This window comes from Periplaneta americana, chromosome 4, assembly GCF_040183065.1.
Source record: "Periplaneta americana isolate PAMFEO1 chromosome 4, P.americana_PAMFEO1_priV1, whole genome shotgun sequence".
NCBI lineage: Eukaryota > Metazoa > Arthropoda > Insecta > Blattodea > Blattidae > Periplaneta > Periplaneta americana.
The window spans coordinates 176,416,988-176,472,953 of NC_091120.1; the positions used below are offsets into that span (position 1 = coordinate 176,416,988).

Consider the following 55,966-nt stretch of genomic DNA (forward strand, 5'->3'; position numbering starts at 1 on the left):
TGGTCTCTGTCGTCTATTCTTAACACGCCGTCCCAGCATGTCCCACACGTGTTCAATTGGGTTCATGTCTGGACTCCTTGCTGGCCATGGAAGAACATGGATTTCCACTTCTTGGAGATAATCTCCGACCGCATGGGCAATATGCGGCCGTGCATTATCATGCATTAAAACAAAATTATCGCCTACAAATTGGCCAAATGACACAACATGATCAGCCAAACATTCATTTATATACCTATCAGCTGTTAGTCTTCCATTTTCAGCAAAAACCAACTCTGTACGATCCTCCGTACACACTCCTGCCCAAACCATCACTGCACCACCTCCATACGGCACATTTTCGGAAATGCAACACTGTGAAAATCGTTCTCCCCTCCTTCTCCAAACTCTTTCACGTCCATCAGGTGAGCACAGATTGAAACGGGACTCATCGGTGAACAGAACACAGCTCCACTGTCCATTTCTCCAATCCCTGTGATCATTTGCAAAACCCAGTCGTTCAACTCGATGCATCCTGAGAAGTCTGGGACCAGTTGCAGGTCTACTTGATATCAGTCCACTTGCTTTCAACCTCCTTCTAACTGTTTTGGCCAAAATTGGGCATGCATGCATGTTAACAAATTGCTGGGCTACACTAGTAGCTGGCAGGTTGCGCTCCCTAAGAACTCTCAACACCATATACTGTACCTGTCTTCATTTGGATTTGTAGCTCTTGGACGACCCGAACCTGGTCTTCTGGTATATTCTAGGGTCTCTCTATACCGTTTTATGGCATCATGGGTTGTACTTCTAGCCATATTCATAACATTTGCAATGTAACGTACACTGCGTCCATCATCGTAAAGGGCTACAGCTCGAGCCACATCTTCAGATCGCATCTTGTTTTAAGACAAATGCTACAACCCCACTTAAACTCAGAAAATGTAAAAATAAAGAAATAACGAATGATAACGATAATGAAGCACAAAATGGTTGAGACAAAATTGTTATAGCTGAGACTCCGAAAGCAAAATTGGAATATTTGGTTGTAATGGCTTGTTTATAAAACAAAAAACAATCAACAATGTATACACGTCTCCATAAAAACAGATGGCTACCATAATATTGTATGAGAAGATAATGTTTTGCAAAATACCAGCAAATATTAAAGTGTCCGGTTTTTTTGTCCCTGAGTGTATTTTACGCGGTATTACGAAACATTTCTGACATTATTGAGTAGTTTTTTTTGTGTTTTGTAACCTTGTTACCAGTTTTTCCTTCTTCTTAAAGTATACAAATCTTAGCTGCTGTTATGGGATTCCGACTATGAAAGTATAATGTAGAAGAAAATAATGTACTCTGAAATTTTGCAAAATTCTTAAGATTTATGACTAGGTATCATCGGTATGTGTTACTTTCGGGATAATTTCTTTGCTTTCATTCACAGAATACATAACTGAAATTTTGTTGAATATTTCAAATTCTTTCTGTGAATTTTCGTAGCCCAATTTTTCAGTCACCATTGTGTTTCAGTTGTCTGGACATTCATTCAGTCCGTATGTAGATTAATATTTTATAACTTGTGTTCAAACCACAGTGAGGGATTTTTAAGGGGACTCTATGCTGAAATTTCTAAGTTCCATATTTTTAAGTGTTTACAATGGTGAAATCAATAATTTCCATACGTATGAAGCTACTAGATTCACCAAATTTTGATAATTGGTGTATCTGTTTAATAATGCCAAACGTACAAAATTTCATCCGCCTATATTAAGTGGTTTGCATTTTATAATATTTTATTAAAATATTGAATTGCTTTATATAAAGAAGTCCCTTGCGCCACAATTCACATTATTCTTAACTGATATTCACTTATATGGATCCCTATATACATGGGATCAAAACTTACTATAGGGTTTTGCTGTAAAAGAAATCAGTAAATTACTAGAATTTTTAATTATAAAAAAATATAATAGCCTAATCATAAAAAATTTCTAGTAATTTAGTCTCAGGACTCAGGAGCATATTTGTTTGTTCATGTAACAAAATATTTATTTTCTTAGTCCGAATTTTCAGTCAACATTGTGTGTTTCAGTTGTGTGGGCATTCATTATTCAGTCCGTATGTAATATTTCATGAAGTGTGTTCAGAACACAGTAAGGATTTTCAATGAATACATCCACTGTTTTTAAACTTTTTTGGTTGATTTCTTTCTTATATAACAAATACATTTTCATAGCCCGACTTTTCGATCAATATTGTGTGTTTCATTTGTGTGGACATTAATGCAGTCTGTATGTAATACTTCATAAAGTATGTTCAGAACACAGTGATGGTTTTGAATATATAAATAAATGGCATATTTTATTGCTTACATTGGTATATTTGTTTGTTCATATAACAAATATATTTCCGTAGCCCGACTTTTCGATCAGTATTGTGTGTTTCATTTGTGTGGGCATTAATGCATTCCTATGTAATACAGTGGACTCTCCTAAGTTCGACTGAACAGAATTGAAATTTCAGTCCAATAAGGGTAGTGAGTGTGGCAAGTGAAATGAATACAAATTCTTATTGGTTATCCATCAACGAATACAGTACTGTACTTGCATTTCCTGCCCGCCCCGAGACTTGTGTATGCGCTTCTAGTACCACAGTGGGTTTCGACAGTTCCGTCTCACAAACGTCACAATTCTCAAATAGAAAAAGAAGAGTTCATTAATTTAAAATCAGTGGTTAAATATGGATGTCCTAATCAATAAAATATTCTGTTTTCCTTTAACAAAAGTATCAGTACAAGATACAAACCAATTCCCATTCAAATGGCAAACCCATTTCTTAATGCCCGTATAGGGGCGTGTCTAATTCTCTTACTTTAGCATTCGAACTATAGGATGTCGAACTTGTTTTCTGTCGAACTTAAGAGCTTCCACTGTACTTCATAAAGTATATTCAGAACACATTAATGGTTTTGAATAAATAAATGGCATATTTTATTCCTTACATTGGTGTATTTGTTTGTTCTTATAACAAATATATGAAGAGTTCGCGGGAAAAACGATGAATGTCACATTTCTGTTAAGGATTAGATAATTAACTAATTGAGTCTATAACTGCAAGATACAGTGCTGTTTCTATAGAAAATAATATAGATTACTGTATTCGTGGTGATAATTCTCCTTTTTACCATTTTTCAAAGAACAACATTAAAGTTCGCAGTGATCCATTGAATTAGATAATGACATCAACCTTAATAAAACTGTGACATTCATCGTTTTTCCCGCGAACTCTTCATGTTTTCTTATACCGACTTTTCGATCAATATTGTGTTTTCATTTGTGCGGGCATTAATTCATTCCGTATGTAATACTTCATAAAGTATGTTCAGAACACCGTGTCAGTGTTCTGAATAAATAAATGGTTAGTTTTGAAAGCTTTTATTGGTTTATTTGTTTTTTTTTTTTTATTTAACAAAGTCGTTATAATCAAATAAATTCCATTTCTTTATGTTCTATAAAGATTTGTACAGTAGGTGAGAGTAAAATACATCGAGAATTACATTAGTCTTCACTGTGACGTCACCTTCGCGAGTGAGTCGTAAATTGCACAGGATTTGCTTAGTAGCGGTTCATCTCTTCGATGATGGTATTGTAGAGGAGTTTTGGGCCGTCAATGGCCCACAAGTAGTCCAAGTGGTTGAATTTCGCGAAAGGAACCTTGACCATGGCTTGCAAATTACCCAGTTTCTGCGACAGCTCGGTGACGTCCTGCGAACAGTATATGCGACATGAGAAACTTGTACGGCAACTTTCATAAAAGAAAAATGTTGGGTGATCAGAAATTTTAACGAGAAAGTTTTAAGGTCGAAGGTGAAATGAACAAAATGTTATGGAAGTTTCAACATCTGACGTTACTTAGCATTGGCAATAAATTATATCACAATGTTCTGACGTCACTAGCTTAGCAACGGATCAGACTCTTGCACTGTTATGGCGTTTGCTAGAGGGATAGACTTACTTTCTTGCGTCGTCAATTTTTTTTAATTTATCTTATTATGGACACATAGTAATGGCTCTCCAACAAACCAATTCAGATGAAACACAGTACAGTAGAGCCTTTATAATAATAGTAATAATAATAATAATAATAATAATAATAATAATGGTTTATTTTAACTGGCAGAGTTAAGGCCATTCGGCCTTGTCTTCCACTCAACCAGTATGATAAACAATTACTACAATGCTATGAATATAACATAATTAATACAATACAATTCAAAGAAATACAATACTACAATACAAGACAATATAATACATAATTAATATAATACAATGACAATTCTTTTCATCTTCACAACACCAATAAAATAATTATGTAATAATAATAGTAATAATAATAATAATAATAATAATAATAATAATAATAATAATAATAATAAAAGGTAAAGGTATCCCCGTAAAATACCATGAAGGCACTTGGGGGGCATGGAGGTAGAGCCCCATGCTTTCCATGACCTTGGCACTAGAATGAGGTGGTGTGGTCGGTACCACGCTCTGACCGACTTTTACCCCCAGGAAAGACCCGGTACTCAATTTTATAGGAGGCTGAGTGAACCTCGGGGCCGTTCTGAAAGTTTGGCAACGAGAAAAAATCATGTAATCACCTGGAATCGAACCCCGGACCTTCCAGTCCGTAGCCAGCTGCTCTACCAACTGAGCTACCCGGCCGCCCTAATAATAATAATAATAATAATAATAATAATAATAATAATAATAACAGTAATAGTAATGATAGTCATACCTAAATTAAATTAAATTTTTAAACTCGATCACAATTATAACTTCAATTTGACTGCGCCCGTAAGAAATCGTTTAGCCTTTTCTTGAAAGTGGTTATTGTCTGGCAGTCCCTAATCTTCTGAGGAAGAAAATTCCATTCACGGGGGACTGAGACAGTAAAAGAGGGTGAATAGTGGGGTGTTCTGTGGGCAGGAATTGCTAGGATTTGGCTTTCCTGTGACCTGGTGTTTAGATTGTGATTGGAGGATAAGTAGTTAAACCGGGAACGAAGATAATTTGGAGTAGAAGTGTGGAGAACTCCATGGTAATGAAGGAATTGAGTGAACGGTTAATTGAAAAAATCAGATAACCGATACCATAAAGTATTGTCGTAAATTAAGTGAACAATACTTGAACTATCGTAATTTTCTTCGTGGTCTTGTGTTCAACACGCATGGTAGAGAGTCAAAAGTTCATTAATTTAAGATCGATTGTCAACTACGTGTTTGTAAGGGGTAAGAAAATTCCTTGTAATAGCTGTCAGCAGAAAGATAGGAATAGTAGAGGTCTCAGGTTGTAGATTTACATACCGTATAGGTACACTTTGTGTTTGATTTTTATTAAATCGTGCACAAATGTAACATCAGTCTCGTATTGTGATGCGAGATGACCCACAGTTTCTCTTTCCCCAGGCCACTTAATCATTTGCATTTTGTTCGATGCTTAACAAGTTTCTTCCGACATTCATGGAATAAATTTTATATAGAAGCTGTATAGTGCGGCAACTCGAACAGTACACCAAACTGTGTAACTATAAATGCTTGTAATAACACTCTCTAGAAAAAAATATGTACTAATATAACGTACAGTAATACTTCATATGTTTCTGTAGCAAAAAAAAAAAAAAAAAAAAAAAAAAAAAAAAAAACGAAAGAAAAACAGTCCGATAATCCGCCAATCGGTTAATAGAGTGACGGATGACCGGAGTTCTATTGTAATTCCATTGTTCCATTGTAGTACAGCTGGCGCCAGCGTTTTTGACGCGTGTTCTAGATATATAGTGCCCAGTTTGTGAGCATGTTGCTAGTGCATCTGAGAATTGTACCACTTCCTATACACGTAACATCAGCCATTTGCCAAACACAGTTGTCAGACTGGCTGCGGCATATGTAAAACACTCGCACTTAATTTTCCCATTACTTATTTCACACTCCAAAAATGATGACGCGGACTGTAGTTATACAGTTATATGATATACTGTATGCAGAGTGTAAAAAATATATGTTACAATGCTGGTGATAGGTAGATGGGTGCCATGTGATATTTTGTTAGTAAACCCATGTTCAGAAAAGCTTTGTTTACGTGCTAGTGTCTCTGAAATGTGGAAGAGGACGTAGGTAGTACGAATCACAAGCTAGTTATCATCCACGAGGAAAAAGGTTTTTGGGCCGTCCGCTAAAACGGTGGAATGAGACTATAAGACCATAAGGCCCAATATATGAAAGGGAGAAGAAGAAGAAGAAGAAGAAGGTACAATAGTGGCAAAAAAACCGGAACGACCCTTGTAGCTGATTTCAGAGCCTTGTTCACTCCAGAGCACGACAGACTGGTAACTAAGACTTTCGTGGTTCGAATCCTGCCTGGGAACGAAACTTTTTTTGTTCCTTATTCAAATGTTCCCAATACTTTTCGATTGCTGGTAAAATTTATGTTCTGGGAATAATAAGTTAATTAAGTAGTAAAATATCACTGCAATATAAAAGTATTGGGAATAAATTTGAATAAGGAACAAAAAGAAGATTCCTTCCCAGGCAGGATTCGAACCACGAAAGTCTTAGTTACCAGTCTATCGTGCTCTGGAGTGAACAGGGCCCTGAAATAAGCTACAAGGGTCGGTCCGGTTTTTTTGCCACTACTGTACAATCCTTAATTTCCTCATAATCAATTCCGAACGGAGTTTTTGCATGCGGAAAAGGGGGACAACGCGTTCTCTCTTGTGTATTTGCATATACTAATAATAATAATAATAATAATAATAATAATAATAATAATAATAATAATGCTCTATTATTTTATTCCTTCTTTCCACATCATTACTTCAAAGGCCAGAGCGTATGTTTTCAGTTCCCTATTTTAAATTTCGTCGTACTCAAATGTAATTCCTGATCGAATTATGTCTTCAGAGTTATTTCCCTTTTACCTCCAAGTATTTTAATATTTATCTATTAATAATGATTGCCATTATGCTGCTGTAACTTAATTTTATCTTTAGTGGTGCATCATGAAGTATTCCCAAAAGAGCAAAGTAATATACTGTAGTTGGGGAACATAATCATTAAAATGAAGACACCTGGGGGAAAAAATTTCTGAACTCATTTAGTTTAATTAAAAAAAAACAGGTAGAACTGAAGAAATGATGGTAGGAGGAATTATGGCACCGTGGAATAACAACAAATGAAGGAGAAAATACTGAAGTCAATGCAGTTTTTGTCAATGTTTAACATCTTGAAAACAATTGGCTTCTTTCTGTATTTACAGTTCACATGCACACCCAGTTTTTTCATGAAGTTCTCTTTAATGATCATTAGAGGTATTTCAAGTGAAATAAGTGATGATACTCACCACTTCAGCGGCTAGCCAGTCGTTGTCACTGTAGTGGAGGAATACAGGTGCGGTCACCTTCGACAGGTCATAGTCTGGTGGTGAGAGCTGACCATACACTACCAAATTCTTGATTGCTCCATGATCGTACTGCCTGAAGTGACCTGAAAGATGCAAATGTTACACGTTTCTTCAGTTCTCTGTCTTTTTCTATGAAATAATTATTGCACTTACAACTAGCAATAAGACATTTATTGTTATATTCCATCAACAGATGGAACGAATTGAAATCCTTCTGAACTGCGACCAATTTAAAGGGAGGAAGGGATGAGATCAGTGAAATGGAGCAGGTGAATCTGCAGCCCAGAAATAAGATAAGGATGGATGAGACGGTTATCTAACGATCACCAGATTTAACATATCATATCTGTGTAGCATTGGGTATTACCAACTGGATATCTTGATGAGACTTGGGGAATAATTCTCCGTGTTAATGATGCAAGTGTAACCAGAGAATTATAATGTCATCACACAAGAGACAGATTATCACCAACAGTAAATAAATTTCGGCCTGAAGGTAAGAGAGATGTCTAAGAAAGATATGGGGCTAAATAATGTGAAGACGGAACACACATTAATGTCTAATCTCCAAGAAAACGATGTTTAACGATTTTCTGAACACCTAATCGAGACATGTATAATTTCAATGTCTGTACAAAATCTGTTCTTTCTTAAATGTTCTTCATATGAACTAAAGGCTCATGAATAGAGCCCAGATGTCTAGAAAAATGCTTTTTTTCTATACTACACTCTCTATTTTAAGAATAAGTGCCTATTTTTGCCTTTTAAAAATAACTTGAAAGTTTATTTATTTGCTATTTTAAGTTATTTTAAAAACCAAAATTTTATTACATTCAATTATTCTTCTCATGTACAAGTTTAATGTTGACTATCCTACATATGTAACCCTCTATAGGACTTATTACATTATATAAACGACTTACATGCTTAAAATCTTCTCCCGCCCAACTAATTGTCAGTAATGAAAAGTGCAAAGTGTATTGTCTGTAAATACTAGCTTACAGGAAATGTAATTTGCCAAATAATGAAAAGTAATACTAAGTTATGGTAGGCTGAAGCCCTTGTACACACTCAGAAACCGAGCATGCGCAGATACTGGAACTTGGAAAATTCAGGTCACCCAAATTTTGTTTCTGGGTCTGTACACTAACTTATTTCAAACATGCTCTCTACATAAATTGAAGAAGAACAGTTGTTTCTGTGATAAAAACTATCCTATTCGATAGAAGACAGAATTTAATATCAGAAAATCTATCTTGTGATAATGTTTGAATAGTAAGGTGTGTTGCAAGAATATCGTATAAATTAAGTGATAAAATATATTATCCTTTTTTTTTTTAACTAACAGTGCTTTTCTCATGTTTCTTGAATGTCTTTTCTGCCTGCCTCTTGCAGTTTTTTTGGACTTAGAGTACCTTTTTTATTTTTAATATATTTCCTGTTTTTAATTGCCTGTTTGTCTGTCTGTTTTAAGTATTATAGATGCCTGACCGACCATCCGGGCCATATTCATCATACTACCGATTCATAATTTGCTTATTGATATGAGTTGTTGAAACAATTTTGGCTTTGAAATGTTAAGGAATTTCTAGTCGATGTAAAGTTTATGAGAGAAATCATTCTCGGAACATTGCACCTACCAGACGTGACCTCTTGTCCATAATGGATGTATTCCATGGTGGAGCCACCAGCGGGTACATGCCCCAGGATGGCGACCATCATGCTCTGCAACAGAATAGAGCACAAAATACTTAAGCTTGGTCATTAACTCCACCATTTTTTTTATTTAACGTCGGAGATTGTGCCCGAAGGAGGGAGACGTAATTGACAATACATTTTTATAAACAGTTTCTTAACCCTTCATTTTCACACTATTTTATTAAACCTTGTCGGACCGTAAAGAAAACAACTATCGCAATGCCCATCTTTTATATGTTGTACGTATAATATTAGCTATAGTATTGTGAAATTTTAAATTTTCCTACCATTTTGTTTCTATTGTTCTATTAAAATTATAGCATATAGCCTATTAACATGTTGTATCCTATAGGATACTTTGTCAATTTAAGAGTTAAAAATGTAAGGTTATAATATTATTAGAATAAGAGTTCAATAATTCCGTTATACCTAAAATTAACCGACAAAAATCGAAATTATAAAGTGGGCGAGAAACTAAAAACTATCAAGAAATGGTGTCTGGATATCTCTAATTCAAACAAATAGTTTTCCTAGAACCGCCACCACGGTGACTCAGTGTTGGTGCATTGTGCTTATAAGGCAGAGGGCCCAAATTCAAATCCCGGTCGATCCAATCTCAATTTATAACTTGACATTGCAACAATTCTTGTTTCTGGTCATCATTATTTACGAATGTAATGTAGACCCACCGCCTGTGGTGCTCTCTAGATAGTCTCTCTGTACTAGCGACATCTATGAGCCACATTTTAGAGTCGGGGCGAATAACGACAAGTGAAGGGACACTAAGTATGAGAGAAAAAAAAAACTTTTTTTTTTTTTTTTTTGCCTCTTCGTCTTTTTTGAAGTCCAGGAGCAGTTTTCATGTAGGCTTGCTCCACTCCATACGTCAGTATTGCATTTCCTTTGACAAATTTGCCTCTTTCTCCGTAACTGACTTACATTTTAGATTTCAAAATTCTCCATGCGCATGCATTTTTCACCAAATTCAATGACAACATATTATAATATTCTAGGGAAATTGTACAGATAGTAACAGTATATTCATACTACAAAAAAGAGTAATTAGAATAATAGTAAGTGCCAAACGTGGGGAGTCGTATAGGACCATATTAAAAAAAAGAACTATAAATAATGCCCATGATTGTCGTCATATTTTTTCATTAATAATCTTCCTCGTATGTAATCGTGAAAACTTTGTATCTAATTCAACAGTTCATAGCATAACTTTCATACTCCATCGACAAGTCTATCGTGCTATCAATGAGTGCGTTATATGGCAGTCAAAATTTTTAATAGCCTTCCTATGGATATAAAAATTCAAACTGAAAACATAAGATTATTTAGGGCAAAATTAAAGAAGTACCTAATTTCTCACGTCTTTTATTCTGGGTAGGTGAATTTATGACATTCAACAACGCTACATGAATACTTCTGTCTTATATTAAGTATTGATACTAAACCTTTGTGTTGCACTAATATAATTATTGTAAAACTCTCCTGTGTATACTTCAACCAGACTGTAACTATAATTAAGACTTTATAGTAGGGGAAGTCCGTGTAACTTGGACCAGTGTGTAACTTGATCCAATGATGCAATCACTATTTCCAGGATAGTTTGCAAGGTACTTTATACAGCGCTTTGAACCTTCTACATGGTAGGCAACTGTCCATAAATCTCATTATGCAGGGTTGGCTTGACGCGGTCATAACGGTGTCGAACATTCTGTCCCCAAATTCTTCAAATCTTTTCACATTAGTTTGACAGCGTGTTGTGCGAAGACGTTTAGAAATACAAGACTGCCTTATACATACGAAGAAATACCAGTGTTGGAGGTAAGTTGAGTGAAATTTATATCAATGTTTGTAAAGTAGTTTTTACGTAAATAATTTTTAAGTGTTTCTTTTACAATGCGTGTAAATTGAACCATCACAAAGCGTGTAACTTGAGCCAATGCTAAAATGTACCTACCCTTATAATATAACAAATTTAGAAGATAAAATTGTCCATTATGTCTTCACTAGTGTGAATTTCCAAAAATCAGAGGTCAGTGGATGAAAATTTTGTAAGGACATATAATTAAAATATTATTTATATAATATTATATAAATAATAATATTATAAAACATTACTTTAGTTTATTTCAATATTTTATTTCTTAAATTCTGTAATAAGACTTCGTTTCATTTGGTGGGTCGACAATTACAACTTTTTAACAAATTCTGCTTTCGCCATTACTTTACAGATGACTACAAGACAGGCAAGAAAAGCGAAGGGAGTGTATGGGAAGTGGAAAGAAGAAAATCTGCAACTCGCTTTAGTTGCAATATCGGAAGGGGTTGGCGTCAATGAGGCTGCACGAAGATATAATATACCTAGTGCCACACTTAAAACATACAACAAAAGGAAGGACGCTAAAATTAGACAGCCCGGTCACCCACTTGACTTGCCACAAGAGGTGGAAAATGATCTTGTGACACATCTTCTGCAGCTAGAAAAAATGTTCTATGGGTAAATACATTACAGCAAAATGTATATTAGGGCCTACTATAGACCTACAACTTAATTCAATCAAACTTAATATAGGCCTAATACTTAATCTGCTTATTCTTTAATTTCAGATTGACACGAAGAAGTGTTATGAAATTAGCATACGAGATTGCAGAGAAGAATAAACTGGCCACTTGGTTCAACAGGGAAACGAAGTCTGCCGGCAAAGAATGGTTTTCCGGCTTTATGAAGCGCCATCCCGAACTTAGCCTTAGGCAGCCAGAAGCCACATCACTTGCCAGGGCTTCAGGATTCAACAGGGTTGTCGTCGGCAAGTTCTTTGACACATTGGAACACCTTGTCGACCAACACAAATTAACTGCTGCCAGAATATTCAACATGGACGAGACATCCCACAATGTCGTTCAACGCCAAGAGAAGATTTTGGCACAGAGGGGAAAACCTCAGGTTGGAGCCATTTCTTCTTGTGAGCGAGGTCAGAATGTGACAGGAGTGTATGCCATGAGTGCGAGTGGCTTCTTTGTACCTCCTATGCTGATTTACGCTAAGAAAAAAATGATGGAGTCTCTCACATTTGGAGCGCCTCCTAACACCATCTTCCGCTGTCAGGATAAGGGATGGATGGATTCTGACACATTCTGTGAATGGATTAGACACTTCATTAGAACTGTCAAACCCAGCCCTCAGGAGAAAGTACTGTTGATTTTAGATGGTCACAGTAGCCATACGCAATCGCTGAAAGCGATTGAGATCTGCCGTCAGTACGGTGTGATAATGTTATCTCTACCGTCACACTGCACGCACCATCTCCAACCACTGGATGTGTCGTTCTTCAAACCTCTGAATACATTCATGTCAGCTGCCATATCAACGAAGATGAGGGAACTTCCAGGACAGCGGCTGAATGTCCAGCACATTGCCTCACTGGTGGGAGTGACATTCCCCAGGCCAGCAAATATGCAGATTGCAATGAATGGCTTCAGGCACACTGGTCTTTGGCCTGTCGACCGAAATGTGTTTTCAGAGGCTGATTTCGCGCCTTTTTTGGTGACCGATCGGCCTTTGAATGGTGAGCCATCAGCATCAGCATCTCGGGCAGCAGAAGAAGTGGAAGGAGCAACAACAGCAGCATCAGCAGAGAAAAAGATGGGAGACAATGTGGAGCTACTTTCTGGTCTCACAGAATATGTATCACTGAAGGAAATGAGCCCTTTGCCTTCGTCTTCCAAATCTGGACAGAGAAAATGCGGAACGAGATACAATGCATCTGGCGTGGTGCTGACGGCTACGCCACACAAGAATGCTCTGCAGCAACAATCAGATGGGAAGGCCACAAAGAAGAGAAAATTATTTGATTTGAAAGTTAAGGTGACATCCAAAACACGCTGTGTTATTTGTGGTGAAAGTGAGAACAAAGACTGGATTCAGTGCAATCGGTGTGGAAAATGGGCCCACGAAGAATGTGCAACAATTACAGATTAACTATTTTATTACTGTTGTATGTGAAATAATTGCTTGACACAAATTTTTGTTTGAATAAACAACATTATAGGAGTTAAATGTGTTTAATATGCCTGGTCCAAGTTACACGATCCTCTGGTTCATATTACACGACCCTGGCTCAAGTTACACGACTTCGAAATTTTGATTAAATTTTATTTTTGAAGTATTAGAATTAAAATTAGTGAAGTCATATTTTATTTAGGGATTTATTATGGCAATCTACCATCATAAAAAATTCAGAGACATTTTTCTCAATATGATAAGTGAGTTACGGCCATTCAAACTTAGGTGGTCCAATATACACGGTCTTCCCCTATTAGTAAGATTTTTTTGACATGTTCCATATTCTAGCTGTGAAGCGATGTACGAATACCATGGAATGTAAATAAATACAATACAATACAATACAATTTTCATACATGCTCATGAGTACTTTATCTGAGATCTGACGTTGAGAAATCTTAAGTAAGTCTGTCTTTAGAATTAAAAGCTAAAAAGTATTAAGCATATGTAAATAAAAAATAAAAAAAACTGATTTTCAGAAATTTATTGTGCCTAAACTAACCTAGATAACAATAATTTCTCTATTTAAATGTTATGCACCTGGAACGTTTCGATTATATGACTAATTTGCATAATTAAAAAAGCTTCGGAAGTAGCAGTCTGATTGAGCTGAAAATTTGCACATACCTTTCTCTTAATGCACTTAAAATTGTAAAAAATTAAATAAATAAGATTAAAATTGTAAACATTTCAAAACTCTATTCCAGTGTCCATTAAGGTCTCTGTTACTGCAAAAAAATCTGTATAATAAATCTGAGATCAGAGATTTGATGTACAAATTTGCTTTCTATAGGACGTCATTATAAGGATTTCATCATTCTTAAAATACAGGGTGCGGCATTTAACGTTTCCCATTTTAAGTTAGCGATTCTGTTCACATTGTTGGTAAAACGTTTGCAAACACAGGGATTCGGTGTAGCAAAGCCTTGGATTTAGTTAGCCACATCCCAACACAGGGATTCGGTGTAGCAAAGCCTTTAGCTAACCATGGAAAGTTGGCCGGTGCAACAGCGCATTTTCTGTGTTGAACAGTTTGTTTCAACCATGTCAATTGTTGCTGTCCAGCGCGAGTTTAGGCTGATTTTTGGTGATAATCAACGTGGAGTTGCACCATCACGAAAAATAATCAGTGGTTTCAACATCCCATACAGCACGTGTTTCAATGAACACACTTCGTGCTGCTTTCCCTGGCCGACTTGTCTCCAGATTAGGTGACATTCAGTGGCCCTCTGTTTCCCCTGATCTCACTGCACCAGACTTCTTTTTGTGGGGGTATCTTAAGAGTAAGGTCTACGGTCGTATCCTTCATGACATCGAGGACCTTAAAACCGCGATTCGTGAAGAAATTGCTGATGTTACACCTGAAACATTGCGGCGAGTAATGGCCGATGTGCAGGGAAGATTGCAACAATGCATTAACGCCAATGGAGGACATCTTAAAGACATTATTTTCAAAACATAAGATGTACTGTAATTCCAAGATTATAATGGTTGTAAACTGATTAATTTCTTGTAATTTACTTGTAAACTAAATAAGTTATGGGGGTTTGAAAATAGGAAACGTTAAATGCCGCACCCTGTACATAGCCATTGGTCGGGTTTCAACCGCGATTGCATCCGAAATCCGATATGTCGTGGACAAGACATGTTTCATTTTTATATTTTCACGAGTAAATTTTATTAAGCCACTGATCCATTTGTGAGGGGGGCGCAAGCCGGGCTATAGAACTGCGGAGAAAGAACTTACCTGGTCGAGCTGTTCAGAATCGAAGCCGCAGACGAGGAAGATGGCGTTGGTGCAGACATCAGCAAACAGAGCTTCATCGTTGCAGAGAGCTCCCCCGATGTAGGAGAGCAGATCGCTGTGTGGCAGGAACTCGAACCCACCCATCAGCTCCAGCAGCCACTGCAAACACACACGAATCTCTTACAGATCTGTTATGTTATGACTAGACTTCGTTGAATTGCCACACGCAGCATGCAATCAGGTTGCCGATGTACGGTAGTATAGAGGAGGTGAGCGACCGCCCGGTCTCGTAATATAAGCAGATCATGTTAAAGAGTTGTGACCGGTCCAAATAGATAGAGCAGCTACAGCTAATGTATACCTATGTAAGCACTTGTTTTTGCATTACTGTGGTTGGAATAGTCAAAGCTTAACATTTGTTCAGTGCAGACAAGAATTCAATCAAACATACTACAATGAGAGTGTTGCTGTTCCAAATAATTGCTCCTGGAATACCCTTACCCCCGCAGCCATTCTTGACCCGTTGGGGAACGTGGTTGGATGCTGTTAATTATTATGCAGAACATTACGGCAAAATAATGGAGGTAATTGATGCATTGGATAGCACAGACAGTTCCGCTGTTGCAGCTGTAAAATCATTTCCTTCTGAATATTGGAAAATATTGTGTTCACTGACTCTAATTTTAAAATCGTGTGCAAAAGCATCACTCTGTTAGAATCATCTAAACTACAACTCTCAGAAGCCCTTAATATAGTGGATAAAGTATCACAAACCGTTATCCAAAATAACAATTCACTAATTTCAGAAGAAGTGAAATGTAAGTTGAGAAACATTATTGCTAAAAATTCTGCCTATTCACAAATTCGTATTATAAATTATGTGGTATCAGGTCACGACAAGACATCTGAAGTTGGTGTACTAAAAAGTAGTGACTTTCCATTCTTTAAATATGCACGTATTACATCGTGTGATGTTGAATGTACATTTACCAATATAAAAACTGTTTAAGTGACCATCGGAGGAGATTACTTTGCAGTCGCTCAAAATGTACGTAACTCTTCACTGCAAAGCACATATTCAAGAATGATGTGAGTATCTTACATTAAATTTTAAGAGTTAATATATCTCACTACAAAATAATTGTGTATTTACATGTTTAGACATTTCCTACTTCAATGATCATTCATTATATTTCTTGAATGCAGGATACAGGTTTTACTGTAACCGCACTATACTGCTCAGTGTTTACATCGGAGGCATATTCCATCCTTTGCACGCCCCTTTCTCATACAGTCTATACCGCGTGCGTAGTAAACCTTGTGATTCTCGTGGCAATTCCACGAAGTCTAGTTATGACCTATAAGAATGTTACGATTAATGATTTAATTCAAGTAGTAAGTTTGTCTCGATCAATTTGATGATTTCTGGGCTTCATCACTCATATATAAATGAGCAATGAAATAGAGATAGTATTGTGAGGTGGATAATATTTTTGTTGAAGGAAATAGAACCTGTTTGCTCTCAATCCAAAAATATTGCTTAAGTATAGAATGTCCGAATGAAAGGTATTAAATTTTAAGAAATGCTTTCTGCACTTCTCAACTTGTCTCAGAACCGGATGCCTTTTCATATTGGAGGTTCACGTCCATACTGAGTTATAAAATGACGTTGAACAGCCAAAATAGAGTTTAACCCGGCCCATGAATTGAAGGTGCTTATGCAATACATTTTGGAGATGAAAAGAAGGATCATGGTTTAACAAGAAGCAACCTGCAGAGAATGGCATAATATATTATGCACTACTGGGTGTTCAGTTCAAAGTGTGTCATGGCTCGCTGTATGCCGTCATGTGGCTAGTCGATGAGCCTAGAGAATTCAATCTTCCTACACTTCCGCAAAGGTGTATTACTTATGTGCCAGAAACGTTGCCTAGCAAGTACGGCGTTCATTCAGAAGAGTACTTACCGATACGTACGGTAAAGCCGGTAGTGGCAGGAATGTGAACTGTTTCGAAACATGTACTGAGGTGAGTTTTTTGTTACTGTCGGGATATGGGGAGAGGGTTAAGACGATTACTTCCGTATTTGTTGACATTAACTTCGACGGTCAACATGGACACGGAGCATTTGATTTGTGTTGTGGAATATTGCCGTACGCAACCGATGATAACAAATACCCTGGGTACGACTTGGCCGCGCAAAACACAGTTCGAAAGAGGTTATGGTAGCACACAGACCGTACAGACCGCCATCTGTTGCTACGACGTTCAAGTTATACCGTACACGTTCTCAAGTTCAGATTGAACGCCTTGATTAATAGGCAACTTCTCTGACACAAAAGCTTAAACTCGCTTCAAATCGCTGACTCATCAACAGTGACGTCATGACACACTTTGAAATGAACACCCAGTATGTGTTGAATACACTAGACAAGAGCACCCATTCAGTTCACTGGGTGAACGAAAATCTGTTCGGGATAGAACTAGAAAAGGTACTTGTTCAATGCATTTTGGATATGGAGGAAAAGGTTTATGGCAGCAGTCATCAGCACAGTGTATCCTCGGGCTAGCGTCTCTTGCCCGCGCATAGTATATTGCACTGGCGTGAAACCGTGGTTGCTGGGGGGGGGTAAGCTTTTTATCTCTCCCTTCTGCACGACGGAGCATATTATGATGCACTTATTACACTTTACCCATTTCGGCGAGTGCTCACGACCACTGTTTTATGGTATAACAAGAACAAGGAGAAAAGGGGGAATACCAGGTAGAGAAGAATACCAAGTGAAGAAAAAGGGGAATAGGAGTACGAGAGGAATACAAGAAGAACGAGGGGAATAAAGGCAAAGGTGCATGTATGAATATATCATACTCGTGGGTTTTAGTTCGAACTTAGGGTTAAGATACAAACTGGATTTACTTTAAATGTTATTTTAAGTGATCGTGCTTCATTTAATTTAGGATGCTCATTATTATTATTATTATTATTATTATTATTATTATTATTATTATTATTATTATTATTATTATTAATGTATTATTAACTGTATTTTTTATTAATTGTGTTTATTCTTAATTATCATTATTGAGTGTAATTAGTTACCACTGCCACCGGGTATTTACATTGCAGTGTGAATAAATAGATACATACAAGAAAGGGAAATACAAGAAGATAGAGGGGAAGACAAGGAGAACGAGGGAAAGAAAGGGAAACGAGGGGAATAGGGCAATACAAAGAGAACAAGAGGAATAGCAGGGGAACGAGGGTACTACAAGGAGAACGACGAGACGGCAAGGAAAGGGAAGAGAATGTGAGAACGAGAGGAGTGTGAGGAAAATAAGAGCACGACAAGGAGAACGAGGGGACGATAAGTAGAAGTGTTTGCATTTTTATGTGACTGTGAATTTCCAATTTAACCCCAAAAAATAGTGAGAAAAAAGACGTACTATTTTTAAGTGAAAATTTTCCGATAACGCTAACAGAAGTACCTGTGTGTAATGTACGCCTACTTTCGAGACATATTCTTTAATTTCGTATATCTCTCTGCGGACCTCTGGAAAAAGAACTAAAGAAGAGATTAGTGAAGTGCTTTGTGTTGAGTGTGGCATTGTATGGGGCAGAAACATGGACATTACGACGAAGTGAAGAGAAGCGAATAGAAGCATTTGAAAAGTGGAATGGAACGTGTGAAGTGGACGGACAGAATAAGAAACGAAACTGTGTTGGAAAGAGTGGGTGAAGAAAGAATGATGCTGAAACTTATCAGAAAGAGAAAAAGGAATTGCCTGGATCACTGGCTGAGAAGAAACTACCTACTTAAGGATGCATTGGAAGGAATGGTGAACGGGAGAAGAGTTCGGGGCAGAAGAAGATATCAAATAATAGACAGTAAGATATATGGATCATATGCGGAGATTAAGAGGAAGGCAGAAAATAGGAAAGACTGGAAAATGCTGGATTTGCAGTGAAATACCTGCGCTTGGGCAGAACACTGAATGAATGAATCTTTCATCCCGATACCGAGTAAGCCTATATATTTTATGCTCGACCATGTCGAAATGTAGTAATTATACACCTGCATGTCATTAAAGTACACCTATTCATTAAAGTTCAGGTTTTCGATTACTCTCGGATATGCAATCGGAAGACAACTAGCAAAACGTCACGCAGGCTGGAAATCCAATACTGTCGCAGAAAGTTATGTTCTGTTACTATAATAATTAGCGTTAATTGTAAATAATATTCAAATAAATTCAATTTGTCATCTCATTTTTCAATGTCGAATTCAATTTCAAGGTTATATCAAGTTTAACGTTTATCTTACTCTCGAATTTATATCAAGGTCGTCGACATTCGTTCCTCGGAAAAAATCAATACTTTCGCGTCTGCGCACATCTCACAATTTACGAGATTGCACAAGGTCAGTTAGCTCCCCAGTCAGACAAGAATTACATGAATACTTATGAATAATTTCAAGTTAGAAATATGGTCGAACATAAAAAGTCGTATGAAACTTGCCTATATGGTAATTAAGACGCGCGTATGAAAATTATGAAACTCGCTTGCGCTCGTTTTATAAACATCCTCGCGTCTTAATTACTATCATTATAGGCTCGTTGCATAATGTACTATTTCAATAGATGAATTAAGATATCGGAAAGTATCGAAACCTTCAAAACTTACCGTTTTGAACCAAGTTATTTCTTCACAAACTCAGGAATAATTTAATCTAATGAATCACTGATACTAAATGCATTTAACTTTTCTTGGTCGTACTCGCTTCATGCAATTCGGCTAAAGACGAATGTGATTCTTATCATCGCAGTCTGCCATGACTGGAAATCCAGCCTGCACTACTCACGGGCACCTACAGTTTATAAGTGTGGTTAATTAATTAATTTCCGTTACCTGAACGGCATCTCCTAAATCAGAGAGGAGTTGGATCAGGGGGCTCTTCATGTGGGACATGAATGCGATGGGGGCCAGGCTGAACATGGCGCGGATCTTGTTGTTGTACTCTGGAAGCTGCGACCCCATGACGTAAAACATGGTGGTGCCCATCGAGTGACCCGCATAAAAGATCTTCTCCTCGCCAGTCTCCTGGATAATGTAGTCAATCACTGCCGGCAAGTCGTGTACACCCATCTCATGCCAACTGTTGGAGAAAGATCAGTTATCAACCCATAGACACTTCGTACGAGTAAGTATGTGAAATAATGATTCATTACACAGCCCTTGAAACCTATGACACTCTCTTGTTACTTGCTGCACAGAACCAATACGCGGTAAGTGTGAAATACCACATTCAGTATTCCCAACGTAACACACACAACAATTTCCCTCTTCTTACCGCTTAAGCGCGACATTCATTTTACTGCTTTAGGCTTTTAACATATTATTTTTAGAGACGTTTAACATAGTAATAATTATAAATTGGAAACTTACCACTGCAATTTCACCTAAATTGCAATGTTAATTATTGTTTTTAAATATTTGCAAAAATTAAGTAAAGTCTACTACTCCACGAAACTTATTGCATTCCTCATACAAGTAACATTAAGGAAGCCGTGAAAAAATCAACGAGATTCCAGATGCCGATGTTATTACTGCAATATGTTATATAAATAATATTGTTAAAATATTAAAATGAAAATAAATCATTACATAACCTTACTATTTGTTTTAAGTTCGCATTTATAGACTGGGGGGGGGGGGAAGACAGACGTATATCACGGCCTGCTGGAGTATAGTAAACACAGAAAACATTTTACAGCAACAATTTGGAAGAAAGATATTTTGGTGTTCCGAAGTTGGCGTCATTAAACAGAAACCAACATGGAGATTTCATTGCAACTAATTAGAAATTCGTCTTTCAGGTATGTAATAAACGATCTTCGCACAAAATAATCTACGATACACGAGCGGTATGTTTGTTTTCATGTTCTCGGAAATTAAAAAAGCTCAACTACGTTTCGCTTTTTCAATCTTTTCCTCGAACATGAAAACGTCAACATACCGCTCTTGTAACGCATATTACTATTCCTTTACACATTATGATCTACTGTTCGAGTGACTTGTTTAATTTCTCTGCAAAACGTCTTTCTGAAGTGCCAAAAGAATACATGTTGTGCTAAATATCTAAGAGAAGTGCATATAATTGAGTGGTTTTGGAAAAGAGGAACTGTGGTACATCTCACATCGGAATATGAGATTGGAGTTACAACTGTGCGAGATTTAATAAAAAACAAGGATAAAGTGTATAAATTACTTCAATCTATAACATGAGCATTATACTTTTGCTATCTTTCCACAGAAATCCATCATAGGAGGTTTCCTTGACCCTTAGAAACCCGTCATTAATTAATTCATTCATAGTGTTCTGTCGCTGCAGACCCAGCATTCTCCAGTCTTTCATATTTTCTGCCTTCCTCTTAGTCTCCGCATATGACTTATACTTAATGCCTTCTATTATTTGACATCTTCTCCTGCCACGAAATCTTCTCCCGTTCATCCTTCCTTCCAGTGAATCCTTCTGTAGGCAGTTTCTTCTCACCCAGTGACCCAGCCTATTCCTTTTCTTCTTCCTGATCAGTTTCAGCATTATTCTTTCTTCACCCGTTCTTTCGAACAGAGCTATTTACTCAAAAGTTCTGATCTGATTCATTACCTGATGTGTTAAAACACATGACCACAGGAAAGTTTATGAAACTGAATTATGCAACACTTAATTTATGAAAATCTTTTATGGTACGGATTATCCGATTTTTTCAATTAACCGTTCAGCCCACCCCCTTCGTTACCACGGATAATAGAGGTTCTACTGTAGTAAATATGTGAAAAAATGATTCATTTCACGGTCTCTGAAACCTTCGACACTCTTGTTACTTGAAAAGCAAAGAATCTACTTGGAATCTTATTATGAGCCACCAATGCTTTTCATTATGACTGCACCGTCGATCTTGAGTATAAACCTACTTTTCTCCTCAGTATGTAGTTGTAAATTCATCTATATACAGGGTCGAAGTGAAATAATCCTGTAGATTGAAAGGGACTGTAGGGTACACTTAAATGAATAGAAATAGTATATTACGATCCAAGATTAGGAAGTGATTTTTACAAAGTCGATTTTAATAATAATAATAATAATAATAATAATAACAACAACAATGTAAATTGGGAACAATTTTAACAACAACCGTTGTTGCGTACGCCACTGGTGCATTTAATCACAAAACGTAATACAATTTTTTGCACGATCGTATTTTTTTTTTTTTTGCTGCATTTGTATTTACAGCTATTTACTTATTTTTGTTTAATTTTTATTTATTTATTTAACTATCTAGCTAGTGAGTACAAATTAAAATTATAAAACAAAAATGTTTCTAGCCACTACCGTAAGAGCCAGGCTCTCGTGTACGGTGTAGCCAATAATATAACATAAAATTTACAAGGACAGTTTACTAAATACATACAGTAATTAACTTAATTCAAACCGGTAAATAACACACAAGAGCAAAAAAAAAAAAAAAAGAGAGAGAAAAAAGAGAGAGAGAAACACGTTTAATATAAATTGACAATCAGACAGAACCTAGTGATATTCAATAAAAACATGAATATAGTCGACAGAAATAAAGGGTAAAAAAATATACACATTTGTTAATATTATATATCGTGAATAATTTTATAAATTTCTTTTTTAAAAGCTTCAATTTTAAAATATTTCAAATTTGGAAAATGGTTTGTAATTTTATTATAAAGACTTGGGCCGAAACTAGCACCATGTTTAAGAGCTGCACTTGAATGACATTTAGGCTCAATTAATAGGAAAGTAGACTTTTGTCTTCGAGTACGATATTCATGTCGATTATATTTATGTTTTATTTGATTTCTGTGGCAGTATTTATAAATTTCTTCAATAGTTAATACTTTAAAATCTGTATAAATTAAATTTGTTAGGTAATTCATATTTTTGGTTAGAAAAATTTTTATTAATCTTCTGTGTAATAAAATTAATGGATTAAGTACAGATGATGCTACTCTACCCCAAATTTTATTATACCATATTGTATTAATGATTGTACTATTGTTGTTAGGCCTTGAAAATTAGAATTCCCACATAGAAACTTGTTGCTAGGGAAACCATTCTTCATAACATAAAACTGTAGCTACTGAAATAGACCCATTACAGTGCACTTATTGTTACTTAGTTACAGTGCAGTTTTGCGAAGGCTTTGGAATAATATTGCTCTAAATTTTCAGTGCAATAGTAATATGCGTTACAAGAGCGGTATGTTGACGTTTTCATGTTCGAGGAAAAGATTGAAAAAGCGAAATGTAGTTGAGCTTTTTTAATTTCCGAGAACATGAAAACAAACATACCGCTCGTGTATCGTATATTATTTTGTGCGAAGATCGTTATATTACATACTTGAAAGAGGAATTTCTAACTAGTTGCAATGAAATCTCCATCTTGGTTTCTGTTCAATGACGGCAATTTTGGAAAACAAAAATATCTCTCTTCAACATTGTTGCTATAAAATGTTTTCTGTGTTTACTATATTGCAGCAGGCCGTGATATACGTCTGTCTTCTTTTTCCCCAAGTCTATAAATGCGAACTTAAAACAAACGGTAAGGTTATGTAATGATTTATTTTTCATTTTAATATTTTAACAATATTATTTATATAACATATTGCAGTAACAACATCGGCATCTGGAATCTTGTTGATTTTTTCACGGCTTCCTTAATGTTACTTGCATCACGAATGCAATAACTTTTGTGGAGTAGTAGAGTTTACTTATTTTTTGCAAATAGTTAAAAACAATAATTAACAGTGCAATTTAGGTGAAATTGCAGTGGTAAGTTTCCAATTTATAATTACTACTATGTAAAACGTCTCTAAAAATCATATGTTAAAAGCCTAAAACAGTAAAATGAATATGTCTCTTAAGCGGTAAGAAGAGGGAAATTGTTATGTGTGTTACGTTGGGAATACTGAATGTGGTATTTCACACTTACCGCGTATTGGTTTTGTGCGTATTTGCTTGGTTTCCGCACAAAACCAATCCGCGGAAAGTCTAAAATTCCACATTCAGTATTCCCAACTTAACACACACAACAATTTCCCTCTTCTTACCGCTTAAGTGACATATTGATTTTACTGCCTTAGGGCTTTAACATATTATTTTTAGAGACGTTCAATATAGTAATAATTATAAATCGGAAACTTACCACTGCAATTTCACCTAAATTGCACTGTTAATTATTGTTTTTAAATATTCCCAAAAATTAAGTAAACTCTAAATCATTACATAACCTTACCGTTTGTTTTAAGTTCGCATTTATAGACTGGGGGGAAAAAAAGACAGACATATATCACGGCCTGCTGGAGTATAGTAAACACAGAAAACATTTTAAAGCAACAATGTTGAAGATAGATATTTTTGTTTTGCAAATTTGCCGTCATTGAACAGAAACCAAGATGGAGATTTCATTGCAACTAATTAGAAATTCCTCTTTCAGGTATGTAATAAACGATCTTCGCACAAAACAATGTACGATACACGAGCGGTATATTTTCTTTAAATTCTCGGAAATTAAAAAAGCTCAAATACGTTTCGCTTTTTCATACTTTTCCTCGAACATGAAAACTTCAACATACCGCTCTTGTAACGCATATTACTAGTACAGTATTTGCAATTTTAAAAGTATGATCGTGTAAAAAAATGTTGTCCAATACTTACATGTTTGTGAAGTGCATTACAAAATGAACTTTCCACCAATACGGTATTGCACCTTTTTGTTACATAAAACATGAGCTATTCGCTCTGGAAATCTGTAGGGTTATTTCACTTCCACCATGTATAGTATGCGTTTCATGACTATTTAAGCTCGAAACCGTTAATTTTATGCTTAAAATTCCTATTTAAACTTTCATTTTGTGTCTAGCGCATAGCGCAGGCTCGTACATAAACATTATTCGACATAAAAAATGTACCATAACATAGCTGTTGAGAATTCCTAAAAATGAAAGATGAAGAATGTAAGCAGTAATTTAAAAGTACGACGTATGTAAACATAATATTATTACCTGAACTGCCAAAAGTCTGCACTATCTGGATCCAGAGTAGCATGGGCTCTGGAACCTGTGTGTCCTCTTGCATTTCCCAGCCACACGTCGTATCCCGCGTCTGCCAGGACGTATGCTGAAAAAAACAATGGAAATATTGGTCCTATGAATTTTTCAACAAATACCTCAAGAGATTTGTTAAATATATATTTTATGCCATTCTCAAAGTCTTATCTATTTTGTAGAGTGAGGAGTTGGTGAGTATATGAAAACAACGAATGGCGGATACGTTATAATGAAGAAATCAATCAACTGATTGGGGGACAAGATATTGTCAAACTTATAAAATCCCAGAGGTTGAGATGGCTGGGACACATACAGAGAATGGACGAAAACAGAATTTCCAAGAGAATACTACAAGGGAAAGTCCACAACAGAAGAAGGAAAGGAATACCTAAGAAGAGATGGCTGGATGGGGTCATCAGGGACCTATAAATAAGGGGAATGAGGGATTGGAGAAAGAAGACTGAAGATAGGACAGAATGGAGAACTGTTGTACGAGCGGCCAAAACCCACCCAGGGTTATAGTGCCAGATGATGATGATGATGATGATGATGATGATGATGATGACGATGATGATGATGATGATGATGATGATGATGATGATGATGATGATGATGATGATGATGATGATGATGATGATGATGAGGAGGAGGAGGAGGAGTTGGTGAATTATTCAAAAGATTATAATGTTATCCAGATTTAATTTTTATCCACTGTTGACAAAACATTAAAACACACATTTGGAGATTGACTTAAGTTCGTTTTATGAGTCATTGAAGTTTATTTAACAATTTTCACAGCCATGCGATTAAATTCCCCTTTTTCCAATATTGGCCTAACAAAAGATGAAAGTATTTGTAACCTTTAAACATCGAGTTTTCTATTTCATCAACCATCAAAGAAGTCCAATCTGAACTACTTCTGAATCTGTAGTTCAATGTCATTTTAGTCTCAAGGATTACGAGAGTTTCTTTTTTAAAATGTTTATCAACAAGCACATTATTCGTATTCATTCAGTCAGTCATAGTTTTCTGTCCAAGGGCAGGTCTTTCACTGCAAACACAGTATTCCCCAACCTTCCTTTTAGTCTCCGCACACATTCTTAATGTTGTCTATAAGTTTACATTTTCTCTCTTCCTTCTAGTGCATCCTTTAGTATCATTTCCTCTTCTGCTAACAACGCCATATCACCAGCAAATCTTATGCACTTTATTCTTTTTCCTCCTACTATCACTCCTCTCACGTTCTCAAAACAGAATTTTTCACTAAATCCTCCAATAGATGTTGAACAGGGTAGGCGATAAAGGATATCCTTGTCGTATTCCTCTCTCTACTCCACTTTCTCCTGACATTTTTTCTTTTGTCATGACTTCGACCCGTTGTCTCATATCATGATTATTGAAGAACCTTCTTTCTTCCAAATATACACCAGTTTTCTTTTTGATCGCCTAGTAATAATTTGTACATTGCATTTTACGTTATGTATCTTCCTTGTTTGAATTAACCTATCTACAATTTAATTGTACTTCAGTGTAATATTTAGACTCGTTGAAATTTTAATTTGTTGTAGGCCCATAACTTAATATAATAATAATAATAATAATAATAATAATAATAATAATAATAATAATAATAATAATAATAATAAATAATATTCATTCATAGTGTTCTACCCAAGGGCAGTCTTTCACTGCAAATCCAGTATTCTCTAGTCTTTCATATTTTCTGCCTTCTTAGTCTTCGCATATGATCCATATATCTTAATGTAGTCTAAATAATAATAATAATAATAATAATAATAATAATAATAATAATAATAATAATAAATGTAATTATTATGGAGGCAAAACACTTCACTTGCAATAAAATTCCGGAAAGGCCTACCTGATCGAGGTTTATAGCGGTACTTTCGACCATGGAATAGCTATGAATCTAGTTATTTGGGAAGGTTAATGCTGATTGGTTCATATTTCCACTATAAAAGATACAAAACACCGATAATGTTCCGCAAAATCTTATTCGCTACTGACTGTACGTGGTCGACGTGTCTGCAGATATGGACGCCAGCTGGCGTAGTATGTAGTTAGCAGACTTGTCGATAGATGACAGCAATTCATGTCAATAGTCGTGAAATGACCTTGCAGTTAGAAACTATAACAAATTTTCATCTGTTTCTTGAAGAAAAAAAGAAGGGAGTTACTTGGAGTTTATCGTTTGCATGTTACGACACGGAGAAATCATTTCTACAAACACTGCTCTGGAGGTTAGGCCAACGATGCGCCACAAAATCGTAAAAATAGATAAAGGCATAGTGATATAAATTAATACCGAAGGCAGTGCCTGGTCCCATAATGACCCAGTCAGCTGAGCTGGACATCATTCCATGTTGCACCAAGATGGCCGGACGTGGCACGCTTGGGTCCATTCCCTTGCCGTGGGGAATGCGGTGAACGCCCAGCAGGTAGCCATCGCTGGTCTTGACGGTGTGTGTCTCCACGGGATACCCGTATTTTGCTATCAACTCGGGCTGCGGACAGACATAATCAACATGCAATGATTTTGTATCCCAATCATCGCTGTTGCCATGAAAAAAAAAACAAATTTATTGGCAGGGAATCGTATACCGTATACTAGGAATTTAACTGCGCCATTTTTGCTCTCGAAGGAGATTTCCGCATTTAATAAGCAATGACATGTTTGTTACAAGATTAGTTGGATGGATGGGTGAACAACAAATAATGCGTATAACAAAGTAATTGATGAAATTAATTACTTCTGCAAAATTAATTAAAAGAAGTCAAAAGTACAGGGCTCCTACAAAAGATCTTCCTGGTTTCGAACACACAAGACAAATAGACATATTAATAGACATAAGACAAATAATCGTATTATATACTTCTTAATTTAAATTCAGGAATCCGCCCCTGAGCACGAGTTCTACTCTTTCAGGGGTGAGCTAAAGTTTTATCTGTTTATATTATACTAGTGGCTTGTGCAGCAAATGCTCCAAACTAAGTTCATTAGACGTTCAAATAAAAATTTTTTAGATTTATTTTCAGTGAAGAATACCAGACATGTTGAAAGTTATTTTCTTCCATAATAATGAAACATACTTCCTCTTAATGTTTTTTTATGTCAAATACTTTTTCTTGAACATATTCCACCTTCAGTTTTTGAGTTTCAACGCAAAAGCGCTAGTAGCAATGTCAGGACGATCAATGGGTTTTTCATGTGGGAGTAAAGCAATAGTTATTTCAGGTTATTGTGGATTGTAGGTGAAAGTTAAAAAAAAAGTCAGGTTTGCTATGCTTTCGAACAATAGACATAGCAACTTGGTATAGCTGCTGCATGTAGAGCTTGAAATGTAGAGGGTAAAATCATTTTATCCTGCTAAGAGATCTTGCTGAAATGAGCGGGAGACTACAAAATTTTGTAGGCCTCTAATTTTATAAAAAAGTAACACCTTTTGGTTTTTCCTTAGGAACTGTAATTTTTGCACTCTCTCGAGCCAATATTGAAGAGAATGACGCATGTAAGTATCTACACCACACTGTCATTATATATATATATATATATATATATATATATATGTAAAAGATCCAACTCCACTTGATTAATAACTATAAAAATATTTGATTTTTAATAACAATATTATTATCTTACGTAAGTTTTGTAGTTATATATAATAGCCGCCACTCAGTAAATTATAGAAATGAAGATCTAATTTAAGATATTCTCTACATCTACTTATATAATCCCAAAATCTTTCACTTTCATATCGTCAATATAACATTAATATGTATTATTAATGAAAAATACTTACATCATGGCATTAACTATAATAATATTTCATTCCTAATAGTAACAATGCCATCAAACCACCTGAAGTTTTGTAGATTTTAATATCCGATAAACAGCTGTACTAGAAAATTACACACCGCAGAATCAGACCTGTTAATTAATTTAGTAAGTCTTCAAGTTATTAATAACCAATTGAATTTGAACCCTAAATATGTCAGCAATTCTGCAGGTCATGGCCTTCGTGTAATAGCCTATTGTTTATTGTAGTGTGTGTTTTGTTTTATTCTGGATCGCAGTTAGTTCTCAAAACTGACAAAAGATGGATTTTGGAAAGTAGGAAAATTATGTAGCAAAACTAACACTTCACTGAAAGTTAATTATTTTTCTGAAAATCTTCAGATGCCAAGCTTAAAAATGACGGGTCATTCATTAAAATCCGTTCAGCCGTTTTCCCATAATTTCCATTATCAGTTCAAATTATATATATATATATATATATATATATATATATATATATATATAGACTTATATAGACTAGTGGTTTGTGCAGCAAATGCTGCAAACTAAGTTCATTAGACGTTCAAATAAAATTTTTTCAGATTTATTTTCAATGATAAAAAAACAAGACATTTTGAAAATTATTTGCTTCCATAATAATGAAACATACTCCCTCTGAATGGTTTTCATGTCCAATACTTTTTCTTGAACCTATGTATCCTGTCTCTTGAGTTTCAACGCAAAAACGCAAGTAACAATGTCAGGACGATCAGTGGGTTTTTCATGTGGGAGTAACGCAATAGCTACCTATTTCAGGTCATGGTGGTTTGTAAAAGTCAGGTTTGCTATGCTTTGGAATAATAGACATAGCATTTTGATAGGCTATAGCTGCTGCATGTAGAGCTTGAAATGTAGAGGGTAAAATCATCTTATCCTGCTAAGACATCTTGCTGAAATGATCGAGAGACTACAAAATTTTGTAGGTCTCTTATTTTATCAGTAAGTAATAACGTCTTTCCTTACGAACTGTAATTTTTGCGCTCTCTCGAGCAAATACTGAAGGGAATGACGCATATAAATATCTACACCACATCGCCATTAAGTATATGAAAAAGACCCAACCCCACTTGATTAATAACTATAAAAATATTTGATTTTTAATAACAATATTATTATCTTACGTAAGTTTTATATATATATATATATAATAGCCGCCACTCAGTAAATTGTAGAAATGAAGATCTAATTTAACACATTCTTTATATCTACTTACGTAACCCCAAAACGTTTCACTTTCATATCATCAGTATAGCATTAATATGTATAATTAATGAAAAATAATCACATCATGACATTAACTATAACGAAATTTCATTGCTAATGGTAATAATGTAATCAAACTACTTCAAGGTTTGTAGATTTCAATATCCAATACACAGCTGTATTCAGAAAATTACACACCGCAGAATCAGACCTGTAAATTAGCAAGTCTTTAAGTTTTTAATAACCAATTGAATTTGAACTCTAAATATGTCAGCAATCCTGCAGGACATGGCCTTCGTGTAATAGCTATTGTTTATTGTAGTGCGTGTTTTGTTTTATTCTGAAATCACGGCCGTGTTGAAATGCAATTAGTTCTCAAAACTGAAGAAAGATGAATTTTGGAAAATTATGTAGGAAAATTGATATTTCACTGAAAACTACTATTTTTCTGAAAAACTTTGTGTTCCAAGCTTCAAAATGAGGGGTCATTTATTAAAATCCGTTCAGCCGTTTTTCCGTAATTTCCATTACCAGTTCAAATTATATATATATATATATATATAGGGACATCATTTTATTTTTACTAACATTTCTAATATTAACCTGGCTATACCTTTGAATCAACGATTGATAACCGGAAACACCGTTTTCTACCCCCTTCCACGACTGGAGTTCGATGATACTGGCGTAAAACACAACCAAATCACTTTACTAGGTATAGGGGGGAAGAAAAGTAGTTCATCCATTTACGTAAACTACGAAATATCACGCTTTGAGTTTGATAATTTTCATTAGGTTTTTGTTTAATCAAAATACTGTACAGTATTAACAATGAGTGTTTTTACTCACGAACTGAGCTAGCCATTCGAACGTATTCATTATGCAGTGTATATTATACTGTCTACAGCACATTAGCGTACAATATAGAGAATGAAGTTAAATTGAAAAATAATCATAATGTGGATATTTAAACATATTTTTGAAAATGGTGGCCGTTCATTTCGATACAGGCTTCAGTTCCTTTGTGCATAGGCCTATTATCGCACTATAGACTATTGTATCTAATTCTAATTACCAGGTTTGTACTTTGTATCAGTAACTCATGTTGAAACAATTCTGAACTTACTCTATAAAAGGGTACCTTACATACTGTAAATTCAATCTTCACTTCTGTCCGATCCGAAAAGATAAAATTACTCAGACATACTATCTACCGTCCGTCCAAGTGGTTATGTCGCAGGGTCGTAGAAAGAGAGGAAATCACGTGAGAGTTAATTACTTAACGAGGCCCTTTTATTTAAGTTATTTTAAACAATTGTATGGGTATAATATTACGTAGACGTCCAATTCCTAACAGAAATTAATGTTCTCAGAAAAGAGCTAAGACAGCCCAGCCACTAGCCTTTACAGAGAGGCAAATAGAAGCAGGTGGTGGAAACCGGGATGCGACGTAGGCAAACGGACGACAGTATCTGTGCCAAAATGATTCAATATTGAAAGCTCTTTCGTCACTGGAAAATGCGAACATATTTTTGGAACGTACTGTTTGCTATGACCGTAAGGCTACTATGACTCTATATGCGGTTTTGGATCTGTGTGGAGGACGGTTGAACTTCTAGGGGTGGGAGTGAAGTACATTCAAAAACTCAGGTACAATAAAAATTGAAGTTAAAAAAAATGATGTCCATGTATATAGATTTTGTTACAATTATTAGCAAAATAAATTCACTTGCTTCACGTTGTGCTACATCGTCACAGCGGAAGGAATTAAAAATTTGGAAAGGAACATGAACTAAAGCAAGGTTAAAAGGGATGGGTGCGGGACAGTCAGTTGAACTGGAGCGAAGTCTCCGCTAAGTTGAGGCAGTCGGAGACTCACCGTGGAGAGATTCGCGTCGGAGTCATCCCTGAGGCTCGGCGGTAGGTGTCGAGCGTACGCTGCCACTAGGCAGAGCGCCACGACGGCGACCGTCATCTGCAGCTGTGCCATGGTGAGGTGTGATCTGTCTGCTCCCTGCGACTTGCTGCCCACGTGCTCGGACAGGCTTATATAGGCCTGCTCAACGATGTCTTGTGAGTGCGTCGCAGTTAGCCAAAAGTTCAAGTGCTGCGTCGAGATAAGTCCAGATAAACGCCTCCTCGTGCCTTGCACAGGTTCACAAGAAGCGCTTCCTTCTTCACGCTTTACACTCAAATTCACATTCCAGCTGTCCTTGTTATTGGGCTGAAATTGTAATAAAATTGGCATAACTATTTCGAGATTATAAATTTATTAGTGGCTTGTGCAGCAAATGCTGCAAACTGAGTTCATTAGACGTTCAAATAAACATTTTTCAGATTTACTTTCAATGAAGAATACCAGATATTGTGAAAGTTAATTGGTTCCATAATAATGAAGCATACTCCCTCTGAATGGTTTTTTTAATCCCAAATACTTTTTCTTGAACCTATACACCTTCAGTTTTTTAGTTTCAACGCGAAAACGCAAGTAACAATGTCAAGACGATCAGTGGGTTAATCATGTGGGAGTAAAGCAGCAGTTAATTCAGGTCTTTGTCGATTGTAGGTGAAAGTTTAAAAAAAATGTTAGGTTTGCTATGCTTTCGAACAATAGACATAGCATCTTGGTATAGCTGCTGCATGTAGAGCTTGAAATGTAGAGGGTAAAATCATTTTATCAACAGTAATCTCACTAGACGTTTTGATTTATCTAGAGAAAATCAAAACTCGAGTGGGATTTAATTGACTATTACACGATTAGAAGAAAGTATATAAAGATTAGAAGTAACGAAGTACTCTAATACAATAAAATATTAATTGACTTACGAAAATACAACTGTCTTCAAATGTATTATTGTACCATCTCAACATTACAAATATTACGCTAAATGCATGCTAGATGGCAGTAGTGAGCAATGCCTTCTCGTCGAGAAGTTCTGGATCTATTATACACGATGGCAATGTTACTAGTCAAGAAGGCTTTGTTGATTCAGTTTCATTTTTATTAAAATGCAACATTCCACTTCAATTATCCGAATTCCAGTAATCAACGTCACTTGACAGATGATTTTCAATAAATCTTAATATTAAACGATCTCTGATACGTGACTATCCATAATATCATATAGCAGAAGCTATAACATAACCTAACTAATATACACAAGTGTTAGAAAAGTTTTAATTAACGACGATGACATAAAAAATAAACATGAATAATTTTAAAAGGAATAATTATTGAATGTACAATTTTCAAATTTGAATGTGGTTGGTGGTTCAATTGATGTTATATTGGACGTGTGCGTAATAGAAGTGGAACTCGTTGATTTAGGCCTACATGGTGTATTCAACTTATTCAGGATTTCCGAATGGTGCTCTTCATTTATTTGTAAATCGGATTTCAGAGTCATATTTGAAAGTGCTGTGCATCGACTGGAGTGGTTTGTAATTTTCTGTTTTTTGACGTCCAGACCAGTGTAGTTTGAAATGTTGGCAAACAAAGAAACAAATGCTAGGGTAGTGATAAAAATAAACAAATGCTAGGGACGCGATAAAATTAAACAAATGCTAGGGACGCGATAAAATTGTGCGATAAGCAGCCATGATTAGTTGAAATACGTCATTTCGTACCGTTTTATTGGTCAAAAGTAGCATGACGTAGTAAGAGTGTAATAGTCCTGCTAAGAGATCTTGCTGAATTGATTGGGAGACTACAAAATCTTGTAGGCCTCTTATTTTATCAGTAAGTAATACGTTTTGGTATTTCCTTAGGAACTGTAATTTTTGCGCTCTCTCGAGCCAATACTGAAGAGAATCACGCGTATAAATATCTACACCACACAGCCATTAAATACATGAAAAAAATCCAATCCCACTTGATTAATAACTATAAAAATATTTTATATTTAATAATATTATCTTACGTAAGTTTTGTAGTTTTCAGTAACATATATAGGGCCTACTATATAGCCGCCACTCAGTAAATTATAGAAAAAGAAAATCTAACTTAAAATATTCTCTACATCTACTTATACAATCTCAAAACGTTTCACGTTCATATCTTCAATATAGCATTAATATGTATAATTAATGAAAAATAGTCACATCACAGCATTAACTACAATAATATTTAATTTCTAATTGTAATAATGTCATCAAACCACCTCAAGTTTTGTAGTTTTTAATATCCAATACACAGCTGTACCCAGAAAATTACACACCACAGAATCGAACCTGTAAATTATTTTTAGTAAGTTAAGTTTTTAATAACCAATTTAATTTGAGCTCTGAATATGTCAGCATTCTTGCAGATCATGGCCTTCGTGTAATATTATTTACTGCAGTGTGTGTTTTGTTTTATTCTGAAATGCAACACGGCCGACTTGATGCTCGCTTCGCTTCTCCTGAATGCAATTAGCTAGTTCTCAAAACTGACGACAGATGGATTTTGGAAAATAGGAAAATTATGTAGGAAAATTGACATTTCACTGAAAATTACTATTTTTCCGAAAAACTTTGGGTTCCAAGCTTCAAAATGAGGGGCCATTTATTAAAATCCGTTCAGCCGTTTTCCCGTAATTTCCATTACCAGTTCAAATTATATATATATATATATATATATATATATATATATATATATATATATATATATATAGATATAGATTGGCATAACTATTTCGAGATTATAAATTTATTTGAAAGTTTTCAATCATATGACATCATTTTTTGCAAATTTATTATTTGCTAATACAGGGACATTATTTTATTTTTACTTCAATTTTTATTGTACCTAAGTTTTTGAATGTACTTCACTCCCACCCCTCTACTAGTGAACTTCCAACCGTTCTCCACACAGATCCAAGCGCATACAGTCAAAGTCGCCTTACGGTCACAGCAGTGGCGGTGCGTCAATAAGAGCACAAGAGCACGTGAACACCTTGTTTCATTAATGCACGACTAGTTTTATTATTTGATACCATATTGACGTAGTGGGGATGTATAATATCAGGATCAAGTATTTTAAACTTCCCGCATCTTGCATAAACTTCTTATGTAAACTTGGCAACATCCGTTCACGTACAAGCCGTGCTCTTTTCAAGAAGGTTACAGGAATTTCACGCATGCGCGGGAGAAATTGTCTTTCGCTGGCCGCTTATGACTCGTCAAGAGCACAAAGCGTTAAGTGAACAGTGAATCTATCCTACAGATGTCAGGTGCATCGATGCATATCGTTTACGTGCTATATTTCGAGGAGGAAATTTAATTAGTCTGTATTTTAGTCTGCAGGTGTCAACATCTCACTGTCGGAACGTTTACTTTATATGGATGTGTGTGCAGTGCTGCTGTACACGAGGGACAGAACAACTAGAGGCTTCAGTGACGTCACTACAGAAGAACCCACACACAGCAGAATTGTTTGTTGCACTACAAACTGAAAACGTTGACCATCTACTTTCACTGATCCAGCTGCGCTCTCACAATACAATAACGTCTGTTCAGAAAATGTTTTGCAGCTGAATGGTACCGTATATCTGCTAGTGCGGGAGGAGGGGTGGTCGGACAGTAAAAGTAACCGTCTCCAAGCTTCTAGATGTTCTGTCCCCAGTATACGTCACATTATTCATCTCCTATGAAGAAGTGTTCAGATCTCAGAAAGTATGTGTCGTAGGACCCATGTTTGTTAGACATTATTTTCTTGTTCTGATGCATACTATGACCTCCTAAAATAGTGGATACTTTTCTTAACACCCTGTATAAAGCCATCTTTTGGAATTTAGAAAATGTGTGTAATGAACAGCCAAATGGCTGACAAATTTCTGTTTATTTTTCAAAGCTTAATTATTGTATGATAACAATAGAAGAATTTTTAAGGCATATTGGTCCGTTAAGTACAATATCAAATAATATAAGAATTTAATTCAGTCAATACTTAACAGTGAGAAATACATAAAATTTATGTTATACCAAAAGTAACATTACATATATTTAACGACAAACGTTTTCGCCAATTATATTGGCATCTTCAGGTCGAATATAACATGTTAACAAAATGAACACTTGGTCTTAACTAGTTAAAACAACTCATGATCTCCAGCCAACTCTTTCAACTTCTTGTAAGTAACGTTCTTTATGATCTTAAATAATACTTTCAAACAATTTTGTTCATACCATCCTTTGCTAATTACAGGGCTTTAACCTGTCACCATTACTCGGCAACACGACCGCCCTTTTTGTAGCATCTTTAATCTGATTCCGAAACTGTTACCGCAATACTAGACGAGGTCTTGCCGTTCCCCTCGTCATACATGCTTCCTACTATAGGGTAAACATTGGTAATTTCGTGACAGTGGTTATTTCGTGATACTTTTTCTTTGCTCTTTTGTGAACTAACTAATGGTGTTACGAGATCCAAATTTCCGCCAAGGGATTGCATATGTTGTCCAATTTCCAGAAACATACAGCTAAGCTTTGTGTGACTATTGTAGTTGCTTCAGTGAGCTTTTATGTTTGGAGAGAGCAAGTTTGCGTCGACTTCTCAGGCGTACAAATTTTGTGGATGTTTGTAATTACATTACAGGCTTATTACTAAAGTTAAGCATATCATATTTGGTACAAAGATTTATTGTCTCTTCATGAAATTTTAGAAAATGTTTTTGGAATTTTAGATACATCTGTAGTCGCCATATAGGCTTAGCTTTACTGATAGAAATCTTAGCTGTTTGAGGCGAAATTTTGTTGAGCATTAAGTGTTACATTTTATACTATTTTAAAAATCGTATTACAATAGGAATTTTAGAAATCTGAAGACAAGTTGTATAACAAAAAAGAAAACGGAGACGCAATGGGTTCAGTGTAGCTTCTGTTTGAATTGTTATCATGCTAAGTGTCAATGATAAGTGCTAGATGACTTACTTGCAAGAATGTGACAGAAGATGGAACATGGCTCCACCATTTTGGACCGGAGACAGAGGCAGACAATGGAGTGGCATCATGCAAATTCACCAAAGAAATAGAAATTCAAAAACACCTTCGGCAGGAAACGTTATGGCTACTGTGTTTTTCGATTCAGAAGGACTCTTGCTTGTGGACATCATGCCACACGGAACCACCATTAATTCTGACGGGTATGTTGCAAATCTTAAGAAACTTCTAGTTCGACCGAGTCGTGTTCGACGACATCGGGAGAAGCAGGATGTTCTGCTATTGCACGACAACGCACAGCCATATGTCAGTCACAAGACCACAGACCAGATCAGAAAATTCGGATAGACAACACTGAAACATCCGCCTTACAGTCCTAAACTGGCACAGTGCGATTACCATCTCTTTGGTAAACTGAAGGATCCCTTCGCGGAACGAGGTTAGAAGATGACTCCCTTGTGCACGCTGCTAAAGAGTGGCTCAGACATGTTGGTCCAGACTTTTACCGTGCTGGTCTACAGGCCCTCGTTCCTAGGTTACGTAAGACAGTTGAAAGGGACGGGGATTATGTGGAAAAGTGACATTTTGTTTCTAAAGGATGTATCTACATTCTGTGAAAATAGCAAAGCTGTAGGATAAAAATATAATTTTTAAACAAACGTTATGCATTGCTTTTGGAGTTACCCTAGTAATATAGGCTATAGTAAAGTCCGTAATAAAAGTGTTCACCCTTTCAGGGCAAAGAAGATCCCTTTTCAATTTCAATTTTTACTTTGATTTCATTCTTATTATGTGTTGATATGTATTTCTATGTTTTCTTGCTATGGATATTAGACGGAATTACTATGTTTGAAGTCTTATAACAATAAATGAGAATTTCATTTGACTCTAATGAATTTTTCCACAATTCTTCTACCTCTCACGAAATTATCAATGCAATATCACGAAATTACCAAGGTTATCACGAAATAACCAACCTTTCAGCTTAAGTTGTAAAAGTGGTTTTTGGCACATATTCAAGAACGTATCCAATCTTTTATGTCTCCAGATTTGTACAGCAAGTTATCGTCGTTTAGATGAAAAAATCGGAATAAGGATATATTTACACATTTGCATTTTAAATTAGTTTTCATGAAATTATCACGAAATTACCAATGTTTACCCTACATCATTTTCTACATTCAACCTGGTGGCTGCATCACTCAATTTTATTATTTTTTTATTAATTGTTTTAATTTATATCCTACTTTTAACATTGTTTTAACTAGTTAAGACAAAGTGTTCATTTTGTTAACATGTTACATTCGACCTGAAGATGCGAAAAAGTTTGTCGTTAAATATATGTAATGTTACTTTTGGTATAACATAAATTTTATGTGTTTCTCACTGTTAAGTATTGATTGAATTAAATTCTTATATTAATTAATAGAAGCATTTGTTTAACCACGGAATAACTAAATAGCGTTCTTCACACATTCCATAGCTGGTTAGTTTATATTGGTTGTATTTCGTCACCATCCTTCACATGACTTTATCATTATTATCATATTTCCAGTTACGTTCACTGTGCAGGGTGCTGTATATATTCGTACAAGAGCGCGACTATTCGGAAACAAATTTCATTCAGAAAACGGGAGTGGTAAGCACAATAAAGGCCCATTCACAATGAAAATTGAACATAACCGTAACATAAACATAGAAGTTTGCTCCCAGGCTACCAAATGGGATCATTCACAATGATTCACATAAGCATTGACATAAACATTGCCGTACGACGTTAACATGAAAGTTTGCAAACTCCAAACTTTCATGCTTATGCTTACGTGATTTGCAAACAGAACACAATCGTTGAGCGCTGAAGTATACGACAGAATATGAGGAAATGGCGTCGTTGTTATGTTTCCATGGTTACCAAGTATGTTTGCTGTTATGTTTATGTTCCCATCGTGAATGATGGTATGACCAGCGAATAGGGATTATAAAGAATGGACACTGAGCGAATTTTCCTGTGTTTTGTTTCTCTGTGCGCCAGCGTTTAGTTCTACTTTCAAGCGCTAGAGGTTAGTGTAATCGAGCATGCGCTAAGATAATAATTGAGAATAGAGTTGAGACACAGGATCCAAACATCGCCTACCTTATTGCATAATCCAGTAACGCTTTGCTTCAAATAAATTCAAGTTAACCGCTTTTCCTTATTTCTCAGTGACAAACTAGTTGTAATAATAATATTTTATATTTCAGATATAATAAATTATATTATAAAATAATATAATATATTATAAAATTAAGTATCTAATTCGTTTAATATTTGTATATAATATAATATAGGCAAGAGTTTTGTTTTTTTCCATTTTCAGCGCTATCAAATCATTACATATTTTAATTGTTGTTGGGGCCAACGTCTCAACTCTCATTATAAAGGAACTCTAGAGTCTAGACATTACAGTTAATGACGGATTTATTATTTTATGGATCCAATTTATTTTATTTGAGTACATAATGTACCTAGATGTATTAATTATATGTGTTATATTTCCGCTGTGTCGACTGCTAGCTGGTGTGATATCAGCGCCAACTCTAGGGAGAAAGCAGACTCTCACGCTTTAGATAGCTTGAAGGTCATTGACATCAGTCCGGCTACATCAAAGGTACCGACGCGAAGTGTCCATTCTTTATAATCCCTATTCGCTGGTATGACTTCTTGATTTTACCGTAACGTTTATATTCTTAAGTTAACACTTACGTTATGTTTCATTTTCATTGTGAATGAGCCTTAAGCCTCCAGGCCTCTCCTCCGTTAAGATATAAAAAATGTGTCATTTTTATTTCCCAGACAAATTTTTGTACCAATATGGAACCCATAAGAATCGAAACATTAAGGTGAAATGTCGAGTCAGAGCGGGCTATAATCACTAGCTCATAATAGTAACAACAATAATAATAAAATGATAATGATCATAATGAATGCTTTTATGACATGGATTAATTGCTCTGCTATATTAAGATTGGAATTGGACTTTATCACGTGCCGAAATTATGCGCATCATTCATTCGCACGTTCGTTCACATGAATCAGTTTACCAAAGAGGTAGGCGTTGTCTTTGAGATAAGGTGGATTTTTGTGGTGGGCAGAATGACAATGACAGGTGAATTTTCGAGTGTGTGTAGATTTAATCAAAACAAAATAAGCGATTAGAAGAATGTCAAAGCCTTGACATTGAAATTACTATTGATACAAAACCTCAATTAATTTCGAATTTGTTAATGTTACGTAACATTACATTCTTCCTAATGGAGACCCCCTGTCCTAATATACATTCAGCTAAGTAATATTTCTCACAAGAGGAGTCGTAGTGAGATCCAGCTCGGAGCATGACGGATTTTTAGGGGATGAAATGGATGTCGGCCAGGCTTTGTCCTCTTCTATGTATTGTCCCATCGTTCCTATTTCCTTTTCCCCTGCCTCCCTCATTTTACAACTTTTTCATTACAGTATATAGTACATTATGCAACGAGCCTATAATTGTAGTAATTAAGACGCGAATATGTTTATGAAACGAGCGCAAGCGAGTTTCATAATTTTCATACGAGCGTCTTAATTACCATTATATTCAAGTTTCATACGACTTTTTATGCTCGATCACATTTATAACTTGAAATTATTCAGAAGTATTCATGTTATTCTTATCTGACTGAGGAGCGGAACTGACCTGGTGCAATACCCCGTAAATTGTGAGATGTGCGCAGACGCGAAAGTATTGATTTTTTTCCGAGAAACAAATGTCGACTTTGACCTTGATATAACCTAGAGAGTAAAATAAACATTAATCTTGATATAACCTTGAAATTGAATTAGACATTGAAAAAGGAGATGAAAAATTGAATTTATTTGAATATTATTTACAATTAACGCTAATTATTATAGTAACAGAACTGACTTTATTTCAAATATAGGTGATTTATTGTGCAATTGGTGAAATGAATTTGCGGGAATATGCTTTGTGAAAGGCTGGAAAATGACGGTGAATTGATGTTAATTTGTGTGTTGTTTTTTTTCGACTGAGTTTAGTATTGTATTTGAGATTTCAATTTTATTTTGGATCGATTCTTCAACATAACCCTCTGCGACAGTATTGGATTTCCAGCCTCCGTGACGTTTCAATGTTGTGATGTCGCCACCAGCGTCTACTAAAATTGTCGCAGAACTCCTGCGAAAACAGTTGTCTTTCGATTACATATCAGAGAATAGTCGATACTTGCGCTTTCATATTGCTACAATGGTATTTTCTGATTGGTGGAACACCTGAACTTTAATGAATAGGTGTACTTTAATGACATGCATTAAAGGACTGCTACCAGGTGTATAATTATTACATTTTGGCATGGTCGAGCATAAAATATTTTATGCTCGACCATGCCGAAATGTAGTAATTATACACCTGGTAGCAGTCCTTTAATGCATGTCATTAAAGTACACCTATTCATTAAAGTTCAGGTTTTCGATTATTCTCGGATATGCAATCGAAAGACAACTATCGATAGGTCAAGGAGGCTGGAAATCCAATACTGTCGCAGAAGGCTATGTTCTGTTACTATAATAATTAACGTTAGTTGTAAATAATATTCAAATAAATTCAATTTGTCATCTCGTTTTTCAATGTCGAATTCAATTTCAAGGTTATATCAAGATTAATGTTTATCTTACTCTCTAGATTATATCAAGGTCGTCGACATTCGTTTCCTGGAAAAAATCAATACTTTTGCGTCTGCATACATCTCACAATTAATGAGGTAGGCTATTGCACTCACTCACATAACAATAACATGCATAATTATGAATAATTTCAAGTTATAAATATGGTCGAGCATAAAAAGTCGTATGAAACTTGCCTATAATGGTAATTAAGACGCTCGTATGAAAATTATGAAACCCGCTTGCGCTCGTTTCATAAACATCCTCGCGTCTTAATTACTACCATTATAGGCTCGTTGCATAATGTACTATTTCAGTACAGTATTTCGTAATCTCCAAATAATGTACAGAAGTTGTTTGGAGACTACGAAATAATAATAATAATAATAATAATAATAATAATAATAATAATAATAATAATAATAATAATAATAATAAAGTGTTAAAATGTAATGTTTGTTGTTCCTGAAAAATCTTTCTTTTGTGGGATAAGCCCTTTTATCTAAATTCCATCGAATTGTAACACCTGTTACACATTCCTTATTTTAGCAAGCAGTATAACACCATGGCTAATCGTCGGTCAGTACACGGACTTCTTTTTGGAATTCTTGGTACCATCTCCAAATATACCTATAACCTTTTAAAATCAAAGGGATTCGCATTTTAAAATATTGAGAAAATCCTTAAAGAAATTCTAAAGGACTCAATTCAAATTTTGCAATTTCATCTCTATTTCAAGTAAATATGATTCACTTTCATTTTCTTTTGAAATTTATTGTATGTATTTTCATTGTAAACTTTTATATATGAATTTGTTTTCTGGATCCTTGTGGTCACCCTTATTGAAGGGCAGATGGTTTTAATTTTTTTAGTTATTTGAATGAAGCATTTAGCGTTGTAGAAGTACAGGGACATCATTTTATTTTTACTTCAATTTTTATTTTACCCGAGTTTTTTAATGTACTTCACTCCCATCCCCTCTACTAGTAAACTTCCAACCTATCTCCACACAGAACCAAGGCCCCGTATGCAGTACTGAGTTAGTGAGTAGCCTATAGTACGTTCCAGAAATATGTTCGCGTTTTCCAATGACGAAAGAGCTTTCAATATTGAATCATATTTTCGCACAGGCACTGTCGTCCGTTTGCCTACGTCGCATCCCGATTTCCACCACCTGCTTCTGTTCGCCCCTCTGTAAAGGCTAGTGGCTGGGCTGTCTTAGCTCTTTTCTGAGAACATTAATTTCTTTTAGGAATTGGACGTCTACGTAATATTATACAATACTGTTTAACATAACTTAAATAAAAGGGCCTCGTTAAATAATTAATTGTCACGTAATTTCCCCCACCCCGTTTTATGACCCTGCTACAAAACCACTTGAACGGACAGTAGATAGCATTTCTGAGTAAGTTTATCTTTTCGGATCGGGCAGAAGTGAAGATTAAATTTACAGTACGTAAGGTAGGCCTACTCTTTTATGGGTAGAGTAGGTACAGAATTATTTCAACATGAGTTACTCGTACGAAGCACGAAACTGGTAATTGGAATTAGGTACAATAGTCTATAGTGCGATAATATGCACAAAAGAACTGAAGCCTGTATGGAAATGAACGGCCACCATTTTCAAAAATGTGTTTAAATATCCATATTATGATTATTTTTAAATTTAACTTCATTCTCTATATTGTACGCTAATGTGCTGTAACAGTACAATATACACTGCATAATGAATACGTCCGAATGGATAGCTCAATTCGTGAGTAAAAACACTAAGTGTTAATACAGTACTGTATTTTGATTAAACAAAAACCTAATGAAAATTATCAAACTCAAAATTGCGATATTTTCTAGTTTACATAAATGGATAAACTACTTTTCTTCCCTCCTATACGTAGTAAAGTGATTTGTATTTTACGCCAGTATCATCGAACTCCAGTCTTGGAAGGGGGAGCAAGCGGTGTTTTCGGTTCTAGACCTTTAATCCGAAGATATACCTAGCCAGGTTAATATTAAACATGTTAGTAAAAATAAAATGATGTCCCTGTATTTGAAATGTTTTTATGTATATAGACTTGTTCTGTCTTGCAGAAAAATTTGTTCCTGAGGTTCGAAATGTTCTGACCGGGTCTGGCTTCCGCATTTCGTATGTTTTCGTGGGCTTTAAGTCTGAAATCGGAAATCTGCAACTGAGGCACATTTCGTGGCGGTCAGCTTTCACTTTTCCCATCCTTAAACCGATGTCTTGCCAATGTCCGTCTCAAAGGTGGGATAGGGTGAGAATAGCAGTGATGACTTGTCCTCCTAAATAAGTCTTAAATAACAAAAAAATTCCCGCTGTCTAGCAGGCACAAGCCTACATTGTTCTCTCTTCTTATGTTTCAATTTATAACTTAAGCGAGGATGTTGTACTATTGCAATAGTGAATGTAGTCCGGTATTGTTTGTCAATGTGTTTCGGGAAATGGGTGTTCATTTCAAAGAGTGTCATGACGTCACTGTTGTGAGTCAGCGATTTGAAGCGAGTTTCAGCTTTTATGTCAGAGAAGTTGCCTATTAATCAAGGCGTTCAATCTGAACTTGAGAACGTATACGGTATAACTTAAACGTCGTAGCAGCAGATGGCGGTCTGTACTGTTTGTGTGCTACCATAACCTCTTTCGAACTATGTTTTGCGCGGGCAAGTCGTACGCAGGGTATTTGTTATCATCGGTTGCGTACGGCAACATTCCACAATACAAATCAAATGCTCCGTGTCCATGTTGACCGTCGAAGTTAATGTCAACAAATACGTAAGCAATCGTCTTAACCCTCTCACCATATCCCGACAGTAAGAAAAAAAAAACCACCTCAGTACATGTTTCCAAACAGTTCACATTCCTGCCACTACCGGCGTTACCGTACATATCAGTAAGTAGGCTACTCTTCAGAATGAACGCCGTACTTGCTATGCAACTTCTCTGACATATAGGTAGTACACCTCTGCGAAAGTGTAGGAAGATTGAATTCTCTAGGCTCATCGACTAGCCATATGACGGCATACAGCGAGCCATGACACACTTTGAACTGAACACCCAGTAGAAATCGAAAGAGATGCGTAGTGTGGTGCGAAATAAACTTTTCTGTTGGCCGTGTTGCTTTGGAAAAAAAAAAACTATGTTCTACTGGGGGCTTTAGCGACCTGAAAAATATTTTCAGGGGAATTCCAACACATATTTCTTTAGCTGAGCATAACATGAGTTGATTCATCACACTGAAACAGTTACTGAAATGAACTCACTTATTTTGTGACATTTTTTGTCGTATTTTGTCGAAGTCGCGGGCCCCACACTTTTGGAAGGCAAAAAAAAAAACAATTGAAAGAAAGTTAAATTACAAAAATAAAACTTTCAGCAAATGTATTAACGACACATTAAAAACAACTAAATTCAAATATAGTTCAGCTAGCAATAAATAAATAAGTTTTATCTTTGAACAGAACGCATTTCAAACACATCATCCTACGTGCACGCACTGCACGTATGTCAGTTGTCATGCTTCATCAGCAGTTTACACGCTATCTGTGTCTCCGCATCTTTGATAATTTTGAGTTTTTCGTTTCAAGTAAAGGATTTTAATCTCATATCTTTAATGGTACTCATCTTCAGAATTGAAAATATAAGACGCACAAACTATGCACTTACAACTAAGCCCGGATGTTTGGCAAAATGCCTTTTTTACTAGGTGGAAGTAAAGCGCAATAGACCGTAACAGGTCGCAGTGCTGGGCCATAGTGCCTCCCTCCCGTAAATTCAATTCAATTCAAATCATCATTTTCATAGATATAAATGTGATTTGGGATAAATAAAAGTGATAGGGCCAATTTTTTATATTGTCTATTTTGCCTTTTTAAGGTGTGTGTATTTATTTATTTATTTATTTATTTATTTATTCTGGTGTAGTTAAGGCCATCAGGCCTTCTCTTCCACAACACTAGGAATACAAATACAATAATAGGAATAAACAGAGAAAAAAATACACTATATACAAAATAAAGCTACACAAGAAATAAAGAGAGAGAGAAAAAAACACTATAAACAAAGTAAAGCCACACAAAATATACACAGGTTGCAGTCACACAAACTTTAAATGAGTAATTAAGTATCATAATTAATTGTATCCTAACTAATTAACTGACATAAACAAGAAACTTACAATTTTAATCTAGATTAAAAAAGAAAAAGAAAGAAAAAAAAACACAAATTAATACTTCTAGCAATACCTAAAACATTAACTAAGACAACATTTTCCAATTTAATTTTGAATTGTGATAAAGTCCGGCAGTCCCTGACGTCATTAGGTAACGAATTCCAGAGGCGAGGTATTTCTACAGTTAGGAAGACGAGTATAAAGACGTTCTATGATGAGGGATAGAAAGAAGTGCTTGATGTCGGTTTCGAAGAGTTGTAAGAAATTGAAAGCGCGATAACAGATAATTCGGAGTAGAAGTATGCATGATTCTAAACAGAAGAGACAGTGAATGTATTGTTCATTCCTTCAGACGCACCCGTGAAAGTAACTGGAGGGAAGGTGTTATATGGTCAAATTTTCGAGTATTGCAGATGAATCGTATGCACACATTATGAACAGGTTGTAGTCTCTCAGCTAAGAGTGAACTTACATTAGTTAGCAAGGAATCGCAATAATCAAAATGGGGCATTATAAGCGTCTGAATAAGATGTATGTATGTATGTATGTATGTATGTATGTATGTATGTATGTATGTATGTATGTATGTATGTATGTATGTATGTATGTAAGTATGTATGTATGTATGTGTGTGTGTATTCACAGTGCAAATGGGTATATACCCGGTGGCAGTGGTAACTAATTACACTCAATAATGACAATAATAAACACAATTAATAAAAATACAATTAATAATAAATTAACACTAATAATAATAATAATAATAATAATAATAATAATAATAATAATAATAATAATAACAATAACAGGGAGAATTCTAAATTAAATAAAGCACGATTACTTAAAATAACATTTAAAGTAAATCTAATTTGTATCTTAACCCTAAGGTCGAACTAAAACCCAGGAGTATGATTTGTTCATACCTGCACAAGTACCTTTCAGCATTACACTCATTTCGCTGACAACTCACTCACTGCACTGGAACTACGACACATTTCACTGATTTTATCCTGATTTACTAACACTCAAAAACATTTCACTGTTCAAAAACTTTGCACTGCCACTATAAATTGTAAAGCTTCACTGACAGAAACACAGTTCACTGACACAACACACTTCTTCACTAATACAACACTTCAATAACAAATATCAATTACACCCTTTAAATAATGTGTATAATATACTACCGTCTATTAGTAAAGTCCTTTCTTACTAATTCAATAATGAATGTTTTTTTTTGTCATTTTAAAGCAATATTTCTTGTTTATTTGCAATTTTCTAATTAATTGTAATGAAATATGTATGAAATTTAAATATATGAAACAATGACTCACTTTATTAACAATATTGAATAAAAGTAATTTATTTCGGTGTTTAAACTTCTAATAATCGTGCTTTAATGCTATTGGTGTAATATGAATAATGATCGACGATCCACAGTTGCAAATATGTCTTCAAGATACCAACAATCAGCTTTATAATTTTAAATATTAAGCTCGTTCTCTTAGAAGTTGTCACGTAGCATTTTCAATTGCTTGCTTTCATATTTTCAAATCTTACTGTTAATATTTAGAGCTACACGTGTTTATTATTGTAGGAGAAAGAAATTTGAATGAGTAACAGTTATTGTCGGGTGACAGAAGGTATAAGATCGGTTAGCTTACTTATTTACTGGCTTTTAAGATACCCGGAGGTTCATTGCCGCTCTCACATAAGCCTGCCATTGGTTCCTATCCTGAGCAAGATTAATCCAGTCTCTAACATCATATCTCACCTCACTCAAATCCATTTTAATATTATCTTCCCATCTACGTCTCGACCTCCCCAAAGGTCTTTTTCCCTCCGGCCTCCCAATTAACACTCTATATGCATTTCTGGATTCGCCCATACGTGCTACATGCCCTGCCCATCTCAAACGTCTGGATTTAATATTTCTAATAATTATGTGAGGTTAAGAATTCAATGCTTGAAGTTCTGTGTTGTGTAACTTCTTCCATTCTCCTGTAACTTCATCGCCCTTGGCCCCAAATATTTTCCTAAGCACCTTATTCTTAACCTATGTTCCTCTCTCAAAGTGAGAGTCCAAGTTTCACAACCATAAAGAACAACCGGTACTATAACTGTTTTATAAATTCTAACTTTCAGATTTTTTGACAGCAGACTGGATGATAAAAGCTTCTCAACCTAATAATAACAGGCATTCCCCATATTTATTCTGTGTTTAATTTCCTTCCGAGTATCATTTATATTTGTTACTGTTGCTCCCAAGTATTTGAATTTTTCCACCTCTCCATACGAGAAATTTCCTATTTTTATATTTCCATTTCGTACAAGAATGCCTAAATTCAATAAACCATTGAAAAGTAAACATCATGCTTACGTCCGTGAATTTGGTGTCATATGTTTTCAACCGATGGAACAGTTTTGTTATGTAAGATTTGTGAAAAGACAGTTAATCACGAAAAAAAAAAAAGTATTTTATAAGTCATTATGTGTCAACTACGAAGTAAAAATATGAGTTATGTTGATATAATTTAAATTTATTGCTATAAAAGATAATATTATGCCTTTTTAAAATTTATAATGTCTTTTTCAAAATTTATTGTGCCTTTATTTTTACGTTTTTATTGGCTTTTTGCCTGCCTGTTTTAACTGTCATAAATGCCTAAACATCCGGGCTCTACTTATCACACTTGAACTTGATTCTGACACATGTGTTGCTGATCCAAATGCCATTTAGCAATGTTCACAATTGAAATATCTGTGTTGGAAGATAATGGCATGCACTATACCACCTTAGTAGTTACGCGGGAGGAAAATAGGGCAATGTTGCCAACTTCATTTCGAATAATCCGCGCATCTGTATTTTTTAGTTGTATACTTATTTCGAAAAAAAAAGTGCGCTGCGTATTCGTCATTAATAATAATAATAATAATAATAATAATAATAATAATAATAATAATATAATATTAGTAGTAGTAGTAATAATTAGTGTTGTGGGATTTAATCTATTACTCGATCAATTTCTGTTGTAAGATTAGTCGATCAAAAATATTTAATCGAATAATCGAGTCGATTATAATTAATCGGTTGTACTTGATATTAATTATTTTGTTAATGCAAACTCAGTATAAAAATTTCGACAAGATTTCTCAGAAATTGCTTACTTCAAACACGACAGTACCTTTATTTTGTAACTGCGTAGCAGGTATAATAGGGAAAATCTTTGCACAAACACTTCAGAGAGAGATTACGATATGAGAACAGTGACCTGGTATACCCCTATTGAAAGTTGAAACACAATGCGAAACCATTATTAAGCTTGTCAGCTCGTCTTTCTAGCATATGAAATAAATATTTTTTTGGAATTCGCCCCCCTTCATTCCTTAGCTATGACTACATTGTGTTCAAGTGAGAGAGTAGGTAACTATCTTCTTCTCTTTCTAAAATTTTGTAACCCGATTACAATAGGGGCCAGTCTGCTATTTTGTTGTATTTTCTTTATTGAGTTCCTAGATGAAGCTTGTATGTTTAGTTTGCTAAAGAAAAAAATCAATTTTTGTGGTCTGTGAAAAAAAGTGAAAGCTCCATTATGTCATATGAGAATTTGAGAGGCAAACTTGGTGAAACGTTTGGATTTAAATTGAATGATCGTGGAGAAGTGTTTGATAGAAAAAAAAACATTCGTATTTAGTAATGCAGAAAACATTGTTACTACACGTAGAGTAGCACTTAATTCGGAGCATGTGAATGCACTCATATGTTTAAAATCATGGATGAAGCGGTATTAACTAGGTGAGTCTTCATACTTTTTTTTATTTGCGTTTGTCACAAAAATCCCCGGAGAAATGGGTGCAATAAATTATAAGTTTACATAATAAATACGTTAGTAAATGACAAAAATGGTATTGTTTTGTAATATAACGATACAGTGTATATATAGGGTGCCCCATTTATCTTGTGCACCTATTATAACGTTTTTGTTTGGATAGGTATTGGAATTTTTGTTTTTGAGCGTTATGTTAGAACGAGGGGTTAACATGAGTGTGGAGATTTGGTGCATGTAACTACATTATGGTACAAGATACACGTGACGTCATAATTTTTCAAATAGCATTACATACTTTAATCATGTTACATTGATTACACACATTAAGACAAGTTCAACAATATATCACAATGTCACCTTCCTTATCAATAACAACAAAACGAAAGAAAAACGTACTTCCAATGTGATAATGTTATGCTTTGAGAGTCACAGATGATGTTCCAAATGGTGGCCATTCACATTAATGCACATTCGAAGACGTTCCCCGAAAGACCGTATGAATGCCCGGCATGTTGCTGGCTGAATGGACACACAAACCTGTCGAATGCGTTGCTGCATATCGTCTGGTGTTGTCAGAATATTCTGGTACACACTGTCCTTTACAGTTTCCCACAGGAAGAAGTCGAGTGGCGAGAGATCCGGAGAACGTGCAGGCCTCTGTACGTGGATTGTGGCGTCGACAGTTGTAGTTTGTTTACATGTTAAGAGAGCAAACAAACGACGTGTAGGGACGTCAGTCGTCTTTCGTTTTGTGTAAGTTAATGCACAAGATGAATGGGGCACCACAGCAAACGGCACATTATGATGGCATTATTTTGCATTTTGTTGTTATTAATTTGAAAGGTGACATTGTGATACATTTTTGAACTCGCCTTAATGTGTATAATCAATGTAACATGATTAAAGTATGTAGTGCTATTTGAAAAATTGATGACGTCACGTGTATCTTGTACCATAATGTAGTTACATGCACCAAATCTCTACAGTCATGTTAGCCCCTCGTTCTAACATAACTCTCAAAAACAAAAATTCCAATACTTATCCAAACAAAAAAGTTATAATAGGTGCACAAGATAAATGGGACATGCTGTATATATAAATCTATACTACATTTTATACTTATGCTTATCATCAAACAAAAATTAAATTTAACAATAATAGTGTATTACAGTAGCTATATTAAAACTTTTTTCAAATCGATCAAAGCTCGACGATTGAATTCAAATCGTTAATCGATTAATATTTTGATCGGTCGACACCACTAGACTAATGATGATAATTATAATTAATATCATCAATAATAAACATTTTATATGGGAGAGCCTACTTAAACTTGTTACAACAGACCTCACCGAGGATTTCGGCCATCGGCCACTACTGCAGCGTAGGTATTTTGCAGTAAATTCTTTCGAATACAATTCTGTAAAGGCCTGTTCAAGGAGAGAGAGGTAGAACGTGGGTGGAAATAACACAAATTGGAATAATCTAATCAGTATTACATCTTCTCTGGATAAGTTTATATCGCAATACTTAAATTTATTTCAACTTTACAGTTAGGGTAATATTAATTTTGATTTTATAAGAATTTAGATTTGATACTTTGTGATCCATTGAGAAAACTCAATTGATTTTAATGGCATAAAATAATTTGTATAATTACGTATATAGTCAATACGAAGGTGTGGCGTACGTACATCGTTTGAGGCGTAACGCATATCACATAATGCTTAACAAGAATATGCTGTTGATAACGCAGGTGATTATCAAATGAGATAGTGTGATTTCAATAACGCTTCACATTGAACTTTCGACAGTGACATAAGGACTGAAAGTTCAAGGTTTTCACTCGAAGGTTCTGAGAATTGTTATTTTAATTCAAGTGGAATACATGATAAATTATCGGTTAACTACCACCTACTGAAATTAAGGGTTAGCAGTTAAAATGTCCGTTGCAAAATGTCCAGAGCACAAAATGTCCATAAACTATAATGTCCACGCCTGACGTCCATATGAAATAAATGTCCACAACAAAAATGCCCACCAGGATTTAATATCCAACAATTATATGTCCAAAATACATAAATGTCCAGAAAATATACAAATAAACAAATACTACGATCTCAGACTCAAAATCGAATCCATCAACAAGAAGGTAGGGTTTAATAAAACGTATCTCAAAGAAAATTTAAAACCCACATATGTCAACGTAAATCCTAACAAACTCTTAAAAACATATCATCAAAATTTACGACAATGCACAACAATTTGGATTCAAAATGAAATTAAAGCTCAATACATCGAGAAAGATGACCTCAATGTTCAATTATACAATTGGCATTTACAGATTAGCAACTCCATACATCCCATACATAAAAAATGTGTGTCTTAATACTGTAATTCCACCAGGATTTAATATCCAACAATTATATGTCCAAAATACATAAATGTCCAGAAAATATACAAATATACAAAATATACAAATACTACGTTCTCAGACTCAAAATCGAATCCATCAACAAGAAGATAGGGTTTAATAGGAATTTTACTGTAGATATTTCATTTACCATTAAAAATGTTTGATAAAAGAAAACGTATCTCAAAGAAAATTTAAAACTCACATTATGTCAACGTAAATCCTAACAAACTCTTAAAAACATATCATCAAAATGTACGACAATGCACAGCAATTTGGATTCAAAATGAAATTAAAGCTCAATACATCGAGAAAGATGACCTCAATGTTCAATTATACAATTGTCATTTACAGATTAGCAACTCCATACATCCCATAAACAATGTGTGTTTTAATACTGTAATAATTATATTGGGTGCTATTCATAGACATTTCGCAGCACGCGCTACGAGCGTACTAAGCTAGCCCCGGCTATACAATGGTTACTTGTACAGAATTCAAATCATATCCTGTCGCTAACACTGGTTTATGAATACGAAAAACGCTGATCATCCACCGAAAGCCCGCGCTAAAAATGTCTATGAATACGGCCCTTAGTCTTTGTATGTTACATTTTTTAATCTTACAAAATTACATTATATTAAAATTGGGCAGTTTTGTGGTTCTTCAACAAATTCCCTGTCCAATTTCAGATGGTAAGATACGGCTCATAGATATTCTTGAATATTGTTGTTTCCTTTGTATTGATCATATCTTCTATTTCTTCAATACGCCTCTCTGATTTGTAGCGTAAACCTTATTAATTGGCGCCCTGATGGTTTGATGACCAGCCATCACTTGAATGATTAAATTTTCATTGTCATGCTGTTCTGATTTTATATTATCCAAAAATCGCCAAATGCTAACTAACATGGTGGGCTGAAACATATGCTAAAATGTAGGTAGATCTGAGAACTTCCATCCTTAAGAATAACCATACGTTCCAGATCAGTATTTTTCACGCATCTGGCCTTACATGTTTGCCTGTCTGCACACCTCTAATACAGTTTTCTCATTTTTGCTTCTAGAATGGAAGTGGTATACATAACTGTTGTTCACTAATATACTTTTCTTACTGTGGTAGTAGGCTACTACTTCAGCCATACTAAAAATGTTTAATGGATTGCTACAGTAAATAACAGATTTGCATTATTATAATATCAACTTGTAGATTTTGAAATGTCTTGCTAAGCAACAGCTTTGAACTAATATTTACAATGGACATTTCTGCATGTGGAGATTGCGTCTCGTGAACATTTCAGATTATGGACATTTTAGTTGGACATTTTTGTTGTAGACTTTTATTTATGGATATTTCAGTTGTGAACATTTATTTATGGGCATTTTAGTTGTGGACATTTATGTTGTGGACTTTTATCTACATTTTAGTTGGACATTTTTGTTGTAGACTTTTATTTGTGGACATTTCAGTTGTGAACATTTATTTATGGGCATTTTAGTTGTGGACATTTATGTTGTGGACTTTTATCTACATTTTAGTTGGAAATTTTTGTTGTAGACTTTTATTTATGGACATTTCAGTGGTGAACATTTATTTATGGGCATTTTAGTTGTGGACATTTATGTTGTGGACTTTTATCTACATTTTAGTTGGACATTTTTGTTGTAGACTTTTATTTATGGACATTTCAGTTGTGAACATTTATTTATGGGCATTTTAGTTGTGGACATTTATGTTGTGGGCTTTTATCTACATTTTAGTTGGACATTTTTGTTGTAGACTTTTATTTATGGATATTTCAGTTGTGAACATTTATTTATGGGCATTTTAGTTGTGGACATTTATGTTGTGGACTTTTATCTACATTTTAGTTGGACATTTTTGTTGTAGACTTTTATTTATGGACATTTCAGTTGTGAACATTTATTTATGGGCATTTTAGTTGTGGACATTTATGTTGTGGGCTTTTATCTACGTGAGCTTTTTGAAGTGGACATTTTAATCTAGAAGCAAATTAAACCAAGCTGTCAGCAAATGTATATTTCTACAGCTTTTGAGATGCAATAATCGATTGCAAAATTATGTTCATGTAGGATTTATAATCCCATGAAACTGATACAAATCATGACATTCTAGTGTGGAGTGTAGCATTGCATGGGGACAGAAACAGGATATTACGATGAAGTGAAGAAAAGCGAATAGAAGCATTTGAAATGTGAATATGAAGAGGAATGGAACGTGTGAAGTGGACAGATAGAATAAGAAATGAAGATATATTGGAAAGAGTGGATGAAGAAGGAATGATGCTGAAAATGATCAGGAAGAGGAAAAGGAATTAGTTGGTTCACTGGCTGAAAAGAAACTGCCTACTGAAGGATGCACCAGAAGGAGAGAAGAGTTCGGGGCAGAAGAAGATATCAGATGATAGACGACATTAAGATATATGGATCATATGAGGAGACAAAGAGGAAGGGAGAAAATAGGAAGGATTGGAGAAAGCTAGGTCTGCAGTGAAAGACCTGTCCTAGGGCAGAACATTGAATGAATGAATGATGCGGAAACTAAGAGGAAGGCAGAAAATGGGAAAGATTGGGGAAAGCTGGGTTTGTAGTGAAAGACCTGCCCTTGGGCAGAAAACTGTGGATGTGAAAGAATTTTCTTTGCATTTGTTTGAATTCCAAGTCATAGAAATTTAGGCCTATGCTACGTGTATTGAGTTGTATTAAGCCTATGTACGTAGTTCACATATCTATTTTATGCAAGTCTAATTTATCTGATAAGAAATCTGAACCTTACGTTATTATTACTCCAACCTGTGACCGCCTGTATGACGTATTATTTGTCTGTGCTGGCTGAATCTGTCTTCCAGTCTTCAGCATTTTTTTAAGAAAAGAAGAAGGCAGTGAACTTGTTATCTACCCTACAAGATGGCTAAGGTCCGCTAAGGTGCTAAGATGATGTTTCGTAATGTATTCTGCAGTTAAGACACTTGACAGATTTTGATCTTCTACATTTTTACACAATCAGTTACTAGTCTGGCCAGTGTAACAGTAAATTTTCCATCTTGTAGATCAGCGATTCTCAAAGGGTGTGCCGCGAAAAGTAACAAAAATAGTATCATAAAAAATGCGAAAGCATGAATATGTACAAAACAAGCATATGAGCCGTTCAGAGCAGAAGTGGTGTAAATCGAAAATGGGCAATGAGGGTTAAAGTAAACATTCTGTAAAATACAGCGCAAAGTAGCAATTAATATTCAATTTATTTAAACTATTAGTGATTAGTGGATAGCAAGAAGGACATATTAATTACTACTTTGCTCTGTATTTTACTTTAAACCTCATTACCCATTTTTGACTTACACCACTTTTGGTCTGAACGGCTCATATACAGAGTGAGCATATTTCCGAAGACATTTTGAACAAAAAAGTCATACATACATACATACATACATACATACATACATACATACATACATACATACATACATACATACATACATACATATTGTACATACATATATATATATATATACACTGTAGATACATACTGATCATACGTACTGTACACACGTACATACATACATACATACATACATACATACATATTATACATACATACATATTGTACATACACACGTACGTACGTACATACATACATACATATTGTACATATATATATATATATATATATATATATATATATATATATATATATATATATACTGTAGATACATACTGATCATACGTACTGTACACACGTACATACAAACATAC

At 35.1% G+C, this 55,966-nt stretch overlaps 1 protein-coding gene across 1 annotated transcript; it reads right to left on the reverse strand.

Annotated features, from left to right (window-relative positions):
* Nucleotides 1-3,400: 3,400 nt before the first annotated feature.
* On the reverse strand, nucleotides 3,401-32,375 carry LOC138698462 (lipase 3-like). Its single transcript, XM_069824405.1, has 8 exons — nucleotides 32,031-32,375; nucleotides 27,419-27,617; nucleotides 25,048-25,162; nucleotides 19,865-20,111; nucleotides 14,960-15,118; nucleotides 9,080-9,164; nucleotides 7,380-7,522; nucleotides 3,401-3,746 (listed from the first exon to the last, which is right to left on the reverse strand). The coding sequence occupies exons 1-8, from the start codon at nucleotides 32,139-32,141 to the stop codon at nucleotides 3,597-3,599; spliced, it is 1,209 nt and encodes a 402-aa protein (XP_069680506.1). The 5' UTR covers nucleotides 32,142-32,375; the 3' UTR covers nucleotides 3,401-3,596.
* Nucleotides 32,376-55,966: the final 23,591 nt, after the last annotated feature.

What these genes read in the sequence shown, in the direction of transcription:
- LOC138698462 (XM_069824405.1), bottom strand. Translation starts at nt 32,141, where the DNA reads ATGGCACAGCTGCAGATGACGGTCGCCGTCGTGGCGCTCTGCCTAGTG. An exon ending in GGGACCAGGCACTGCCTTCG is followed by an intron (nt 25,163 to 27,418) that starts GTATTAATTTAT and finishes TGTTTTTTTCAG; the next exon opens with CATACGTCCTGGCAGACGCG. An exon ending in ATTCTGAACAGCTCGACCAG is followed by an intron (nt 9,165 to 14,959) that starts GTAAGTTCTTTC and finishes ATTCTGTTGCAG; the next exon opens with AGCATGATGGTCGCCATCCT.